At 35.8% G+C, this 72,089-nt stretch overlaps 2 protein-coding genes and 1 long non-coding RNA gene across 6 annotated transcripts; 1 reads left to right on the top strand and 2 right to left on the bottom strand.

Moving 5' to 3' along the window:
- The first annotated feature begins 34,451 nt into the window (after window positions 1–34,451).
- Window positions 34,452–53,239, top strand: LOC112023784 (uncharacterized). The gene is made up of 2 exons (XR_002884067.2): window positions 34,452–34,802; window positions 52,618–53,239. It is a non-coding gene; the product is annotated as an uncharacterized LOC112023784 (long non-coding RNA).
- On the bottom strand, window positions 36,592–58,336 carry LOC112023782 (probable receptor-like protein kinase At5g18500). Of its 2 annotated transcripts, XM_065781273.1 has the most exons (9): window positions 58,153–58,336; window positions 57,056–57,135; window positions 56,907–56,967; window positions 52,888–53,014; window positions 49,138–49,334; window positions 48,933–49,065; window positions 43,100–43,224; window positions 42,892–42,997; window positions 36,592–37,057 (listed from the first exon to the last, which is right to left on the bottom strand). In XM_065781273.1, the coding sequence occupies exons 1-9, from the start codon at window positions 58,195–58,197 to the stop codon at window positions 36,774–36,776; spliced, it is 1,158 nt and encodes a 385-aa protein (XP_065637345.1). In that variant the 5' UTR covers window positions 58,198–58,336; the 3' UTR covers window positions 36,592–36,773. The 2 variants fall into 2 exon arrangements, with proteins under 2 accessions (XP_065637345.1, XP_065637344.1); XM_065781272.1 differs by having other exon boundaries at window positions 48,933–49,334.
- A 160-nt stretch (window positions 58,337–58,496) lies between these two features.
- LOC112023783 (uncharacterized) lies at window positions 58,497–67,099 on the bottom strand. 3 transcript variants are annotated; one of them, XM_065781271.1, is made up of 7 exons: window positions 66,661–67,027; window positions 63,752–63,826; window positions 63,212–63,289; window positions 63,058–63,110; window positions 62,889–62,934; window positions 59,224–59,359; window positions 58,497–59,090 (listed from the first exon to the last, which is right to left on the bottom strand). In XM_065781271.1, the coding sequence occupies exons 2-7, from the start codon at window positions 63,758–63,760 to the stop codon at window positions 58,744–58,746; spliced, it is 669 nt and encodes a 222-aa protein (XP_065637343.1). In that variant the 5' UTR covers window positions 63,761–63,826; window positions 66,661–67,027; the 3' UTR covers window positions 58,497–58,743. The 3 variants fall into 3 exon arrangements, 1 of the variants encoding a protein (XP_065637343.1); XR_010632062.1 differs by lacking the exon at window positions 58,497–59,090 and adding an exon at window positions 60,685–60,822 and having other exon boundaries at window positions 59,251–59,359; window positions 66,661–67,099; XR_010632061.1 differs by lacking the exon at window positions 58,497–59,090 and adding an exon at window positions 60,668–60,822 and having other exon boundaries at window positions 59,258–59,359; window positions 66,661–67,099.
- Window positions 67,100–72,089: the final 4,990 nt, after the last annotated feature.

The raw sequence follows: 72,089 nt of genomic DNA, 5'->3' as shown, positions 1-72,089 counted from the left end.
TTTACTTTATTTCTACACATAAGCTATGTAGTTAATATTCCACAATGTATGGAAACGTCCTTCATAAATTGCTAGGCAAGTGCATAAGGCCTTCTACTTTTTTGTTTGAGTTCTTAAAGCATAGTCTAGTCTGTTAAGCATGCTTAGAAACTAATAAATGGTGTAGAGAGATGTTTATGATGATGTTCAAAAGATATATTTATGAGATGAGATTTCATGTTTTGGTATCATAATGCATGAAAGAAACAGAATGGCACAATACATGCATGTTAATGAATATGCAGGCAAATGCTTTGAAAACGCAAGATTATACAAATAAGTAATAAATGTAAAATCCATGCATATCAATATCTTATTTTTCCAAGGATACATAATGTTCTAGACAAATCTTTTCATTTTCCCATTGAGGTTCATTTCCCATTGGCCATGGCAGTATCATAGACAGAGAGCAATCTCGGAGGCGTCTTCGTATCTTGATTTGGGTGCCGGATCCTTTTAATCTTCTAATCTTAAGCAAAAATTCAAGCAAGTGCGACTAACTGATTTTTCTTTTAAGATGTGACCAAACCAAGATGGCTGCCTACGTACCTCCATTAGGAAGGATCAAGTCATCATGTAGTTCAACTGACTTTTTTAATGCCTTAAATTTTGCATAGACCGCCATTTTGGGTTTTCAATTTAGCAGGCTCTCTCACACTCTTTCTTTTACTCTCCTTTTGCGTAGACTGCCCTTTTGGGTTTTCAATCTACCTTTTGTATTTTCTCACACACTCTTTCTTTTGGGCTCTCCTTTTGCGTAGACTGTCTTTTCGGGTTTTCAATCTACCCTTTTACATATTTTTTGTTTTGTTTTCTTTTCTTTGGGTTTTTTTTTTCTTTTTTGACATAAAAATAAAAAAGAGGTGCACTACAAGACCCCTTCATGCAAAGTACCGTATGACAGCATCAGAATTGGTAGGCATATTGAAGTCATGCCCGTCCATGTCGGCTAGAATCAAGGCTTCTCCGAAAAAGGCCTTCTTTACCACATATGGGCCCTCATAGGTTGGGGAAAACTTTCCTTTGTGATCAAGCATGGCCTAGTTGCACTTATTCAAGACCAGGTCACCTTCTTCAAAGACCCTAGGCCTAACTTTCTTGTTGAATGCTCGGTCGACGTGGCGTTGGTACAATTGTCCACAGCACATTGCGGTCATGCGTTTCTCATCTATCATGTTTAGTTGTTCATATCGGGAACGAGCCCATTTAGCTTCTGACAGCTCTGTCTAAGATAAAATCCTAAGAGACGAGATCTCTACCTCTGCGGGGAGGACAGCCTCAATGCCATACACCAGTGAATATGGGGTCGCACTTGTGGAAGCACGAACAAAAGTACGATATGCTTACAAAGCAAATGGCAAGTACTCGTGCTAATCCTTGTATGTGTCTGTCATCTTTCCCAAGATTTTCTTTTTGTTCTTGTTAATGGCTTCCACTGCATCATTCATCTAAAGGCGATAGGGAACTAAATTTCTATGCTTGATCCTGAACTGTTGGCAAAGTTGTTGGATCATTTTCCCATTTAGGTTTGTCCCATTATCTATAATGAGCTCTCCTAGCATACCGTAGTGACAAATGATGTTGTGTTTCAGGAACTAGGCTACCACGGCTTGTATGACGCTTTTGTACAGAGCGGCTTCCACCCATTTCGTGAAATAATCGATGGCAACCAAAATGTATTCGTGCCCATTTGAAGCTTTCAGAATCATGAGTCTGATGACATCCATACCCCAATCTGAGAAGGGCCATGATGCTGCTAAAAAGTGCAAAGGCTGAGGAGGAGCATTCTTCCTATCTTGATAGACTTGGCAACGGTGGCATGTCCTCACGTGTTTAATGCGATCATTTTCCATGGTGAGCCAGTAGTAACCAGCTCTTATAATCTTACGGGCCAACAGGGGTCCACTAGCATGGGATCCAAGTAAGCCTACATGCATTTTTTCCATTAGGTGATTAGCCTCAAAGGCATCCACGCATTAGAGCAAGGTAGAATCGTGGTTCCTTTTGTACAGGACTTCTCCACTTAAGAAAAATTGGCAGACCGTGAATCGAATGAACTTTTTTTCATTGTCCATTACACCGAATGGGTATTCACCACCCTTAATATAGCCTTGATATCATGGTACCATGGCTTTACGTCGGTTGCAACTTCGACACTCATGCATTCTTCGATGTTTATGCAATAGGCTGGAACGCCATGGACTTCTATGCGCAATTGCCACATATCATCTCCTTCTGATAACTTGACGATGCTGGCCAAGGTAGCCAGGGCGTCTGCAAATTGGTTGTATGCTCGGGGAAAATAGGCAAATGTGATGTTTTGAAACTTCGAAGTTAAACAGCTGACGCATTTCTGGTATGAAATCAACTTGGTGTCTCAAACTTGCCATTTTCCTTCAATTTAGGAGATGATCAACAGGGAGTCTCCAAAGAAGCTCAAGTCATAGGCTCCAAACTCTAGGGCCACTTGTAGGCCGATTATGCACGCTTCGTATTCAATGACGTTGTTTATGCAATCAAAATTCAGCTTGATTAAAACAGGAATTTGCTGGCCCTTGGGGGAAACTAAGACTGCTCCCACTCCATTTCTGGTAGAATTGGCGACTCCATCAAAATAAAGCTTCCAATGCCACGGTTCCACACTATTTAGCTCTGGCTCTAATGCCATGACATCCTTATCAAGTAAGAGGGATTCTGAAAGTTCTGGATCATTTAGCGGCTGATCTGCTAGGTGATTGGCTATGGCCTAGACCTTGATGGCCTTTCTTGTTAAAAACACAATGTCAAACTCAGAGAGCAACATTTGCCAACCGAATATCTTCCTTGTAAAAGCTGGCTTTTCGAAGATGTACTTAATGGGATCCATGTGGGAAATGAGTTGTGTGGTGAAGTAAAGCATATATTGCCGCAACTTGCGTTATGCCCACGCTAGGGCGTAACACGTTCAATGGTGATTTAGTTGACCTTATAACTGGTGAACTTCTTGCTTAAGTAGTAAATTGCCCTTTCTTTCTGGTCGGATTCGGCCGATTGGCCTAACATGCAACCTATGGAGGTTTCTTGTACCGCTAGGTACAGGATCAACGGATATCCCAGCGTTAGGGGAACCAAAGCAGGGGGGTTCAACAAATACTATTTGATCTTGTCAAAGGCCACTTGGCACTCATCTATCCATTCTATCTTTGTGTCCTTCTTCAAGAGCTTGAACAACAGATCACACATGGCGATCAACTGCGCTATGAAGTGAGCTATGTAATTGATTTTGTCTAAGAAGCTGCGAATCTATTTCTCAGTTTATCGTGTCAGCATATTCCAGATGGCTTGGACTTTTGCTGGGTCCATTTCGATTCCCCTTTGGCTAACTATAAAGCCAAGCAAAATCCCTGAACTAGCTCTAAAGACACACTTGTTAGGGTTTAGTCTCAATTTATACTTGACAAGGCACTTGAACAATTTTCTCAAATCTACCAAATGATCCCTATCAATGCAGGATTTGGCAATCATGTCATCTACGTGGACTTCAATATCTTTATGCATCATATCGTGGAATAAGGTCACCATGGCTTGTTGATAGGTAGTACCGGCATTCTTTAAGCCGAATGGCATGACATCATATGCATAAGTTCCCCAATCAGTGGTGAATGTTGTCTTGGCTTTTTCCTCCTCGACCATCTTGATCTAATTGTAGCCTGAGAATCCATCCATGAAGGAGAAAAACCTATTGGTAGCCGTATTATCGACCAACGTGTCGATGTGCGGCAATGGAAAATTATCCTTGGGATTGGCCCGGTTCAAATCTCTGTAATCAATGCACATGCGCACTTTCCCATCTTTCCTAGGCACAGGAACAATGTTGGCGACCCAATCCGAGTAGGCTATCGTGGTAAGGAAACCGGCTTTCAATTGCTTTTCTACTTCTTCTTTGATCTTCAAGATGATCTTTGATTTCATTCTTCGAAGGGCTTGTCGCACTAGAGGGCATTAAGTTTTAACTAGAATTCTATGCACGACAATCTCAATATTTAACCCTGGCATGTCTTGGTAGGACCAAGCAAAGATCTCTCCAAATTCCTTAAGTAGCGCTATAAGCTCGAGCTTCATGTCTTTAGGAAAGTTTACCCCAATCTTGATGGGTTTTCCATTCTTCCCTTCGTTAGCAAGGTCAACCACCTCTATCTCTTCTATGTTGGGCTTGGACCCTTCGCTCTCTTTGTTTAGAGCTTCCAAAATATCACGAGGCAGACTCAGGATTTCCTTTAATCCTTCAATGTCATGTTCCAACTCTATTTTCTCATTCATGTCATCAATATCCTCGTTATAGCAACAGGACGATGTACCTGCTTAGGAATTAGAATAGATCCTATAAAACAGAACATATACAAGGAAACATATGACAATTTGCACACACATATTCATAGGAAAGCAAGCAAAAATATAAATGCAAGGATTTCCTAAATAATACACTGGGTAATTTCATTAATGGATTATAGATAGGGGGAATAACAAAGTTCATACCTGATAATGATAAAAAAGGAAACACTTTTTCTTTTTCTTGGAAGATAGACTAGAAAATGCAAACAAAGAATGCAGGAAATAGGAAATAAACATGCAAAACAAACTAGCTATGCTATTCCAACTCCTTCGGGCAATTGAAGGACCTAACCACACGATAATGGAATACTCCTTACTCAGCTGGTGCAACCACAAAGTAAGGCTCAGAGGTCTAATGGCCTACTATCTTGCCTAGCACATAAGGCCTAATAGTAGAGGTCAGATCATTCCTTGGGGATATGATGGCATTCACTAAGAATTCCTCTAGACAAAGACGGATAAGACAAGCCAGATCTGATTCCTCCTTGCATGATTCCTGCGCAGTTTCTGTTCTGATGACCTCGGCTAGAGTTGGAAAAGTGACCTTGATGTAGGGAATAGACATCCCTTAGCCAATGCACTTCATTTTCTTTCCTCTTAAAGCCTGAAAAAGTTCTTCATCGAAGAGGTCGTAGCCTAGACCAAAATCTCCTTTGATTCGAGTTTTGAAACTCTAAAAATCATGGAGACTAGCTTGAAACTGTGAAAAGTTACCTCCAAGAAGGCATTAGCACCTATGTAAGGGACAGAGGTCTCCTTGAAGAAAGTCTGGGGTTCCTCAGCCATAATACTGACCATCAAATCCTTGGATAGGAACTTAAGTCTTAGATGAAGAGTAGAAGCAACCGCACCCGTGGCATGTAGCCAAGGCCTCCCTAGGACCATGTTATAAGGGGAATCCACCTTGATGACTTGGAAATTAACCACGAAAGATATGGGGCCAACTCCGATGGCTAACTCGATCTCACCTTGCACCTCCCGAAAAGTGCCATCAAGAGCTCTAATGATCATGTTGGTAGGGCAGATGAGAGATGTATCCACATTCAAATGCTTCAAAGTGGACATCGAGCAAACATTCAGGGCCGATCCGTTGTCAATCAGTACTTTGGTGATGATCACATCTTCACACTTCACTATAATGTGTATGGGCAAAGTATGGTCTCTACCTTCTGGTGGTAGTTCATCATCCGTAAAGGAAATTTGGTTGGTGGCCAACAATGTCGAGACCATACCTTCAAAGGTGTACTTGCAGGAACACATGTCTCTTTCAAGACTTTTAAGAGAGCCTTGTAATGGACATCAAAGGATAGCAACAGTGCCAAGATGGAGATCTGAGTTGGCAACTTGTTTAGCTACTAAATCACACTGTACTTAGAGTTTCTGATAACTTTTAAGAACTCCTCAGCTTCTTCAGTTGTGACCCTGTTCCTGACAGGTTCGACTGTACCCTTGCCAATCTCTTTCCTCCTCTTTTCCAACTCATTGGGAGTATAGCAGTAGCCACTCCTAGTAAGCCTAGACAGACCTAAAGAAATATTAGAGTAGACCTCCTCTTTTCTGATTCAAGTGGAGATTAAGGACACATCGTATTTTCAGGGGACACTGTGACTATCTTCATAAGGGAATGGCTTTGGCATGCGAATGATAACACCCTCCTGAGTTTGTAAATTGGGCGCTATAGAGAACGTCTTCGGATTAATGACCACCAAACTTGACAGAATGGCTTCAAAGGACCTTGAGTTGGATACCCTAAAGATTCCTGAGGAAAGCTTTGGCAAGATAAGAGGGTTGAACCCTCAAATAGCGAGAACAATGGCAGCCCCCTCTTGTACTGACGATGAAGCTGGCCCTGTGACCGTAGGCAATGCAAGAACTAGAGGCATAAACCCTCCAATGGCAGGCAGGGCTTACCCTTTCCCTAAATCTGATGACCTGAATCCGTAGGCATTTCTACAATCTCTTCAATGACTACTGAAGAAGGAGGTGCTGAAGTAGCCTGGCCAAGGCATTTCAGTAAATACTCGTCCCAATCCTTCCTTAATCCAACTGATATAGCACTGCAGCTAGCTTCTGACTGGACGATTGGAGGCCCCAAGCTGGTACTCTGTATTTGTGCTCAAAGCACTTTACAATCAAATAGGGCATGGCTGTCTTCACTGTTACAAGATCCATTTCAGGAGTCGAAGGCCCACTGGTAGACATCTCTCTTGCACAGGACCTAGTGATGATGGTATCACGATGTGGTGGTAGCTTAGACTGTTTCATTTTAGAAATCTTTTGATCCTTGTGTAGAATAGGAGGTGAAAGAAACATAGTGCATTTAACAAGATGGAAACACAACACCAAAATCAAGTTATTCCATGTCCTTGCTATTTAATATGCACCTACCATTTTCAGAAAAATTTGGCTTTGCACCCTTGATCGAGTATTGATCCTTGTGAGTTTCTACTATGATGCAAGATTAATGCACAAGATTGGCAAGTAACTGAAACTTTCATGATATGCTCAACAATGTAGGAAGGACCCTTCCTTTGATTTCATGCTTGTACAAAATTTGCTTTTACAATGTTAGGTTCATTGACTCTAATAATGGGCCTTTTACAATACAAGGAATGCAACTGTGAGGAAAAGCTCAACTTCTGTTGACTTCTTGAGGAAGCTCTTGGACACTTGGATCTCTTAGTAACTTGGATAGCATGGATCTCTTGGATCTTTGGATCTTTTTAAGGACATTGGTCTCCTAGCAATCTTTTTGGATCTTCTTTAGGAAGTTAGGAGAATTCTTTGGACTCATGATATCTTTTGAGATTCTTGACAGCTTGTCGGCAGCATTTCCTTCTGAACGGAGTTTTGGTTACTTGCCATAGATTTTATCTTTGCACAATTAGGTGACAGGACCAATTAGTGTATGCATGAGTGCCCTTGTAGGGTTGTAAACCCTTAGGGATATGGTATGATCTAGCATGTACAAGCAACATGGTTGCTTTTCCTAGGGGTTTAATCATAGATGCTGTGCAAATAGGATAGAAAGAACCTAGAGTAGATCACAATTTCTTTGGTGCAAGCAAAAAGGGTGAACTTGTTACAAGACACTTTCACCTGACCTCTAGCCCTATAAGGGTATCCTTTCCTAGGCTTGGATGTTCACTCCTTAGGCTTTGCATAGTCCTAGTGGGCTTTGGGCTTGATCTAGTCCTCATGTGTTTGACATAACTAGGCTAACTATATGCAAAGGCTTAACTATAGGTGGTTCTTGTCCTAGGTTACTCACTCACCATACCCCTCTCTTCATGGAAGTTGCAGGGCAGGAAGGATTAAGGGGGCCTTTTTAGCAACTATTGTCCACCCATAGACCCAGAAGTGCCTATAACATCAGCCTCGAATCTAGCTATGGGTAACACTATCGATGATTCCGTCCATACATCTACAAATGGGGTGATGAAATCCCCAAAAGAGATGAGACTACGCCAGCAGTGTGGAGCCCAGGTTCGACTAAAAAAGTTGTATATGTCATGCAATCCTTAATGAAGGGGAAAGACTTTTTCAAAGGACAGTAGATATACATATGGAAAGTGGATAAAGGTGTAGCGGAAATTAAATTTTGCTACCCTGTGTTTGCATGTGAAGAAAAGCAATAAAGCATATGAGGAAAGTGGTAAAGCATGTGAGGAAAGTTGTAAAGCCCCATGTGAAAATACCTCAAAGCCTCCTTTTTGAAAAAGGGTTTTTTTTCTTTTTTGAAAAATATTTTTTGCTCATTTGAAAATAGTCTACTAGGATATAGTAGAAGCTTTTTTCAAAAGGAAAGCCCCGGAGGCCAATGCCAATTTCTATGTTTTTGAAAGCCAATTGTCCAAAGATTATGGTTTTATCAAAAGCTTTAAAGGCTAAACTCTTATCGATCCCCAGTGGAGTTGCCAGTCTGTTGATGTCCGGCCCTAATCAGAACGACAGCAGAAAAACTGTTGTCATCCTCGCGAGCCTTCGTTCAACCACCCACCAAGGTGACAGCTCCCGCGTGTGTGGGGCCTTGTTGGAGGGCCCCTCTCGATGGTGTATGGTGTTATTCTCGTAGAGCTTCGGGTGCTCTCTTTCGGTGGAGGAATGTAGGTCTACCTTCGGTCTTATGGCAGGAATTTGGGCCAAATTTTAAGGGATTACCAAAGGTAAGTGGAGTCGCCGCCAATCATTGGGTTCTTCTAAGGTGTGATTGGTCACCTGTTTCTACTTGATTTTATTACCGATCCTAGGTTAAGAAAAATGGCATTTTTCCTAATCTAATATGGACGGCAAAAAATCTTGATTCTTAGGTCGGAAGTTTGGTTACGTGTAGGGAATGTGTTAAACACCCCACAATGCCTGTCTATGGACAGTCCTTTGTTTTAATAAAACCTTAATTTTCAGAAATGGCAGTAAAAATATGATTTCGGCGTTAGCTTTCTAGGCTTTGCAAGCATGGGGGATTTGAGGTTTGGCTTTTGAATAGGTGTGGTCCCAATCTATGCTTTCCTAAGGCATTCGAGCAAAGTGCTACATTTCTATGTCGAAAATCCAGCGACAAATCACCTTACTTTTGCGGCGAAAATTAGGTATTGTCAGCCTTAGGTGACATGGACTGTGACAATCACACTGAAGGGAGGTGAACAGGTATATATATACATACATCATGCACAATGCAAGCACACAGAGCAGAAAAGTAAATGCCTACATCCCTAGAGCATGGCCCAAAATATAGATGCAGGAAAATAAACAGGGGTCGCCATACTCTAGAGATAAGGACGAATGGTACAGAACATGATATACCTAATACAAACCATCTAAAGGAGAAAGGAAGGAGGAAGGAAGGGGTTTGAAAGAATACATAACCAAAGGGAAAAGCTAAACCCTAAACCTATTGATTGTAGCCACCCGGATCAAAACAACATGCTTACGCTAGCGCCCATTTTGCTTGTGTCCAGGAGACCATACCCTAGCTCCATATGCGTACATGCAAAGGCAAAGACGAGAAGCCAGTAAACAAGCGATGGAAAGGAAGAGATGCGTAAATAATAGCGAAAAGGCGCAAAGCAAACAAGTAAGATAGATATGGCAAGTATAGCATGTGACAAAAGCAAGAAAGCTAACCAACGGGTGAGAAGGGGAATAAGAAAGCAAACAAAGGTAGTGTTTGTGAGGGAAAAATGTAGGTTTGGATCAAGTGTCCATAGCTTCATTGTGTCGAAGTATGGACGACACACTAGCAAGCAAGACTTATGCATAAACATATAAGCAAGTGTGTGAAAATGCATAGAAAGCCAATGGGGGCGTAAACAAGCATGGTAAGCATAACATCGCGTGGAGTGGAAAAGGGGGAAAGTACGCACGAAGCAACCGGCATCCGGAGACGCATCCCAAATGGTTACATCCAAACAAGGCCTCATGGGCTTCGGATGTAACCACACAACCACAAACGCTAAAGGTGTCAAGCGTGGAGAAGCCTATAACAAGAGAGGCTAACACAAGCATATAGCATGGAAGCAAGCAAGCATAGACATGCAAAATAGGGTGATCCAAACCCTTTGATATGGGCCTCGGTATGTGGATGATGACAAAGACCATAGGGTCTAGATTAGGTCCTAACCATTAGGCCAAAATGCAAGAAAGAAATACGAAGCAACAAAAAGGCTATAATAGCACATGGCATGACAAAGAGGGCCTAGGCCTAGGCACACGAACATGGCATAAAGCACACAAGCACATGGAAACCTAGCATGAGGCGTGTAAAAAACATAGATCCAAGCACACAAGCAAGTGAAAACATAAATCAAAGCATAAGTATGGCAACATGTGTGTGAACATGTGAAAGCTTAGCTCATAGACATGGTAGAACATGGATCTGAGCATATAAGCATGTACGGAAGTAGATCTAAGCACAACACATGGTGAAAAGCACATAGATCCAAACAAGGCATAACCAACAACATCATACCAGCATATGAGAATAAAACTCTAACATCAGCATAAAGCAAAAAGAGGCATAAAACATAGGATAACATGGCATAAAACCCTAAGCATATAGATCTAAACATATGAGCACGTAAAAACGTATATCTAAGCATGGAACATGGCATAAGACCTAACAACTAAGAAACTTAGGCTAGAAACACAAATAAAGAAAGAAACATGCTAAAGAAAGCAATAAATCATGTTATTCTAGCAAAAAATCAAGATAAATGCTAAAAAAGAGATTTAGAAGGTTAGGGGCGTGGATGATAACCAAAAAAGCTACATCCACACCGCTAAACCCCAAATCTAAAGCGTAGAACCAAAGGAAAGGAAGATTGGGTATAGGAACAATACCTTGTGTTTTTGGTGAGGAGAGAAGAATCAAGAAGCTTTGATGTATTTTTTGGGTGTTTAGTATTTGGAAGAGAGAAAAAACGTCTAGGGAAGCTAGGCAAGAAGCAATACTTCAGAAAAAATGGTCATTCTCTGGTCTGAAGGGTGCCTGGGGCTATTTATAGCCCCGACACAAACTTCAAGGCAATAGCCCTTCAAGGGCCGCCAGCCTCAAAGTCTCTATGATTGGGTTGATCTTGACACTTTTGGAAACATCTTGACTTCTTGTTTCTGAAAAAGTATGGAACCCAAAAATCCAACGGTTGGATCAAAAGTTATGGCTCTCGGAAGTTTGTGGTGCATCAGTTAGTGCGCCATTTCGGTTTTTATGACATCTCGGTCACTCTAACTCCGATTTTGACCCATGAATAGTCATTGGAATGAGAATTTGATAATCCTCGCAATGGCATTGGTTTCAACCCGTTCTGGCAACCAGAACAAAATTAGGGTTTTTGGGCCCACCTAAGATCGATTTTAGGTCAAACTTGGTCAAAGTTATTAAAAAATCTCTGAGAAGCTTGGGTTTGATGTAAAACTATGAAAAATGTTTTTTTGCAAAAGTTTGGACCTCATTTAACCTTCGGTTAAACCTAAGGTTGGCCAGGGCCATTTTGGTCATTTTAGTTGAAAAAGGCACTTCGAGTGCTCTGGTGCTCGAATGGGTTGCGTCACGTCGTGCTGGATGTTCTTATAGACTCATGAAGAGAAAATTATATTTTTGGATTTTTCGGGGTCCGACACACAAATCAAAGGCGGATAAAATACGATATCAACATTACTTTTCGGGCTTATTGGCCTTTAAGCCAACCAGGCCTCCCCGACCCATTTACTTCCTCTTTACCTCTTATTATTCCCATGAGTTTATTACTTCATTCATTGGGTTTCTTTGGCCAATTTACTTCTTCTTTACCTCTTTTTATTTTTGTGGGTCTGCAGGCCATCAATCCTGCTATTTCTACCCACTAGGCTTGTTTCCTTATTTCTTTTTCCATTTTTCCTTCATACCTTCTCTATTGTTAGGCTTCTTCTACTATAGGGCCCTTTATCAAAAATGGGCATCAACAATAAGAAAACTATACAAAAGATTACAAAATGTCTTGAATAATACAAATTCTCATTAATTTGAAATAAATGCAACTTGATAGAAGGAACTATACATGGCTTTGTTTTCTAGTTAAAATCTAGTAAAAAAATACAAGGCCTTGTTTCCTAGTTACAATCTACCCAAAAGAAAATAAGACACTTTTCTACGAACCTGAGATTCTCAAATCCAGGGCCTAGGTTGGAGGATGGGAAGGTGTTAGGCACCTGTCCTGCTCAGACAAAGTCTGGTCTTCTAGACTTTTAAATAACCTTTTAAATACCCATAGAAAAAGTGACATGCAAATTATTGTGTTAAAATTCCTAGATCTAAGGTTGGTTAATATGCAAAATACTAAATTTGTTGCATTTATACAAGGAGAAATCACAATTGAATTTTATTTATATCAAAAATATTTTTTATGAGAAGTTTTAAATCTATTAACAGGCAAAATGAATTTTTTGATAAAAAATTCAGATATGATTAAAAAAAAAAAAAAACAAGGATTGGATTTTTAAAAAGACTTCTCAAATCTGATTTCTTAATTAAAAAACAGAATGAACCTCTAAGAGGAAAATTCAAATCTGATTATTTAATTAAGAAACAAAATGGGTTTTAAAAGATTGTAGATCTGATTATTCAAAATAAGAAGAATGAGTTTTTAAAATAAAATTTCAGATCTAATTTTGTGTTTAGAAAAAGTGGAGATTTTAAAAGTAAATTTAGATCTGATTTTTTGGTTTAGAAAAAAATGGAGATTTTAAAAATAAATTCAGATCTTATTTTTGTTTTGGGAAAAGAATAGGATTTTTGAAAATAAATTTAGATATAATTTTTTACTTGGAAAACAATAACGTTTTTGGAAAAATAATTTAGATCTGATTTTTGATTTGGAAAATAATAGGATTTTAAAAAAATAATTCAAATATGATTTTGTTTTACATAAAGCAACAAATCTAGGATTTAATCATATGCATTACGTAACTACATGAACAAAACACATGCACAAAAACAGACATTCATAATATAAGCACTAGAAAGAAAAATCAAAGCAAACAAAAGAAAGCACATGTTAGAAAAAGCATGGAGAATTGAATTAGTTTCATGGACATGTAAATAAAAAGATGGAAACTTACCTGCACCAATGCATCAATGAATTCTACAAGGGAATTAGGAAATCGCATTAGAGTTAGAGAGAGGGTGAGTCTCTCTAAATCCTAAAGAGATTGTACGTAATAGAAAAGAAAGTCATAAAGTTGAACCTCCAGAATTTCTTTTACGTTAAGAGCAAAGGGGTGCTGGATTCTAATTTTTATTCTATATTTATAAAGGTGGTGCTTAAAACACAAGCTAGGGTTCCTTAAAAAATCAGTAGGCCCAAGTTAGGTCGAATTTTATCCATAAAAAATCAAATCTAATGTGTTTTAGTCTGATCTAAAAGTTTATAGGCCGAGCCTCGAGGTTGTGCAAATCGGCATTGTGGAAGTGCCGATCAGCGCTTGCCTTGTGCTGATCGGCACTCCTAGAGTGTGGCACTCTCGATTGGCACTCTGAAGTACTGCGTCCATTCTCCTTTTTTGGTTCAATTTGGACTCTTTTTTAGAAACTTTCTAAGTTGGGAATTGCACTTGGACGTATTTTAAACTTGTATTCCAAAATAAATCCTTTTTAATTTGATAATCAAGTCCTTAAAATAATAATTATCTGAAAGATAATTATTAAAAAAACTTAATTATCATCAACTCGCTTATTATCTAATTATCCATTTTAGTCCTATGCAACCAAGCTTGATTTTGATCAAATCCATCAATCAATCACATAAAATGCATGCAGACTATGAAAACTTAATCTTGTGATATCTTTCAATCCAACGGTCCAATTTGGGAATCGGGCATATCATCGCGATTATTAGAGTCTCAAGATCATTTTTATGACATGTGATGGATGATTTAATGCATCAAATGCAATTATGATTTTTGGGTATTCAGAGTGATCATTTCAATTATCTTCCTTGATTAAATTATTGGTGCAAAATTAAGTGTCTACAGTAGCGTTTTATATTATTAGCCGTTCTACTGTGATATCTTTTACTCTTTCTGCTATATCAGTTGCTCTACTATAACCCTTTTTTTTATCTGGGGTATTAGTTATTTTGTTGTATTAGTTATCTTATATACGGTATTAGTTATTTTCTGCTGTATCTGTTCTTCTGTTGTAGCCCCTTTACTTAGCATATTTTATTGTAGAAGTCATTCTGGTGCAGTATTCTTTGCTACACCAGACAGTTATTCAACTACGACCATACCTGCTGTGCTTAGCCTGCCATACCATTCCCGAGCTATCTCAACATTGGGCACGCCTGACTTGCGCACAAGATGGCTTGTAGTATAATTCCCAAGGGGCCATTCCCAACTCCCTTACCCATTAACTCACAATCCTTGGTGCAGCTGTTGAGCCCAAGCCCATCAATGTAAAAAGGCCCCCCACAAGGATCATATATGCAGATCAAAAGATTTTTTCCATGAGAGGTTTCTTAGCCATAGCCATTAAGTTCTTCGCCATAAACATATTTGATTTAGCTAGCTTCAACTTGAAGTTCACGTTGAACTCATGATATACTATAGTTTATGTAACCTCCAAGGTTTGTCAACAAGACTTATAATAATTGGTCTGCGTCTAAAACTTTTAATTCCAGATTTGGAAGTGAGATTTTACTTTGGAGTTGATAATTAAAATTTTAACATGCCAATATCACTTTTTTGGGTAAACACTATATTTTAAAAATTTGTGAGAAACTTTGAACTTGGAATTTATATGCATCCAATCCCCAAGTTCAAATTTCATTTGAAATGTATCATTAAGCAAATTCAACAAATAAACATTCTCATACTACCAATATTACTCTTCACACTGTCACCACCATTGTTCCCTTTTATTCCCATTGCATGTCCAACTGATAAGGTCTTAATATCACCAAACACCAATTTCTCAAAATCTATGTTGTAGTGGTAGTTGTAGTTGTAGTAATTATTATAAGATTTGTCACTATAGCAACACAGCTGATCACATTATAGCTATCCTGATTGTCCAACATATCAGTGATCAAATTTGCATTGTTCATGAGTCCAAAACAAAACATATCTCCAGTCCCACACATTGAGCAAAAGTTCACGTTAAAGATTGCAATTAGAATATATCATAGTACGTTTCAGTTTCATACACTGTACTTCGATTTAAATCCATAAAAAAAAAGATAACAAAGAATTGATTTAAGTTCCCAAACAACAAACTAAATCTATCATGTTTATAAATATACACCACTTATAACTGTGTCAAGGAAAACTAGCAAGTAAATTTTTATCCTTTTTTTTTTTTTTTTTGATTGAAAATGTTTTTGATAACATATTATTTTGAACCCAAATGAATGAAAGCTGTCTCACTCAATGCCCGTTTGGTACAACTTATTTTTCACTTAAAAAAAAATAAAATTTCCCATAATAACTCAACAAAAGACATAAACTAAGAAAATGACAAAATGATAGATTGAATACCTAAGAAAGAAACTATTTATCAAAATCAATTCCTTCATCAAAAACAATGGAACAAAAGCATCACATCCATCTTTGCACCATGAAAAAAAATTATTACAAGGAATGAAACAAATTGTGAAAATTCCAAGTAAGCCAACACATATTACAAACTTAAATGCATATAAAAGAAACCATCTTTAAAATGCAAAGTTGAAAAAGAAAAAATATAACTAATAGATAATAGGGTTTGGCTCACCTCTAGTATTTTTAACTAGAATCTCATTTTATTTTAATGAGAAACTGCCACGTCACCCACTAACTAAATAAAATATGGAGATTCAAACTCACTACCACTTGTCATAGTATATTTAAAACAAAAAGGAGATTTCCAGTTAAAAAAGTATTGGAGGTAAGTCACACCCTAAATAATACCTGAAAATCAAGCACAACCACCAAATACATTAAATCAACTAATAAACAAAGAAAGAGCGTTATTTATCTACTTATAAAACTATATCATACTCACCACTTTTAATCTAATCCAAAATAACATTTTTTTGAAAAAAAAAAAAACCCTTTTACTGTATTACTAGTGCATCCATCCTCACTGAAGCATTTTATCAAACAGTACAAGTTTCCTTTCTACATCTGAATGTATATGTCAATTTATAAAACAAAACAAAACACATATGTAAAAAAAAAAAAAATTCAGAAAATAAATTCAAAAAGAGAGAAGAAAACCTTCTTGCAACGTCAAGTGTTAGAAGTGACAAGAAAACTTCTGACGTTAGTGGTTGGTGTTGATGCTCATTTTTGCAAATCCGTACCCAAAAGTCCATGAGGAGGAATGCCTAACAAAAAGCAAGGCCCAAAAGCCTATTAGGAAGAAAGCCCAATAAAAAGCAAGGCACAAAGGCCCACCAAGAAGACCGAAAAGCAAGAGAGGCCCAAAGAAAACATAAAGAAGTAAAAGCCTAGACTTACACCTGGGCTAAGAAAGAAATCTGCAGTAGAATACAAATCTGCTACAAAATATAGCTCTTCGGCAAAATGACTTTGGCAAACTAAGGCAAATTGTGTCTAATACCCTTTTGATCCATCAAACACTATCAGGCCCACAAAGGCCCAAATCCTTTTGTATAAAAAGATAAGAATGAAAACTGATATGAAGAAACACGATAAAAAGAAACAAGGAACAATATAAAGTGTCAGCAGTAGGAATTGTGTGAAGGAAAGAAAAGCCAAACCAAAGGAAATAACAAACATAGCAAGAAACACATGAAGAAATAAGACAAGGCTAGCAATAGAAACAATGTGGGAATAAAAGAAGACAAAAACAAAGGATAATGGAGCAGCGCACAATGGTCGAAGCACCACCTACTTGTACCTAGCCAATATAATGGAGGTAGGCTCATGGTCAAGGGATTCAAAGGGTGTGATTTGGTCGTGGGGGAAAAGAGTATATTTTGGGTTTCCAGCCATAGCTTCTTTTGAGAAAATGTCTTGCTGGAAAACAGTTGGTAAAACCTTAGGGGTAAAAGGAAAAAATCTCATAAAAGCAGCTCACTATAAAAAGGGGGAACGAAGACACCCAAAGGAAGAGGGACCCAGAAGGAAGAAAGTAGTAAGAAACTAAGAACAAAAAAGAACTAAGAGAGAAAAGGAAAGAACGTGGTAAGAAGAGAAGCAAGAAAACACAGCAGGAATACGGGCATGCATCAATAACTATCTTTTCCCTCCCTCTTCAACAAACCCACTCTTTGGAATCCCAAAAGTAGTGACAAGTAGCCATTAAGCCCATTCTCCAAAATGTATAACTTTGATGGCAGAAGACTATGACAAGGTTGTTCTAGTGACAAGTAGCCATTTAAGCTCATTCTCTAAAATGTATAACTTTGATGGCAGAAGCCTATGACAAGGTTGTTCAAGTTGGGGATTTGGGTTCCTTCTTGGTTTACTTATTCTGTGGGAAGATTTAATACTTGATTTTGATTGCAAATATATTTGATTTCACTTGCTAAAACTTATATCTGTTGTATTTAATCGTTCTGCTATAGCACATTTTTATCATGTTAACCACATTAGTTACCTTTTGTGGTATCTTTATTCACTATATTGGTTATTCTACTGTAGCACATTTTTATCATATTTACCGTGTTAGTTGTTATATTAGCTAAACTTTTTCTATTGAAACTTTTTTAGTTCTTTGTTATTACATGTTTTTCTTTTAACATGAACTAATCATTATTCTACCATATATAGATATGTTATATACTTATATGTGAATACGCTTATATGTATGTGTGTGTGTGTATATATATATATATATGAGAATATGTTAACCCATGTAAACTAACATTTGCTTGATGGGTATTTTCTTTGGGTTTTAAAGTTGTTTATGTGTAGGAAGTAGAGAAGTATTTTTGTGGTAGAAAATGAAGAGTAGTCTTTCACATTACAGAAAAGTGCAAAAAACTTTACAGCACAACAGAAAGCTTTACTACACAATAGAAGGCTTTATTGCATAGCAAAAGATTAAAGGAAAGTTAGTTCACAGCAAATGTTGGAAAAATGTTACTTAAGCAGTAGAGATGGAGAAAAGTCACTCACATTGCAGAAAAGTACAGAAAACTTTACTACACCGCAAAAAGTTAAGAAAAGTCGGTGACAAAATAAGCCCAATTTGCAGCATCATCCTCTGGACTTTGGACTCAATGTTTGCACACAAGCTGGCAATGGCAAAATGGGACCTTGGAGCCCATTCTGCAAAAGCGTCAACCCCAACTTCTTTCTTAGATAAAGCCTAGACTAAACATTTTCTAATAACACCAAGACACGTGTCTAAGGTACGAGAAACGAAAAAAGAACCCTTGACATTTTGGCGACTCCATAAGGGATTTGGGATCAAGATGGGGAAAATGAGATATTTCTCCCCTACAAACATGTTTCAAAGTCCTTACCAAAGCAAGACATGCGGATTTTCTTAAATCATCCAAGCTATACCCTCAAGGAAGTTTCTAAACTTTTAACCTTTTAATGATTCATGATATCATGATTTACTAAAATTGCTATGCCTCAAGAAATATCGCCTGTGGTAATCTAGTGTGCTAAAATCAAATCTAGTGTAGAACATGTGTTCGGTAAGAACAACTCCAAATTTAATATGACCATTTTTTGGAGTTGCCCACCCTTGGTTGAATAAAGGAGAGTCTAAACAATAGTTATTTTGTATCAATAATGATTTAGAAAATCTCACTAGTTATTGGAGTTTAGCTTGCCACTTACACATATTGAGTTTAATAAAGGAAACAAACCAGATAAAAAATAATTGTTGAAAAAGAAATGTTATCGTATATCGAGACCAGATGAACATTCTATCAGTACCTTGCATGATTGCTATATATTGTCTTCCGATAAGAAAAGAAAAAAAAAAAATATATATATATATATATATATCTCTCTCTCTTGGAATTGCTAGTGAATACCAGCACTTGAAATATGCTCCCATTGTAAAAGGCAATGGTCATATAGATTGGCTTTAATTTGAGCATGTATTTATACTTCTTTAATTCTCAGTTGTTAATTTGATAAAGTTGATTTGTATTTTATGAAAAGTTGAATAACAGCGTGGAGCTTGGTACTATGGAGATGAATTTTAATATTTGGTAACATGTTGGCTCCTTCCATAAAGAAGTGCAACAATTCATCTAGAATTCCCCAAAATAAAAATTTATTTATTTATTTATTTGGTTTAATTGGTGGTACAAAACAGTAAAGTATCCAAAATGTCAGAACAGTACCATAAGATTGGTAGAAAATCACAACAGCATAATTCTTTGGCAATATATCGTAATAGCAAAACGGTACCATAGCATAATTCTATGGCAAAATATCACAACAACGTTACAACAAGACAATTCCGTAGCAAATTCTATGGTGGAATACAACAACGTTAAAACAAAACAATATCATAAGCAAAATTTTATGGTAGAATATAGCATTATGCATGTGAGACATGTATGTGAGACATGTGGCAAGCCAATTATTGAAACACAACACGTGTTCTCCTTGCCATGCATGTGAGACATGTGGCAAGACACTTATTCAAACATGTGTTGAGGACAAAATTTTCATGCCATGTGGCTTTATTTCATTAGCAACCCGCACCACATCAACATTTTATAGATTTTGGGAAAATCTATTTTAAAGCTCAAAAGAGCCCATATTTACACAAAATGACGCCAAAGCCCATGGTCCAAAACCCATGGCCAAAATTATCTCATCAAAGCCCATGGTTCAAGTTCATGGCACAACATCTCATTTTTAGCTCAGGATCCAAGCTCATGATTCTCATCGAGAGAATTTTGGGAGTCGTGGTTTGGAGAGCCAAGAAGTATGTTCAGTAAAGCTCCAATGGTTCAAAGTTGATAAAGGAAACATGTTGCTTGGCATGTCTTCTCTAATTCCCTAAACTCTAATGAGTCAATGTGCAATAGGTAACATCCAGTATGTTGAGGGAATTTGCGGAGTAGACCGGTGAGGTGCTTCTATGTAGTAAGTTAGGCAACGTTTCAAAGATTTAAGAAAAATAACATCTCGAGTTTCTAAACCTCGAGATCTAATTAAAAATCGAGTTTTACAAACTCGCTTTGCATCTGTTTTGAATTGCTGACTTGGCTTAAAATGGTCTACGTAGATCTCGAGTCTTAAAGACTTGATTTTTACATAGCAAAAACCGAGTCTTTAAGACTTGAGACTTAAAAAGGGTTTTTAATTAAAATTTGAATAGAACTCGAGTCTTATAGACTCAAGTTTTACTGAGAAAAATTTTATAAACACACAGTCTACAAAATTTTATAAACACAGACACAACCTCTCACCCAAAAACAGAGCATCCTCACTAACTCTTAGCCTCACTAACTATCACCCATACACTCAGCCTCACTAACTCTCACTCACCCATAACTCTCACACCACATTGCCTCTCACTCTCACTCACCACACTACCTCTCTCATTGTTCTTCCTTCTCAACAATTTCATATCTCAAGTAAGAGTTTTTTTATTTGATTGTTATTGTAGTTTGGTATTAGTTGTCTATGGGTGTGGGTTAAAGAGTTTGAGTATCAGAATACCTTAAAGACTTCTTAAATAAGAAAACATGGTTTCACTTGCAAACGTAACTCTATGTACACAATATTCATATTTTCACACCTAGTGTCCACATCTTTTAAAAATGTTCACATTTAACTCACAATACTTTATTTTTTGAATATAGTGTTAGATTGTTATACCAATTAGACGGTTAGATTGTTAACATTTTCTAGAGATTGTGTACGAGTAAGTTTGTGATTGTCAAAAACTTATTTTTGTGGTTGGTGAAGTTGATGTACTGCATAAAGTTTATGTTTAGACTTAAAAATGTGGCAGATAGCTCTAACAGATTGTGTTGTTTTCAATCTCTAGAAAATGTGAACATAAAAATATGAATATATCAATTTGAATAATATACATATTCAACTCCTGAAGACTAATTTGAAAATGTGGCAGATAGTGTTCACAATCTCTAGAAAATAATATACAGTAGTTAGGAAACTTATACCTGAAGACCCATATTCTAACTCCTGCTGTAATTAGCTTCTTGTATATAGGAAGGACAGATGCATTTGTATATGTCCAATTGTTAAATATAGTCATACTACAGCCAAAATTTTAGAAAAAAATATTCAATTTGTATCATGAAAATCAAATTAAAAAAATTTCTTGGCCGCTTCTTTCTATTAGAAAGTTAAAGACTTGCTTCAAGTTTCTTTTAGATCAGGGAACTTCAAAATGTTTTTTAACTAACATAATAACTTGACTTTAATAGGTTCACAATGCCTGAAATTGATATAATCTTATACCACGGTCGTCCACTGAAGAATGCCAATACGAACAAGGGATTGTCATTTGAAAGGCCAGGTATAAAGAGCTATTATACCCAAATTGATCGTAGAATGAAGACCCTTGACAAATTGAAGATGATGGTTATGGAAGAGTTGTGTGAGAATCCTGTTGTGCACAACATACAAATTACTTATTGTATGCTAAATGAAATCCTGAAGCACCGGATTAATTACAAGTATATGGCGATAGAAACAGACAAACATGTGAAGATCATGTTTGACAAATTAGAGAGAATACTTGAAGTAACTAACATTGAGTTGTACATACAGTTGGAGCCGTGCGCAGAAGTTGGTATCGAGGAAATCCAACAAACACAAACAAGTTTACAGGTTACAGTTTCAGATGCTCAATATGAGTATTTTACACATGTAGAGCATGATGATGTTCATGCCGATGATGATGATGATGATGAGGATGAGGATGACGATGATGATAATGATTATGTTGATGAGAGTACTGCCATTGACAGTGAAGATTTTGTCGACAGAGATGAGATTGAAGACAGGATTGAACAAGGGGACTTTAGGGACTTTGAGAGGGACATTGATGACGATGAGACATTGGACAGTAGTGAACTTGATGCAGCCAATGTTCTTAGTGTCCAAAACATTACGGACACAATCCCTGCCTACACACCTATTGCCTTGTCATTTTCTGCAAATACTTGGGAAAATATAGTTGATCCTTCACATATTGAGACACCATTTTTGTCTACTTAAAGAAAGGGGATGAATTTGTGCAAAGGCTTGAGTTTTGCCAATAAAGTGGAGGTGCAACACGTATTAACAATTTGTGCCCTCAAGGAAAATAAACATTTCATGATCAGTAGGTTGACCACAAAAAAACTTTGTACGAAATGCGTGGATGAGTCATGCAAGTGGTATGTCTGCGCAGTCATAAAGCCCAATCTCTACGGACTATGGATGGTCACCGTGTACAAGGGTCCTCACACATGTATATGGATTGGGGTGCGAAATGATGGTAGAATGATGAATTGTAACTTTATTGCAATAGACATCCTTAAGAAGTTAAGTGAGGATCACACTATCCCAATTAAGCATCTTAAATCTATGATAGAGTCAAAATATGAGGGCCATAAGGCTTCTTACTACAAGGTATGGAATGCGAAACAAAAGGTGATTGGGAAAACGTTTGGGAATTGGGAAGAGTCTTACCAAATGTTGCAAAAGTTGCTAATGGCACATATTGATCAAGATCCGATTACCAGGTGTTGTATTATACCACATCCACTAATGAAGATGACACTGTATTTTTGCAATATGTGTTTTAGTCTTTCGGTCCAAGCATTGATGGATTCAAATATTGCAAGCAGGTTATCAGTATTGATAGGACCCATCTGTATGGTAAATATCAGGGAAAGTTGTTGGTTGCAACAAGGTATTCCCTCTTGCCTTTGCTGTTGTGGATTGTGAGTCAGGGTCCAATTAGAGATGGTTTTTACAATGCCTCAGAGATACGATTGGCCACGTGATACCTGACGAAGGCATTTGCATAATTTCTAACCGACATCTCGGTATCAAAAACGCCATTGCAAACTGACCTAGAAGGGATGATGGAAGAACACGGGTATTTCATAGATATTGCCTTCAACATGTTGCTAGCAACTTCTACACACATTTTCAGAACTCGACTTTAAAGTCAGTGGTGTTGAAAGCGGGATATGCTACTCAGGTAGTTAAATTTGATACCATAATGGAGTCCATTAAGTAGGCGGAAATAGAGGCCATTAGGAATAAGAAGAAGGTGATGAGGAAGGATGGCAAGGAAAAAAAATCAAGATTATATTCCATACATATACCTAATAAGAGAGTCTGTGGATTTGTGGACCCAGTCACATAATGGTGGGATACGTTTTAGGGCAATGACAACCAATATATCAGAGTGCTTCAATGGTGTACTGAAAGGAGCACGGGGCCTTCCTATTGCCGCATTGGTTGAGTTCACTTGGTCCAAACTTGTTGAATATTTCCACTACCAGCACAAGGAATACCAATATGAGTTGTTATAGGGTAAGAAATGGAGTGAATATGCCTTTGACACGTGGAACGAAAATAAGCTTAAATCTGAAAAACACTATCTCAAGGCATTTAGCAATGAACAGATGATATATCAAATAGTTACTCAACTCAACACATGTAGCGCAGGAGGGGGAAACCATAGTTATGAAGTTCGGTTATAGGAAAGAACATGCAGTTGTGGGAAATGGCAAAACATAGGGATCCCATGTTCACATGCAATTAGAGTTTGTGACTATTTAAATATTGATTTGACCACATATATTCATCCATGTTATGGTTTGAACAATGCCCTTAACACTTATCAGCATGCATTTGCGATTCCTAAGTCACAGTCATTGAAATGCTTGTTTGCTAGAATATTTTGGTATTGGTTGTTTAAAGGGCAGGCAAACAAAGAATTTGCCGCATGCAGGTAACAATACTTCTCTTTCAGGCTATTAGGCTTCTTAGATCTTACTGAACAACTTAGTCAACCATTATCTATTTCACAGATACCTAAAGATAGCACTATTAAAGTATGAAGGATAAGCTTTCTTCTCCTTAACAAGGAAAAACCTCCTGTCAAAGAGAATTATTCCTTTGAAACTTATTTTAAATTATTTGGACTTTCATCCATTATGTATGAGATTCGAAGATAAAATGATATTCATCCCCACAAGTGCAAAGGTTACCTTGCAAAAAACAAGATATTGTGGGAATATCCATCAGTGTGTTACACATATATGTGCACTTGCTTTTTATGTATCATTTTAGTGATAATATTTGAATCATATTGGATGTATATAGCATAAGGAGAATATAAAGCAAACTAAGTAACCCATAGTACACTCAGCCTTGGAACATGCTTCACAAACCAGAGGCGACTAGTTTGACTATCCCCTTTTCCCCTTCCCTTTAGGCCACTCACTTATCCAAAAAGAAAGGCAATCTCTTGGGAACACTCGCTCCAAAAAAAAAAAATCATAAAAAGGATAAAGTTAAAGAAAACAAAGTAAGGATAAAAGTCTAAGCTTATCCATAAACAAAACTATATATCATATACTTTGTATTCAAGATGATTTTAACCTTGAAATTTTATAAATTGTGTCTATTGTGTAGTGGATACCACAAAATATGAAAAATTGACCAATTTTTTCAAGTCTGACATTAATGTCATAAACCATACTCCTATTCTTACAATAGGACTTTGCAATTTTTGGAATTTCTTGGCATAGGATTTTATTTCCTTGTTTTGGAGAGTTTTGAGGAGAATTTTAGGCAAAATGGAGTCTTTATATGATTGTATATTAAAAAGATTTGTTAAAAATTGTTTTCCTTTCAAAATAGGTTTTTTGGACTCCTTAAATTGGCCCTTAAGCAGTAGAAAAGAAGAAGGAAGTCTACAATCAATACAACATCAGTCTTTTATTCTTTATTTTTTAGGTGGATAGCAGATATCAACCTTGTGGATTCAAGGTGTTTTAGATTTTTGTCATACACTAACCCTTCTTTCACTTTAATGCTGCATCATATTCACAACCCAACTTATAAAACTGTAACTAGCTTTTGCCCTCAGCCACAAAAATAAAAATAAAAAAGTTAAATAAAGAAGAAGATAAAGTACCTTTCATAGAAACTGAATAGATTCATAGATTTGTAATGGGCTCCCTTAAAAGGAAAGATTTTTGCACTTTTAAAATCCAAACAAATGAAGATAAAGAAATGTAAATGCCCTTAAAACTTACAATTATCTTATCTGTGCTCTCATATTTCAAAGATTGTTTCATATTTTTCAAAAAATGAAATCTTCAAATGTCACAAGAAGATCATGGAGGACATTCAAGAAAAGATTAAAACCATAACAAGTCCACAGAACCATTCATAAAGGACATATTTTGAGTGTAAGACTTAAAACATGGTGGATAATCGAATTTTCAAGATGACAGTTTTTTTTTTTTTTTTTTTTGGGGGGGGGGGGGGGGGGGGGAGGACTTCAATTCAAATTAAGCATAAATTAATGGTAAATGGCTATTCAAATTTTTTTTTTTTTTTCCCCCTAAACTTAGTTTCAAGAATCTGAGGGCAAAAATAGAAATGTTAATCTTGTTGCTGCTCTTCTTGTTTTTTGCTCTTGCACCAGAGGGAAAAAAAGGGTAAAACCATTGGCTTGGATTCGAATGTTCATGTAGCAAAAATAGTCATTCCCCATGCCATATTGCTGCCTAGAGGGGTCCAAGAAACACATAATATCCTAAAGAAAAATTATCAAAAATATTTTATCTTAACCCATATTTCTAAGCAACCAAACAGGCCACAAGAACAGAATTTATGTATTCTAATATTATGCCATTATTCCACTTCATAATATGTTTTATTATGACAAAGAACAAAAATATCTTCAACCTGAAATGAAACTATGACAATAATTGAAATTCCATTGAAAGTTATTCTACTAAAATGCATAAAGTTCAGAATCAACAAAGTCCATTGTTAGGAGACAAAATTGATATACCCCATTTTATCATCCAATTTCAAATTCCAGCTTTCAGATAATTCATTTTTCTTGTGAAGATAAGTAATACAGATTTTCAAAGAACCAGGTTGAAAACAAATAGTTAAAAGAATTCATGTATAACTATTAAACTGGGTGTTTCGTATCCTGTGCAAGAAGTAACAATTTTTTGGTCACTGGAGGCAAAGGAACTCCTGTCCATTGAGCCCAGTCATATACACGTTGCTGCCAGAGCAAACTCATGAAGCTATCAATCAAATTAATGAAAATTTTCTTTTACCTTCAGCAGTAGAGAGGCCAATAGGGTCAACTTGCAATGAGAAAACCATAGATATCACCTGCCTGTCTTCAAGGGCCCAACTATTTGTCCCATAACTTGTGGTTCAAACTTCAAAGGGACAAGGACTCCTGGAGACACTAGTTTCATATTCTTGGTGACTGACTACTCCAAGCAATCACACCCCCGTCCCCCCCCCCCTCCTCTCTCTCTCTAAAACCATACATTTTTCCTACCTCTTTTTCATTAAGGGCTTAGGTCAAGAAAGACTTGAATCCAATCTTTTATGGATTCAAGTCTTTTTTCACGTCTTTTTGAGCCATTAAAATCCAAAATTTTCTGCTGCATTAACTAACAGAAGGCATGGAGCTTTGAGACTTGTGACATATTGAGATTGATCAAGGACTTAACTAACATTTAAAAAGGCCTTCCTGGATCAGGCAACCAGCATGAGATGACTTCAATAAAATCTAGGATAACCAGTCATTTGATTTATTGGTCTAAGTATAGCCGCTATATACCTTTAAGGTAGTTATTATAGATACCAGTAGCATAGATGACAATAATGAAGGTAATAACCATGTAGGACTTGGTAACTTCAAAGGAGCTTCTGGGAGCATAGATATGTAGAGTCTCTGGATGAGGTAGTCTTCCTAAACCTTGTAAGGCCAATATAAACCAAATTGACTACGCCAAGTAATTATGTAAAAAAGGTTTTAACCAAATATTGTCAGCAATCATCCAATAGCCTAATAGTTTTAGTCAAAATTGTGTAAGATCAATTCCCAAACTCTGCACAATTTGAACTAATCCACGCCCAATAAGCTTAGTAAACAATATTTCAGCAAAGTGTTTGCCTCAAAAGTGAATCAAAGTTCCAAAATGCCATCTTTGAATCAAATCCAAAAATGGGTACTTGGGTTTCCTTGAAATACCACATTTAAATTTTTTTTTTTCAATTCTAACAATCACATAAAAACTAATGTCACTGCCAAAACATAACCATATTATCAGAACACCAACAGCAAAAAACACAAAAAAAAAAAAAAAAAAAAAACCCAAAAAGATCCAAAATTGATAAACAAAAAACCCTAGGTCACATCATGAAATTCCAAAATCTAAAATTAGAGAAAGAGAGAGAGAGATAGAGGAATCTAAGAAGCAAAAACGACAAAGTATTGAGAAGAAAGAGAGAGTACCTTTGCCACGGTGGGCTATGAACGGCGTTGACAATGAGCTACAATTGCTTGAGAGTGAGTGAGTGAGTGAGTGAGTGAGTGAGTGAGTTTGAAAGGGCAGAGTGAAAGGGTGTTCGAGTGAGTTTGAACTTTGAGGATTTCGTAATGAGCTATTTGAAAGTGCTATGGATTTGTTTTTATTCTACAGATTTCGAGTCTTATAAACTCGATTTCTACGTGGCTCCACGTGGCAATTTTGTCCAACTAAGGGTAGCACAAAAACACTGAACTTGAGCTTTAAAAACTTGAGTTCTAATTAAATCTCGAGTTTTAGAAACTCAAGATGCTAGTTTCACACATTCTTTCAAATCCAGGCAACTAACAAAATTGTTAAAATATTATTGTTATTTGGAAAGGGTGTTCCCAGTATGTCTCTTATATCACATAATACTTAAAATGATAAATCTCCGCAGTACTCTTGACCTAAAACCTAATATTCATCCTATAATATAAATTTAAAAATATAATTATATTATTTCGTATAAATTATATTATTATTTTCATTTAAATCAATCCCAAGCATATGACTAAATCTATATTAATATTTCATATATAACGTTAAATGCTGTCCTTTCTCTCTAAGATTTGGTCAAAACACAAAAAGACCATAATTACATCTCTAAAGTTTCATTAAATATCAACCAACTAGTTTTATTACTTACTAAAAATGTATTGTATCAAAACCATGGACTAATTATAGATTTCCAAGAAAGGAAATTTGTCAAGCATAACACTAGTAGTTAAAGCATCAGCTCTAGCAAAAGCTACAATAGCTCCAACAGCAACTGCAATAGCTCCAACGTCAACTTAGGCAATTGACACATGTCCCAAAATGACATCACTAGCCTATTAATGGTCAATCCCAACAACTACCTGCAATACCAAAAGAAGTAAGAATCCTATAAAGGAAATCCTACCATTTTAAGCCACATCTTTAGCCTCCATCTGCATTACCAGAAATTGGAGGATCCCATAAAAGTTATCTTACTATTTTCCACCAAACCCATGAATTTAATGCTAAATAATTCCTCCAACAGATGACATTATATAGCTAACATTATTCAACTGTGTCAAGACAGCTATAGTTACAGCTATCAGCTATAGCAGCTACTACTGTGTCAACATCTGTACAGCTACAGCAGCAGACTTAAATCCCATAATTTCCTCTTTTAGCTAAAAAACCAAAAACCAACTAATGAAATCACTCATTTTGCTAAAAAAACTTTCCTTATTTGCTAATTGTTCCTTCAGTCAAATCCCTTTTAGTTATATACTTGGCCTATATAAAGAGGACCAAGCCACAACACTAACACACACACACACACCATTATCCATCTCTCCCACACTCTATTATTCTGAAACTTCGTTCATTTTGCTGCCATATACACATTTCCATACTTCTCCATCTCTCTTACAAAATCTCTCTTCTTAGATAACACCATTACAACACACCATTATCCATCACTCTCACAATCTATTATTCTGAAACTTCATTCATTTTGATACCATATACACATTTTCATAGTACTTCTCCATCTCTTTTACAAAATCTCTCTTCTTAAATAAAACTATTACAACACACCATTACACAGCACTATCCATCCCTCTCTCACTCTCCTATTTTGAAACTTAATCATTTTGCTGCCCGTGAACACATTTCCATATCTTTCTCCATTTCTCTCACAAAATTTCTTTTCTTAGAAATCAACATAATCCATGACATAACACAAAAAACCACTCCAGCAGCAACTATAAGCTCACGTATTTACTATATTTAACCTTCATATATTTTACAAACACATTCCTCACAAACTATCCATACATACCTCCCACATATTTTTGTAATATATCTTACAAACACCATATCTCACAAAACATATATATTTCTCACCATTTCCATACATACTAAAAGATATCAAACACTCTTCCAAGAACATGTTACAAAGCTCTTCTTTTGGAAAGCATATAATTATAATGCTAAAAAGTTCTTATGAAAGGCACAAAATTATAATATTAAAATCCCTTCTCATGGAAAGCAATATCATCCATATTTGACTAAAAACTAAAAGAGCATTACATGGGAAAAATCATTTAAGCGCATGATAAAGGGGATAAACTTAACCAACCTATGGACATGACTGGACATATTCTCTCTCCCTCTAGTTACACTCATTTTTCTCCTTCAATCATGAAGTGACCATGAAAGGACTCATAATATCATACTGTACTACTAGACTCATTCTATTATGTTGCTGAAATATTATAAGTCCACTGATGTTATATGGTTAGAGCCACAAACCACATAAAGATAAGTCATTATGTCTTTATTTCTAAATTTACATTATTAAATATATTTTACTGCATTATCATTGTACCACTGGACTTATGTTATTATGCCACTGGAATATTATCAACTCACTAATGCTATACAACTAGAGCCACAACCTATATAAAGTGATGTTATAGTTTGAACCACAAACCATACAAAGATAAGTCAACGTTACTTTATCTTTGAAATCACGTAATTAAGTATATATTAACTTATTATTATTGTACCGCTGGATGCAAACTACTTTAATATTATCTCACTATTTAATAAACATGGATTTACTAATGCTTCAATAATAAACATATGTATTAACAAATTGAATCAATCTCACTACCAGATGTGGGGGGCCTTTTTGTGTTTTTTTCCTTTTTGGGCTGGACTACTTCTTGCCGCATTATGGCCCAATGATTCTAGGGTAGGAGAGTCAGGACCGGCTTGATTGAAACTTACCTCAAGCCGGCTTATGCGCAAGCTACAATCCTTTCACCAAGATCTTGACCACTTGCTTACGGCAGAGGACACTGTTATATAAAATGTTATGGCAAGAGACATATAAGACAACAAGGGTACGTCTACTGATAGTAAAAGATAACACTTAAATCATTTTCTTAACAAGAAAAACACGACGGGAGTATGGTTACTACTTAATTAGTTATAACGAAGGAAAGCAAAGGGGAATTAGTCTGTTGTATTCAGTTCCTCGGCAGATTAAGTCCAAGAAGGGAACTAGCCTTCAATGTAAGCAATCTCGCATGGAACTCCTACCATAGAAATTGCTTACTTTGAAGAAATGGACCTAAATGGCTTGATCCCGAATCTTCTAACTTGCTAGAGAGTAGGCTATTGAGAGGAAGAGAAGGAAATAGCCTATTAGTGCATGCCTTATTACCCTTTTTATTGTATTTCCCCCTCCCCCCACCCCCTTTTTATTTTTATTTTTTTTAACTCTCTCTATTTACCTTGTTGCTTTTCTCCTTGCTATTTTCTCACTTGTCTTCTTTTCTCTCTGTCTTTTTTGCTCTTGTTTTTCCTCACCACCTTTGTCATGCACAGCTAAAGCCCTTTTATACTGTCTACCGTGATGAGTTTTACTGTTTTACCCCTTAATTACTTTTGGTCTAGTGTGGGTGTCCTTCCCAGACCACCCATTGGTTTACCAGCTGCTCAGCCAGCACCACAACCCTGTGCTAGCTGCACCATGTCTTAATTCCTAACAAAAGAGTTTTTTGTTTTACTTTCTTGCCTTCTATGGCATTCCATCCAGATAAGAATTGGGCATTCTCTCTTACTAATTCCTATGGCATGCACCTAGTGATTTCAGCTCATCTTTCTCCCTTTAGTGTGGTATGTCATCCCAATAGGACATTTCCAAAAGAGTTTTGAGCAAGAATCCTAGAATAGACTTTCCCCTTCTCCCCACTGCCAGATCATACCCTCTTTTACCTCTGACCCATGGCCCACCGCACCTGTGGTGGCTAGGTACAAATGGGTGGTGCCTAAGCCTTGTGCGTGCTCCATTCCCATGTGAGTCCAGGGCTTGTCTGCCGTTCATGTGTTTGTCGTAGCCTGTGGATTGATTTAATCCTTCTGTGCATCCTGTTGCTTATTTTTAACCCTTTATGGCATGGATGAGTCACTGAATATTCATTCTCTGTATCTCATTCCTTCCCTGGGCTAGTCTTTGCTCATGTATGGGTTCTTTCCTTCTTCAATCTGGTCCCTACCTTCTTTATGGGTCGGCAACACTTCTACCATGCCGCCCCATTGCTTCTGCCATGTTGTTGTTTGACTTGTGCTTAGTAGGCCTCTTTTGGGCCTACCGTACAGTTTCTCTATACTTAGTTCATGTTGCCCAGTTTTGCTGGGCTAGTTCTCATACTATTTTGGGCTTCCTTGGCCTATTTCATCCCTTTAGGGCTTCCTCGGCCCACTTCATTTCTTTGGGCATCCTTGGCCCATTCTATTACTACTTTCCCATGAGTTTTTGCTAAATCTTTCGGGCTTCCCCAACCCAATTACCATACCACTTACTAATTCCTTCCCTTGGTCTCTTTCGGCCCATTTTCACTTGCTTTCCATTTCTTATGATACCCATGGACTTCCTACTCCTTACTCTGGGCTTCCTTGGAGTTTGTGTGCTTTCTTTGTGACCTTTTTACTATTTTATATGTCTATAAACCATTATTCCTGTCATTCGGGCTTAATTGTTTTTTCTTGCCTTGCTAACTCTTCTTCCTTTGCCCTTTCCATATTGCTGGGCTTCTTCTTGTTATTGGGCCTTTTTACCAAAGTGGACATCAACACCGGACACATATTATTTGGACTCAAACCACCATTGGACATATATTACTTGGACATGAACTACCACTAGAAATGTAATATTTGGACATAACTGGATATGTATTATTTGGACATAAACCATCGTTGGACTTACATTATTTGGACATAGACCATTGCTGGACATACCTTATTATATTGAATATGAACTATACCATAGTTGAATGTGGACTATTGGACTCATCCCATTATTGGACATATGACAATTAATTAATCATTCTAATGGACATCACTTAATATACATAATAATGATTATTAAGTCATCATTCAATCAAAGCTATTATGTTAAATATATTATTTATTTATTTCAACAATTATCACGATTCTTAGACTTTGTGCTTTATCTATTTTGTAGGCTTAAAAATGCATTGGAAGCCATAGGTCTATGCGGCCCAATGTCAAGTTCCAGATTGAACTCCCCAAAACAAATTTGGGTAAAGCAAAGTCACCCCTTTAGCAAAAGACAAATGGAAACGCACAAAAACAGACCTTGTCAACATGCAAAACCAAAACCTCTGTGAATCGCCATTTCCTCCATGAAGTATTCTTCAGCAAACTTTTCCAAAAGTGTAAAATGTACATCTGCAAAAATTTCGTAGCAAAAAGTGCAGATCCTTCAGTAGGCTATTCACAATAGAATCTGCTAAATCTCAAAAGTGCAAAATGTTCATCTATAGAATATTTCGTAGTAGAAAGTTTCAGAAGTCAAAGTGCAGATATCTCAGCAGATTGTTCACAGCAGAATATTTTGTAGCAAAATTTTATGTTGAATTCTAGCAAGTCTTTTCACGAGATATCCTACCATAAAATTCAATATTGAATTCTTGAACTTTCTCAGTGCAACAACAAATCCAACGTGATTATTTTCTACAACAAAAGTGGTCATTGCCCCATTAAAGATTCATGAAAACATCAACAGTGTGGAGATGTGTAAAAGGATAGTGGACGATTCTGCAAAAACAAGAAACCCGAGTCTAGACCTTATTCAACAAATTTGAGGCTTGTTCTCAAAGTAAGAGAGGTGAATACAAAGCCTTTCGTGGTCACCTTTGCTAAATCAATATCTTGCTACTTCATTAGCAAATATATCAGTATTAACGAAAAGAGAGGTAATCAATTCAGCGATACCAAATCATTCGCTTTCAGCTGAAGAACACGTTGAAGGCATGTGACAAAAGGGTGGAGTGTCCAAATTAAATCCAAACCTTGGAATGAAGCCAATCACTCAACTCATGCGTACTCTCCATAAAGGAACACAAATCAACAAGTAGCTTGCAAACTACACTTTGTCCATTATTAGATTTAGCAAACTAATTCAACAATCTTGAAGAGTTAAGAAGTTTTCTTTGAAGTGCCTCAGAGGATTTATGCCTAGAGTGGCATCAATAATCATGATCTTTATGATATTTCTAAAAAAGAATGTATCAGATCACTTGAACTACAAACCATGCAAATATCTTGTCCATATTTCAAACTGTCACAACTCATAATTGATCCCAATTTTTTTTTTTTTTAAATCCCTAGGAAAGTATATCCCAAAAGCCTCAATCACAACCATTTTTACCCATGTTTTTAACAGAATTAGGTTATGGAAAACAAATGGGACTTAAATCAGATAGATAAAATGATACTTTTTAAACTACGAGTAGGCAAAGTGATTTCGACCCAAATGGTTTACTGTAATTATCCTTTTTGATTTTGCAAAAAGGACAAGAGTAAGAGAGGCCTGGAGGCCGTTTGGTCATAGAGTTCAAAAATTGTTGTTTAAAAAAGTTGAAAATTATGGTTTAAAAAGTATTGTTGAAATACGTATTTTTAGTGTTTATAAAACAAAAAAATGTGTTTGATATCATGGTTTAAATAACATGTTTCAATGTTAAAAAATATAAAATATGTGTTTGTTATGTATATGTTGAATTGTAAAAACAGCTGACCAAAGTACAAAATAAATATATTTTAAATTAGGAGAGAAAACATGGTTGGCCATTTATTTTTAAAAGAACTGACCAAAGTACGAAAAAGCTGACCTGAGCACTAGTGATTGTTGTTTAAGATAATTACGGAATTGCCATTGAGCATTAGTGTTTATTGTTTAAAAACTGTCGGGAGGTGATTTCAAAAATGGGTTTTATAACATTGGTTTTTGAACAATGATTTCCAAATAACAAGAAACAGGACTGGTACACCAAACATATTTTTTTTTTTGTTTTTGGACACTAGTGTTCAGTGTTTAAACACTTAACACTAGTGTTTAAACAGGGTGACCTTCAGGGTAAATTTCATCTTTTTAGGTTAAATGATTCAGTATGCTGATGTGTCTGTTTTAGGACAAATGTCAATTTCTTACTAGGCTTAAAAACAAAACCAATTAGATGCTAAGGTGGAGTTCTTGAAACATCATGTACCTCCTATGATAGGCGTGACCAGGAGAGAAAAGTGGAGTGGTGCACACCCGACTAAAATCCCGAAACAGAAATATACGTGATATAAAAGAGTTGTCGTCAGCAACAACGTTCGCATTGCTTTTTCGAGTTATGTTGTCACAGACTTTGAATTTAACCAAACTGAACGCCGTACTCAGGTAAGATTTTAGTGAATCTAACCTAATCTAGCATTAAGATCTCTCTCTCTCTCAGTCTGTGTCTCTCTGGAACCCACTTTGCTCATCTGGGGGACACGCCACTTCAAGATCGGCATGTTAAAAACCTATGGGATGGCTGAGTTGCTCTCTTTTCTTTCTCTGTAACTGTAAGTCTTATAAATTCTTAACATTGGTCTTTTTTTCTTTTTTGTGGTTTCATGCATGATGGGGATTTCCATATATTATTATTGTGAAAATAGACTGAATCATATGAAACACCTGCGGTCATTTGAATTGGGTATTTATTGTTTCTCTAGAACTGTTTTAGTTTTTCTGTGTGGATCTGCTGCCTATGATATTATATCAGTTTCCATTGAGTCTCTCTGAACCTTCTTATATGTTAATTTATTTTCAGAAAAGCAGGATCTGACATTATATCAGTTTACAATTTTACAATTTTACTTCTCATTATTTATGTGATTGCTGATGTGAATTACAATTTTACTTTTCATTACATTAAATCAGTTTACAATTATTTATTTTATGTATGTGATTGCTGATGTGAATTCCTTTGTGGTTACATGGGGCCACCCAAAAAAAAAGTCAGAAGTCTTGGGACTTTGCCTGCAAGCTTGGGCAAAGACCAAATATGCTTCATAACAATAAAATTCTAAATTGAAGCAGCTTTAAGCGAAAAGGCACTAGAAATGCTTCATAAAATCAGCTCCTATGAATCTTTAACGCCATTAGCTTTCCTTTGATTGCTAGTCCACAAAATTATTTTAAAAAAAAAAAAAGGCATTTAACGTTTGCTTGATGGTCTTGATGACTTTTATAGGAAGAATAAACATACTTGAGCAATACAGTTGAGTTCTAAAAAAGATAGACTTGGTCAGCTACTTGTCTGCAAAGGAGAGATGTTCATCGTTAAGTAAAGAAAAAAAAATCAATTAAATAGCTATAACTTTATATTATCTGTTGAACTTACCTCACTAGTGCAAACTTTTTTACTACCAACATTAACCTTTAGTACCATGTATGAATGGTGTCATACTGATACTACTTGACTGTAACTTGCATTTTGGATTATAGACTGAATTTAGTACACAAATTAGCCTATAGTTTTATTTTGTTAGATTTATTTTGCAATAATGTTTTGTTGATCTCATTTACATATGCATTTAGCACAACACTTTTTGCATGCACTTTAATAGTGGTCATGTATTGTTTAAGTTTTGAGACCTGGTTTACCATGAACTAGACCTTAGACCTTAATGAAAACCCTCCAAGACTTATCTACCCAATTAGAATCTTTGGAGACTCACGACTAGTGATTCTCTCCCTTCTTTTCTTAGCTCTCTTTCTCTTTGTAATTAATATGTTGATTGGTTTTCTTTTTGGTTTTTTCTCTGTTTTCTTCTTCTTGTATTTTTTGGGTTTGCTCTATGTTCTCCATGCATAGAGTAGCCTTTCATATATATAACATTCTTAAAAAAAAAAAAAAAAAAAAATTCCCCAGATGTAGGTGGTAACATGAAGTAATAGGGTGAATGCATTGTACTCAACCCTCCCTAGGTAATTTTTTGTATGGACCAGGTAACTTAACAAAAAATGTTTGTTATATAAAAAATTCAGATTTATTAATGTTTATCAAATTTTTATTGTTATCACTTAATTCTAAAACTCAAAGTAAACATAAAATATGCTTAGAAGTATATAAATATACCTAAAATATATTATTAATCAATTAATTCCCGTATCACCACAACATTGTGTCCTAGTTTTTTGGCTATGTCACTATTGGTGGCTGATTTTTTCCAAACAAATTAATTGAGTAGTCTTAGCAAGACTACCCAAAATTTGTTTTTTAATTTTTCAAAAGGAAATCGCCTGCTTTAGTTCATGAAAAGAAACAATATTGACATTTGTTTGCCCAAAATTGATGAACACCCTATATTCACAACAACAAGCTGCCAAATAATCATATTCTTACATAGTTAGGCTAGGTCTTCACTCTCCTTCATGTTACCTTTTTTTCCCTATCTAGATGATCAAAAAAATTCTTTTAGTGGAGGAAGGAAAAGAAACAGATATGCTTGGGCTGGGGCAGTTCACAGTTGTCTCCCAGACATTATTACCTACAGATCATGTAAAATTTGAACCACTTGACCTATGCTTGGCCGTGCATCTGAAAAGTCTAAACATTGCAATGCGGTTTTTATTATCAATGTTGCCCTCTCTTCATTGCATCCTGTCTCTTTCAATGTCTCATGAACAACTATCCCGCATTCTTTGCCTTCTTTGAATTGTTTCATTGCCCTGTCACCAATTAAGATTTGTTTCTCCATGTATGGCTGTTTTGTAATAAGCAGCAGCAAAATCACTCCAACATTGTGCATGTCAGTTTTTATTGTAGCTAAACCTGCAAATAAGCTTTTCTTAGACCAGTTAAGACAATGTTATTAACTTACAGATAATTATAATTGATTATGTAGCACAAATGAAGACAATTGTGGACTATTTCTTATGGAAGGGAAATAGTTGCCAAACTAATTTGGATGGATGTTTGGATTAACGAATGAAACATTATTTGAATGCAATGAATGACTACTTGAAGATGCAGTAAGAAGTTTGTGTTTAGTCTAACAATTTGCATCTAAAATTGCAACTAAATTACTACCAACACTTTCTCCCCTCCCACTTTTCCATGTCTATCATTCTGCTGGTAAATTTAACAAGGTATTGCATTTTTGGCTTGCAATGAATTTTATAAAATTACTATAAATTTAGCAAGGCTAGCTAATTTTACTTGATATGATATGATCATAGTTATATAACCCAATCCTTTTGTATATCCTCATTGAGACATCCTCCCTTTTTTTGGAAAGGGGAGGTGTTTGGATCTTGCAATTTTATCATGTAAGATATTTCTACCAATAGATTAATCGGACATTGGATTATTCTAATAAGTAAATTTGTTTATACAATTTTGCATAGATCTCTATTTGATTGGTCTTGCACTTGGGGTTTTAGTAATAGGAACTACATCATGGATTTTATAGCCATGCCTTTCTATACATAATACTCTTTCTTTGTAATTCTTTGGACTATTTTGTGTTCATTATACATGTAGATGAAAATACTCTTATTTAGGAACATTACTGTTTACTTATCCCAAAAGGAAAATAAAAAATAGTGGAAAGAGTTGGATGACAGTCCTACTGTGTTTAATGTGGAACATTTGGAGAGAAAAGAATAGATATGAAGGAAAGGAGCCACCAATAGTGCCGCTGAAGTTATTATTTTTTAATTCTTAAAGACACTGTATAAGTGAGCATCAACTTCTACACTTTGGGTTTATTTGGAGTAAGCTGGGTTATGCCAAAGTCAGTTCTAGGGGGCAGTTTGGTTGTTATTGGAATGGTCAAATATGGATAATTGTTCCCCATTGTCTCATGTGGTGTCTTTGGAGGGAAAGAAGTAGTAGGTGCTTTGAAGGTAAGGAGAGATCCATTTCAGACCTCAAGTAATTTTTCTTTAGAACCTTGTTAGATTGGCGGTCTGCTTTGTGTAACCAATCTTTCTGTTCCTTTCTTGATTTTTCTAGATTATTGTAATTTTTTTACTTGATTTCTTTGACCCTTGTACACTTCCTGTGTATAGTGTACTAGGGCGTCCCTTTTTTGATATCAATAAATCCTATTACTTATCAAAAAACAAAAAAAAAACAAAAAACTTCTACACTTTCTCCTCCCTAATTTTATAGCTGATATGGATTTTATTTTATATAATAGTCTTGGTTGTTCTTCGCCCTCACTCATGGAAAGTATACAAATACTTTCCATGTGAGGGCAAAGAACAAGGGTGTGATCCCCAAGCTGAGATGGTGCCAACGAGTTCTTTGGATGGGGAGGAGCTACTATAGGGTGTAGGGTGTTTCTGAGCCTCTTCTCTTATAGTGGGAATATAGTGGAGTCAATACTAGTGGGTTTTCCTAATGGTCAGAAAGAGAGTTGTTTTCTGGAGTGTCCACTTTTATCTAGGTGGGATCCTAATAAGTTGGGGAAAGGTGGTGGTGACTTAGAAAGTTGAAGAGGGTGAAATCATGGTGGCACAAGTGAAAAATTCAAAATGGGTGTCGAGTCTGATGAAAAGTCTTTGTAAACTTGTGGGTTTTCCTATTGTAAAACATGAAGCTCAATGTATGGCTTTGTTTCGTCTTTTGGAACAAGATTGTATTGCTGTTGTAAATGTTGGGTCTTCCAAGGGACCAGTAAACTCAAGGCAGAAAGGGCTCAGGGAACTTATAGGTTTGGTTTCTACATTTAATTATGATGGGTTATCTTCTAAAGGAAGGAACAAAGGTTCTTCAAATGGTTTGGGGGGTGATTACCAGTTTTAAATGAGTTTAAGATTGTTATCATGGAATGTTAGGGGATTAAACAATCCTCAAAAGCGAGAGGTATGTAAGAATCTTCTAAGGAGTGGAAGTGTGATATTGTTTGCTTTCAAAAAACCAAACTATCTTTTTTAAACTCTTTTGTTGTTTGGATTCTTTGGGGGTAGTCCTTTCATTGATTGTGCCGAGTTGGATGCAATTCACACTGTAGGGGTCTCACTGGTTTGGGATGTGAGGGCTTTTGATAAAATTGACATTTGGGTCAAGTTTCTGTTAATGTTTTATTGAAAGGGGTTGTGGATGATTTTGTACGGGCTTGTACGGCGTATATGGTCCTAATGGCAACAACCAACAGGGTGCTCTGTAGGAGAAGCTTGCAAGGGTGTGTGCTAGGTGGAACATGGCATGGTGCTTGATAGGGGATTTCAATATCTGAGTGAGAGATTTGGTTGCGTGTCTTTTAGGCCGGCCAAGTTTGCTTTCTCGGACTTCATTGAGGCCCATTATCTTGTCAATTTACCCCTAGAAAGGGCTTTTTTCACCTAGTCCAAAGACTTTGGGGCAACTTGTATGTCAAGAATTGACAGGACACTGGTATCGGTGGATTGGGTAGATCATTTTGAGAATGTGTCTCAAAGGGTACTTCCCTGAATAGTTTTCTGATTATTGTCCACTTTTAGTGGAAGTTGGTGGTTTCAGTAAAAGTTGTAGTGCTTTCAAATTTGAAAAAATATGTGGTTGAAAGATGAGGGCTTTGTGGAGAGATTTCAGCAATGGTGGAATGGGTACTATTTTTGGGCTCTCCAAGTTTTATTTTGGCTTGAAAATTAAAAGCTCTTAAAAATGATTTAAAGAAGTGGAATAAGGAGGAATTTAGGGATTTGGTGTTCAAGAAGAAAGCCTATTGTTTGAACTTATGGGTTTGGATGCTAGAGAAGATTTGCTGGGTCTCTTGCATGAAGAACAAACTCTTCAAACACATATTAAAGGCGATATTGCACATTTTAGCTTCTTTGGTAGATATTTTTTGGAGACAAAATTCTCGGGTTTTGTCTGTGAAGGAGGGACATAACTACACGTTTCTTTTATCGAGTAGCAAACTCTCACAGAAGAACTAATCATATTAGGAATATTGAGGCGGATGGTGTTCTTTATGAGGATGAGGTAGTTATGCGTTCTCATGTGGTCCAATTTTATTAGGGTTTGTATATGAAGACAAATACATGGCGCCCTACTGTGGATGGTTTGGAATTTACTAGTATTGAGGAGGATGAAAGGCTTTCTCTTGAGAGGGATTTTCCTAAGGAGGGGGTGATCCAGGTCCTAAAAGAGATGGAGGGTGATAAAGTCCCTGACCACTTCACAATGGCTTTTTTTTTTTTTTAAATGCTAGGGTGCAGTGGAAAAAGATGTTATGGCCTTTTTTGAACTCTTTCATAGGAATTCCGAGTTTGAACGATATCTGAATGCTTCTTTCCTATCTTTAATTCCCAAGAAAAATAATCCACTAAATATTAAAGATTTTTGGCCTATTAGTTTAGTGGGCAGTGTATATAATAGATTGAGGATGATATTGGACAAACTCGTTTATGAGTCACAAAATTCTTTTGTTGGTGGTAGACAAATATTGGATTCAGTGCTTATTGCTAATGAATGTCTTGTAAGTTACACATTGATAAAGTCTATGATCATGTGAATTGGGATGCCTTGTTCTACCTTTTGGATAGGATTCGATGGAAGGGATGGATAAAGGCCCATGTCACTACTGTCTGATTCTTAGTTTTAGTTAATGGATCTCCTCCTGGTTTCTTGGGAAGCTCACAAGGTCGAAGACAAGGTGATATGTTGTCTCCTCCTCTTCCTTTTGGTTATGGAGGTTTTAAGTAGGATTATGAAGAAAATTGAGGATAATGGTCTTATTCAGGACTTTCATGTGGGACCTGTTAACTCTATCGGTATTTGTGTTTCTCCTTCTATTTGCTGATGATACCATTCTTTTCTGTGATGCTTCTAGGGAGCGGTTGCTTTCAATTAGGTTGGCTTTGTCTTGTTTTCAACCTTTTACCAATTTGAAGGTGAATGTGGGAAAAAGCAAGATTGTCTCTATTTGGGAGGTAACCTTCACACTTTGGCTAATATTCGTCAATGTAGGGCGGGCAGTTTGCTTATGAAATATTTGGGTATGCCCATGGGTACTCTATATAAGACAGCAACCTCTATTTGGAATTCTATTTTGGAGAGGATGGAGAAGAAGCTCTCGGGTTGGAAGCGACTTTACCTATCAAAGGGTGGTAGACTCACTTTGTTGAAAAGTACCTTTTCACGTCTTCCGACATATTATCTTTCGCTATTTACTGTTCCCAAAGCTGTGGCTGTGTGATTAGAAAGAATTTAGAGAAATTTTTGTGGGCTTCCTTAGTGTGTTTCAAATACCTTTTGTTGGCTTGAGAAAATGTCTATTTACCTCTTGAGTTGGGTGGATTGGGGATTTAGAAGTTGGTGTCTTTTAATCAAGCTTTATTAGAAAAATTGTTATGGAGGTATGGCCATGAAACTACTTGTCTTTGGTGGAGGGTTATTGACATGAAATATGGAAAGGGGAAAGGGGGGTGGAGTACTAAAGTTTGTAGGAGGGCCCATGAGTGTGGTTTATGGCAAAGTATTAGTGAAAGGTGGGAGAGCTTTTCTAAACACTTGACTTTTGTGGTGGGTGATGGTTCTCATATTCTTTTTTGGCATGATAGGTGGATTGAGGATAATCCTCTCAAAACTCTTTACCCTGGGTTATATGAGTGTTCAGACAACAAGGAAGCTCATATTTATGATGTTTTTGTGTCTTCCAATGGATGCAACTTAGGATTTTATAGGGATTTCCGTGATTAGGAGTTAGAGGCATCTTTCTCTTTTCTTCACTTAGTTCAATCTTGGATTCCTGGGGTGTTGGAAGCGACAGTCTTTGTTGGGGCCTTAATGGAGAAAAGTTTGATACTCAGTCTTTCTACTGTAAGATTCAGGATGTTCCTACTTCTATTTTTCCTTAGAAGGCATTTGAAAAGCAAAGGTTCCTAAAAAGATGGCGTTTTTTATGTGGACAACAGCTAATAGCCAAATTCTTACATTAAATAATCTTATGCTTCAAGATCATCCTTTGGCAAATCAGTGTTGTATGTGTTGTTGTAATAAGGAATTAGTGGATCATTTTCTTATTTTTTGTCCATTAGCTCATTCTCTATGGGTGCATATGCTTTAGTTGTTTGGGATTAATTAAGTCATGCCGGGTTCTGTTGCTGACTTATTATTTTGTTGGCAACAATGGCTTGGGAAATATAATACTGATATTTGGAATTTGGTTCCAGGCTATTTGGTGTAGATTATTTAGACCAGAACGTAATCAGCGTTTTTTCTTGGATACTGTGAAATCATTGGCTCAGTTGATAGATTTGTGTGAGTGAACTCTCTTAAGATTTGTCTTGGTGTTGAAGTCTCTCGGACTGTTCTTCTCTTACTGAATTTTTCTTGTCTCTTAGCATAGCTTCTTGATTCCTATGTTTATTTGCCTTTTGTTTTGTTGTTCTTTGTTTATTATTGTGAACAACTTGTATTCTTCTTCCTTTTTATTTTTTATTTTAATAATATTACTCTTTTACCTATCAAAAAAAAAAAAAAAAACTTTTTTTGTCTACTCTGACTATTTCTCATTGTAGTTAGAATAGTGTTGAAAGAAATAAATATATTTTTCTACCAGTAATTTCAAATCTCTTTTGTGTATTGTATGTTCTCTCTTAAGAATAAATATTAGCTATCTCAAGAAAAGAGTAAATATTAGCTGTGTGTGCATGCTTGTGCCTCTTTCTTACTTTTTTGATTTACTGCCTCATCTACGAATCCAAGGGTGCCAACACTAGCATCTTCTACTCCATCTATTGTCACCATACCAAAGTCACTGACTTTTGGATTCAAGTCCTGATCATTAGAAATTTGTGCAACACATAAAACACTTATAAGAGGATGTGTTGGGAGGATAGATTAGATTGATTCTGTGCTGAAGATGCTACTTATACCAACCTCATCTAGGAGTATATTATTTAGTTTGAGATCACGATTGGTGAGAGGTGGATCCAGCTTGTGCATGTATTCCACTGCCAATGCTATCCCTCGAGCAATCTTTATCATCTCAGCCCAATCAAGAACTATATAAAGCAACATGCATAGACTAACACAAGTAAATGTCTTAAACTCATGATAAACTACTTAGGAAAATTAGAAAATTGATGGATAACGATTGGAGTAAAATCAAATACTGGATATAAAGATTAGTGTAGTGTTAATCTTATTATTTTTTAAAAGAAAAACCAAAATAATGTTAATCCTAAAAGTCTACATGTCCAAGAGTAATCATTAACACAACATGACAACTAGTATATGCTATTTTGTTTTCATTGTACTTTTTATATTCTTAAGTAATAATACAATTAATTTATCTTATCACAAAAATGGTCATCATTTTTTTTTGTGTGTGGATAAATTAGTCGTCATTAAATTCGTAAAGTTTGTTGTTTTGCAAGAAGTCAAGGTTTTACTGTCGTTGGATTCAAGAGAAGTCTTGAATGTTCTAAGCCTCTGTAAATATGTACCATTCTACAATTCTACAAGCAAGAAATGAAATGAAATTTCAGTTTATGGACTTTTGTTTCCTGGGAAACAGAGGTGTAATTCCTTTAAAAATAGGATCAAACTTATGCTATAGTCTGTTAAAGGAGGTGGACCACTCTCAAACCTAATTACATCCATAACATCCCACCCTTATTCAAAACCAAAAATTAGTTTCTATTCTCCTGGTCCGTGTCAATTTCTTCTCAAAATGAGCTTAGTAAACAGGAGCAAACCATAAAGAATAATATATTGAGCAAAAAAAAAATTTGAACCACCATTATTATAGCATTTGTGCTAAATGGCACCATCTAGAGTTATGTCCATATATTGAGAGGGATGTTACTTGCATGTGGGACTGGCTGTATGAGATGAGACAAGTTCTCCTAACCAACTACCACCCCCACCACCGCCACCACCAACAACACAACCTCCACCAATAGAACAACAGTCCCTTTTCCCATCACATCCTCTGAACCCACTACCCTTATTCATTTCACAACCAACCCCTTTTGATGGTGATAGAATGAATTCATTTTTTATCCATGAATGTTGGGGAAGGTTTAAAGGCTCCAATTGGGTGGATCACTTGGGTGGGGAATGGATCATAGCATGTACGGCAGAACTACACTGGGATTTTGTTAAGAAACACTGCTACAAATGTCTTTGCAAGAGCTATAAGTTTTGAAGATCAATAATAGATCGAATAAGGGGGTGTTTACCATAGTGGGTCAAGACATGGGTGCTGATGGGTAACAGAAGGTGTTAATAGGGGTGGATGGGCTCTCTTTGAAATGAATTTTCTCACCTTTATCTTGAGTGAAAAATAAATCCTGTCGATGGAAGAGGAAGGTGGAGGAAGGGCTTGAAAGAACATTGGGGAGCAAAGAAATCAAGTAAGGTTGTACCCAATGCACAAAGCTGATGTAGCCACCCTCTACTCTTAGGCCAGCCAACTAGCCCCCTTCTACTCTTAAGCCAAACAACCAACCACCATCTCTAATCTCTTAAGCCAAACAACCAACCACCATTTCTAATCTCTTAAGCCAAACAACCAGCCACCTATTTTGACTTCTCGAATCTGTCATGTGTTGTCTTTAATCCAGCATTGACTTAAGGTGTTTGATAGCCAGCCTAGTTGTAACAATTAGTTAGTTTATTTCCTAGTAGTTAGATATAATAAATATCTTAGTTTCAGACCTGGACAAGAGAGTTTCTCTGGTTTTCTCTATAATTTCAGCTTTGATTCTTCATTTTAAATGCATTTTTATTTCAGTTCTTAGTTATTTGATTTTGATTTCCATCAAAAGCTTCAACTTTTGTGGGGTTTGGGAGAAGTCATGGTAGGCAACCTTACCCCAATTATTTTTTTTTTTTTTTGGAGAGGCTGATTCTCGGACTTGAACCCGCGACCTATTACTTTTGGTAGAAGAAACTTGCCATTGCACAATGTCCCGAACTCTTAATGTTTGTGGGAACTCAGGACATGATTTTCAAACTAAGGGGTAGTTTCCAAAATTTAATGGCAAATTAAATAAGGAGATGGGAGATTTGAGTTTAAGGGGAAAAACTCATAATTCTCTATCCATTTCAAATTCAGATGCCCTAATCGTGCTAACAATGTTAAATGGACCCGAGGTAGTTTGAGTATCCATTAGTGGCAAACCCTGGCATGGGATAAGGTCTTCTCATCTATTTAGGTTGGCAGTTTAGGGATTAGTGGATTGGGAACTTTAACCAAGCATTACTAGGTAGATGGTTATGGCACTTTGGGTATGAAGTCAATCATTTGTGGTGTTAGGTTCTCTTAAGCCAAACAACCAACCACCATTTCTAATCTCTTAAGCCAAACAACCAGCCACCTATTTTGACTTCTCGAATCTGTCATGTGTTGTCTTTAATCCAGCATTGACTTAAGGTGTTTGATAGCCAGCCTAGTTGTAACAATTAGTTAGTTTATTTCCTAGTAGTTAGATATAATAAATATCTTAGTTTCAGACCTGGACAAGAGAGTTTCTCTGGTTTTCTCTATAATTTCAGCTTTGATTCTTCATTTTAAATGCATTTTTATTTCAGTTCTTAGTTATTTGATTTTTATTTCCATCAAAAGCTTCAACTTTTGTGGGGTTTGGGAGAGGTCATGGTAGGCAACCTTATCCCAAATTTTTTTTTTTTTTTGGAGAGGCTGATTCTCGGACTTGAACCCGCGACCTATTACTTTTGGTAGAAGAAACTTGCCATTGCACAATGTCCCGAACTCTTAATGTTTGTGGGAACTCAGGACATGATTTTCAAACTAAGGGGTAGTTTCCAAAATTTAATGGCAAATTAAATAAGGAGATGGGAGATTTGAGTTTAAGGGGAAAAACTCATAATTCTCTATCCATTTCAAATTCAGATGCCCTAATCGTGCTAACAATGTTAAATGGACCCGAGGTAGTTTGAGTATCCATTAGTGGCAAACCCTGGCATGGGATAAGGTCTTCTCATCTATTTAGGTTGGCAGTTTAGGGATTAGTGGATTGGGAACTTTAACCAAGCATTACTAGGTAGATGGTTATGGCACTTTGGGTATGAAGTCAATCATTTGTGGTGTTAGGTGCTTGTGACCAAATATGGTGAAGATAGAGGGGATTGGTGTACAAGAGTGGTAGCGGGATTGATGGGTGTTGGTTGTGGCAGAGTATCAAAGCGGGTTAGGATATTTTCTTCCGACATGTGGTTTTTGAGGTGGTGAGGGCAATCATATAAGGTTTTGGTTTGATCCTAGGAGTGGTCACTTTCCTCTAAAGGAGCTATACCTTGGCTTGTTTGAGTGCTCAACTGATAGGTAATCTTTAATATCTGACTTGTGGGATTCTCCCAGACATGGGAGGGTTACGAGTTGGAATTTGTAGTTCCATAGAGCTTTTCCTGATTGGGAGTTGGAGGTCATGTATTCTTTTTATAATCATATTTATTCCAAGTTAACTAGAGGGGAGGAGGTGATAGGATGATTTGAAGGGTGAATTAGAGTGGTAATTTTGATGTTTGCTCTTACTATAACACTATTTGTGGCATCAATTCTCATTCTTTGCCCTGGAAGAGCATTTGGCGTGTTAAGGCACCAAAGAGGGTGTTGTTCTTTTTGTGGTTAGTAGCATGGGGTAGGATTCTTACAATTGAGAACCTCATGAAGAGGGATCTATACCTAGTAAATTGGTGTTGTATGTGTCAGTGTTGTGGGGAAACAGTGGATCATCCTTTGCTCCATTGTTCCATTGCATATAAGTTGTGGAGTAAAGTGTTTCTAATATTTGAGGTGGCATATGAGTTGTGGAGTTAAATGTTTCCAAATTTGGGATTCAATGGATGACACTGGAGATGGTAGCATCCCTTCTATTTGGATGGCTAAATTGGTTTGGGAAACATTTCTCACATGTATGGAATTTGGTTCCAGCGTGCTTGACGTGGTTAGTGTGGAAGGAATGAAACAGCCTCACGTTTAAGGATGTTGTGAGACCTATTTGATTAATCGAAGTCCTTGTTGATTCATACTCTATTTGATTGGTCACAGGCATGGGTTTTGCACATTGCACATCCATTTTTGAATTCCAACCATCTGTCTTAAATCTTCTGTTGATTTGCTTGTAATTTTTTACAATACTTTGTGTTCATCATTGTGAATGCAAAATACTATTTTGACCTTTAATGAAACTTCTATTACTTACCCCCAAAAAAAAAAAGTGGGTGACCCAAAACTAAAATGATGCAGCAGAAAAATTGAAGCAAAAAATAAAGGGTATATAACCTAGGAGTTAGCACTAGACTATTGGAAGATTCCAGGAGAAAATTTTACTAGCCAATCAAAGTGTAAATTGTGGTGTACAATATTGTGCTTATAGACTATGTGACGTGGGACAGGGGGGGACAAACAGAATCAGAATTAGAACTACTGTGTCAGATTTGGGCTGTTGGGTTTGAGGATTTAAGGCTAGGTTTTGGTGGGGAGTAGGCTAGAGAGTGATAGGGATTGTAGGGTTTCTAGTGGGAAAAAGGAATAGTAGGGTTTTGGGGATGAAACTAGTAAAACCAAAACTTATGTTGCTGTGAATGGTCAAATAAAAGAAAAAGATAAATTTCTAGGCATCAAACCTAGACTTCCTAAGCATCACAACCTAGACTTCTTAAATATCACACCTAGGGTTCCTTGGCATCACCCCTCGGAGAAGGTTGCATCACATAAACCAATAACAAGCTTCACAGCTTCTCTAACAATCTAAAAACTTTATTATTCTTCAATAGAAAGCATACAACCCCTTAAATAGAAGTCTAATACCTATTCCTAGTTGAAATTCCTAATTAGACTTGGACTTGGACTCCTTGGCGTTGTTACTAATCCAAACTAATTAACTAGACTCAAATAAAACTAAAATAAGACCCAATGGACTATTAGCACAGCCTATCCTAGAAATATTGAAATTACAAAATTGCCCCTGCCACTTAAAAATAAATAAAACAAAAGAAAACTGACATTGATCCTCTGCCTGCATCACTATGCCTTAACCCTAATTGTAGTTGACGTAGGAAACACTAATTCTAATTGACTTGGGACAGTCATGGTTTCTTGACCTTGTATAAGAGCCTCCTCACGATGGAAGATCAATCAAGTGCTGCTGCTGACTTGAATTTCAAGAGCTCCAACTTAGAAGAAGAATCTAGTAAAGCCCAGTCTTTTACTAGGGTAGCAAAACATGTAAAGTCACTGTTACATGCCATACCAAGCTCCCATCTCTCAAAACACACTAGATGAGATTGTGGAGTTAAGGATAGATATATGACACTATTATGTACTGGTTTTAAACACACACACACACTTACGTTTATACATACATGCCTTTATTTATTTATTTATTTGTTTTTTCTGTATTCTACCAAGTAAATATAATTAACAACCATCTACCATTCCACATTTTACTTCATATTCTTCTTATGTTTCTATTATCTTTGGAATCAGTCCTTCTATTTGAAAGAACTCATGGACTGTTTTCTTTATATATTATTCACTTTGTTTTATGTAAAAGTTGTACTTTCATTAATTTTTTTTCTCAAGAAGTATGTGATCACATAATAATGTCAATCATTTATCTGTTGATGAATCTTGTAATTCTATTTTCAATCTAGATGAACCAATTACATAGACATATAAATATGACAATGCAATATGTGATGACATAATTATGACAATCATTTTTATGCTGAGAATTACCCTGATAGCACCGGCCAAGGTGTCCCCGCTTCATATATTCATAAACTAAGTATAGCTTCTCCTCATCTCTGTAGTGACCCAAAATCTTAATAAAATTTTTATGTTGAAGACTTGAACCGAACTGAATCTCAGCCTGAAAGTAGAATATAGTGTCATTATGTATGTATACTGACATGTATGGGATATAGAAGAATTGATTACTTACCTGCCACTGCTTGAATATATCTCCACGGTTGTGATGTGAAACTTTCACAGCAATTAGCTTGCTATTGATTATGGGATTTTTTAAACCCCACATACATCCTCTATAAACATTTCCAAAAGCTCCACAACCAATCAACTCTTTTTTATCGAAGTTAGTGAAGTAACGCAACTGATAATTTTTGAACAATTTTGAAGGCCCTGTTGCCAAATAATAATGATAAGAATGAATTAATGAAAAGGAATAAAGGAATGGTTGAAAACAACATCAATATATAAGTTTATACAAAATGTAAATGTGAGATTAGAAGAACTTTCTTCACACATGATGCTTTAGTTTTCCTTTCAAATCAAGGATTTGGATTAGTTTTAGCATTTGACGTGGAAATAGTTGATTGTTTTTGGGCTAGTTTTTTGAACTCTTAATGTTTCTCCTTTCAAAATTCCTATTTTTCAGTCCCTGAACTAGTGAATATTGTTTGTTCAGTTAGATAACTTTCTTAATAGGTATAGTTTGGTGTTCCACTTTTTTAAAAGCTAGAATGATTTGAGCCATTATGACTTCAATTTTCTATTTAATAATGTATTCATCTTATACCTCTTAAGTTATGTGACAAAATGCTTATTCTCAATTTAGTTTTTCCTGTTTGAGAATGTAAAATAGCGGACATAAAATGCTAAAATCGAATTTGAAATTGTGAATTTGTATGGTCTAATAAGTTGATTCTACTAAGATGGATTATCAGAACACTTTTTTCTTCGTTTACAAAACTTTTTGTGAAAATGTGTGGAGTGTCTTCAAAGTTAACATGAACAGGCTGAAGTTTTTGTTGCTTCCATGACAACATAAGATGTGGTCCACTCTGGCCCCTCTCAATGGTATGCTGTTCCATTTTCTGGGAGAAGTCATTTTATTGGTTGGCCTCGGTACTATTCATTGAACATCATTCCCCAAGATACTCCTCACTTTGAACCAACACTAAGAGGTGATTGATCTGTGACATGGAAGGAGGGTCATGCTAAAATTGAATTTGAAATTATGAATTCTTATGGTCTAATAGTTGATCCTACTAAGATGGATTATCAGAACAGGGAGCTAGTGCTTTTTTCTTTGTTTACAAAACTTTTTGTGAAAATATGTGGAGTGCCTTTGAAGTTGACATGAAAAAGCTGAAGTTTTTGTTGCTTCCATGACAACATAAGAAGTGGTCCACTTTGGATCCTCCCTATGGTATACTGTTCCATTTCTTGGGATAAGCAATCATTTTATTGGTAAGGCCTTGGTACTATTCACTGAACATCATTCCCCAAAATACTACTGACACTCAACCAAAACTAATAAGTGATTTATCTGTGACATGGAAGAGTGGTTGTTTGGCCATTTGTACTGGCCTTCAAAGGGACTTCGACCAAGTTCATCTCTGTAATAAAATCAGAAAGCTCTGTCATATTTGAAGTATTTCTTTCACAACTAAGTCTTTCACTAGGTAAGCAGATCACATTAAATCTCCTGCTAGGCGCCAAACTACTTCCCACTTCCTAGACTTTTATCTCAATTCTGCCACAGCTCCCTCCGTTCTTAGTCATCATTTGAACCATAGATACCAGAGAAGACCCCATTAAAGTCTGTCGCAAAACAAGCAGGACACCAAAAATCTTCCAATCTCCATGTCCATTTTTCCTGCCACCCTTTTATTCCACATTTTAAGTAAAACTACAGCAGATCCAACTGTGTCAAAAATCACTTAAATCCATAAAAGACTCCCCCAAGGCTAGCCACAAGTATCTTGATAATTTCTTTGATCTTTTCTTCCCAGAGACAAATCACCTCTCTTTTCCATTCTTGCAATACATTCCACACCGCAGACCTTTTTCCAATATTGTTCAACTAATGAAAATTCCACAATAAATTCTAAGCTTCATTTACAATACCACAACACCCTAAGTATCCTCTTATTCTCCACTCTTCATCTAACCGTGTTAAAAAATAAAAATAAAAACGAAAATTGCACCATAGTTCACTAACAACTTATGCAACTCCCTTATTTCTCTGGTTCCCCAAGGCATATTTTGTTTTCTACACACTGATTGCTCATTTTTCATCCAAGTCACATCAACAGTAGTAAACAAACTCATGGCCAGGTCCTCAAAGCCTTCAAATGATACTTGCAGAAATCCACTAAAATCTTTAAGCTCTCTGAAACCCTGTCTGACACTTCCTTTTGTATTCATCCATTTCATCTACCAAAGATATATACCCATCTTTGCTATTTCCACCATAGCAGAGCACATCCCAATTTGGTACTCTGTAAGTACAATCGGCCATAGCATCTGAGTTGTTTCCTTCACCACCCAGCAAGCATTTTTCATAAGTTAAACTCGGCATATCTATATTGTGGGAGTCCCCCCTTATACATGAGAAAGAATGCAAGTAGATCTTCATTGTGACAACAAACTCTAGCTCAATGGAAGTTCCTTCTCCCATAAGAATTAGGTGAAGAGTATTATCCCCCCCGGCCCCCCTCTCCCCAAAAACAATCATTGGCTTCTCTATGTAACCAACTTTCGCTCTAAGTTGAACATGCGTTTTTTATCTTTCCAGTAACATTCTGGATCTGGTCCATGTTTCATAGCCGACAGCCATCTAGTTTGTTGCTTAGGCTTGACTTTAGACCTGACCCACCTGACCATCTTGGACCTTGGGGTGCCCATGTAATAATCTTTGATTTATTTGAAATTAAATCAAGAATTTTTTTGTTACATTTCCGAAAGTCATGCTGCCAATCACACATTTGTCTTCCCATGATCCTTGTTCCTGATTCACTTTCACTTGATCTCTGCCCCACCGTAATAGCCACATCTTGCTGTTTGCTCCCCCATGGATTGTCACCACCACCGTTGTAGTCAACAACCCTTGCTATGTCCCGTGCATGCCAGCAATACCTCAACCGATTCACCACCTTACATTAAAATCAGTTTTTTATAGTTGCAACTCAGTGTCTCATTTTAGGTTAACAATCCCCTCTCTAATCTCTAATGGAGAGGAAACCTTTGCATGTTTGATAGTTCCAAAGATCAGACATGGTTGTCAATTTGTGAATTGTATCAATAAATGATTTTAATTATTTTTGTATCTTGGATGTAATGCTTATATTTAGGAACGGAAGAAGAATAAGTTTTCTAAATGGCACCTCTTCCCCTTAAAATAGTGCAAGCAATGTGTAACTTACAACATTGACCATCAAGCCTTAGTCCTGAATAGGATTAATACCTAACCTAACCCTAATAGGACATGGAAAATCAAAGCCCAAACTAAACAATTAAAATGAATTTGGCTTCTGTCAAAAGAACTTCAATTTACTTTAATGTGATCTCTAAAATATAGTATCTACTGCTACTGCTACATTTATTTCAAAAGAATTATCTTGGAAGCTGAAATTCATTAACTCATATAAAGTGTTTTTTTCTTTTATTATTTAAATAGTTTTTGTATGTGCGTACAATGCACAAGGCTCCTGCTTCATTGAGGCTTGGAAGAGGTGGTTGTAAAAAACCTTACTTCGAATTAATGGAGAGGCTAATTCCCAAGTACAAACCCACAACACATTGCTTGTGCAGGTGGAGGCACCTATTATGGCACCAAGGTTTTACCTCTGTGTTTAATTTAATGCTTGGTCAATTCTTTAGCTTTATCAAGGAAATTTTTAGATAAATCATAGTTTTATTTTATTTTTTCTGAAATATGAACACTTACTTGATCTCGATGATGAAATCTCTGACATTAATTGTGGTTCTACATTCAAGACCTCTTGACCATGATTTACAGTGTAGTTGACAAGGTTGGGATATCCATTCAGCTTCGCAAATAGAACTGACCCTTCCTGTCAGAGATAAATGAATTTTACAGTGGTGAATAAATCAATTTATAACCTCTTTAAGAACAATTGCAATGCATAGTACACAAGCATGGGGTAGAGTTGATTACCTACCAATGTAGGAAAAGAGGGTCCAAAGTGGAAAAGTGGTTTGAATTGTTTGTATCTACTACCCAATCAATTTGATTAGCACTGTTTAATGAAACTAATAAATTATGTTGCTTTTTGAAAGTCTGCCAGCACTGTTTCATGGAACTAATAAATTATTTGGGTCCTAAAAAAGTCCACTAATGTCACAACATTACATGCCAACTTAATTGACTGAGGACATGAAGAAGATTTGTAAATTTCCATGTTATCACCTATCTCAAGTGGGGCATTGTTCAATACTTGGATCTGTATATGAACTGGATGGTGATGGTTGATTTATTCTAAATATTGGTGGGAAACAAAATGTTTCATTTTTTTTATGTTTTAGATGTTGAACTTGTTTTTATCAGCCCAACAAGTACCCTATAAAAAAGAAGACAAGACTTTACCACCTATGTATGTATCAAGCAATACAAAATAGCATGGGGAATTTAATGCATATCATTACATTTTATCATTAGAAGCATGAGGCATATTATTGGTACAAACACAATCATATAGATGAAACTGAAAAATTACAGATATGTAACCCCAATCTGAGGGAGGATACACTCAGGTTTATGAACGACAAAGTGACAGCTCCTTTGGCTGCTCGAAGGCCAAGAAATCTATAGGAGTTTGCCGGATTGATAGAGTATCATCTATCAATAGGAAAGTAAGTGTTGAAACTTGATTGGAACACTAAATGTAAATATTCAAATAGCACTTGAGNACACACCACCCCCACAACTTGTGCCAAAACCACAACCCACAACCACAACTAACAACATCGCAACCCACTGCCATTCAAATCGCAATCCAGCCACAAGCTCCAAAAAAAAAAAAAAAAAAAAAAAAAAAAAAAAAAAAAAAAAAACCCACCACCATAGCATCATCACCGTCATTGTTGCTGCTAGCAACCACTGTATCAGATCTCAGCAATCCACACTCAACCACCATAGCAAACTTGCTGGCAACCCACCAACCCAACCACCACAACTTGATTAGAGAGAGAGAGGAGAGAGGGCCAAGAGGAGAGAAGAAAAAGGAATTTAAAAATGAGTAACACCTGCTACAGTGACCTGCTACTAGTAGCAGATCACTGTAGCTAGCTGTCATTATTTTTATTTATTTATTTTTTTCTTTTTAAGTAATAAGAATCATATTAATCATGAAGAAAAAGCTAAAACAGAAAATACAGGGTGTTCATGATGGTGAACACAAGAAACAGCAACAAAGATGCGAAAAGCAAGTTAAGGGGCAATTCTAAGGGAAGGTAGAAACTCCAAAGTAGAAGAACAATTTGAAGAACTCCTGCACCTAGCCCAATCAAAAAGAGTACTCTAGCATAGAGCTTGTAATTGAACAGGTGATTTCTCTTTAGTTATAATACCCTGGATAAAGCATTTTATTGGTGCTTGGGTTGCTACAATAGCTTTTTTTTGGTTTTTTTTTGGGGGGGGGGGTGTGTTAGCAACAAATAAGAAAAATTAGCAAAAATCCAAATGCATGCACTTTGTTTGATGAAAACATATGTCAATGATACCTCTAGTCTTTTAATCTTCCACAGATACCACCTAGTTGCATCAATGTTGCCAATTATGCCAGACGTACTGTTTTGGTGGGAAATGGAACAAACTACCGCAGCTACCTTTACATCAGGAGATACATGGTTGTATACACCCTACTGAAACAGAACATTGTACTTGTGGCTGTCACCTCCAAGCTCAAGTGCTATTTGAATATTTACATTTAGTGTTCCAATCAAGTTTCAACACTTACTTTCCTTGAAAACTTAACTAGACCCTGTTCCCTCTCTGTCCATTCAATCTTCCTTGGCCTATTGGTTGATGATAGGGCTCCTGTTGGTCTTGTTGGTAGAGAGTTCCAAGTGTGAACTACAAATGACTCTCTAGTGGTTCACAGTTGAAAACTCAATAAACTGGGTAAGATTTTTTTTTTTAAATAAAAATAAAAATCTGAAGCAAGTGGTATTTGACGTATCTGTCTATATGGATGGGCAACACGTGGGTAAACACTTATGAATTAAAAATTCAAAGTAAAACTACCTTGTTAGTCCTAAACATTTACCCTATGAGTGAAATTGGTCTATAAAAAAATGAGCATTATTGTTAATTGTTGTTAGTGTTATTGCTTAGTAGCTAATGGAACAGTGATGTGGAATTACAAATTGACGTGACAACTTAAGTGGGAAATGCCACATTAGGTATCCAATTATTGGTCTGGTTAATTTACTTCCTGAGGGTAAACTAATCACCCATTTTAGGAAGGTTTTTTTTTATATAGAAAATTGAAAAAAAAAATTGTTAAAATAGATAGTTACTCTCATTTTTCCATAAAAAATGTTTTATAAAATGGTAAAACTCTTTAATTGTAAAGTTTCCATGTAACCTTTAATTGATTTTATAATGAAAAAAAAAAATAATTGATTTGCTTTAGCCCATCCCATTCTCCTTCCCCACCGCCTTTCAATTCACCAATCAGGCGATCGGAGCACCTCAAAGTCAATAAAATTCTGATTGTGAAGTGTGAATACTGAGTTGGAGAGATCCTCCTTTAAGCATACAAAGTCTTGTATAACTCTCTCTCATATTTGGATTCATTAACCATAATTCCCAACATAATAAAAGGAAATCCTGCACCCAAACTTAGGAACAGATTTATACCCTTTTCATGTTAAGTGTAGAAGCATTGGAAACAGGGTAACAAATCTTAAGAACAAAGAAGCGTAGTGATCCGTGAGATTGGCTTAGGACAGAGGGACTCCTGTGCTGGTTGATGCAGCAACGACGACTACTGTTTGGATTAAAGGGAACTGTGGCTAATGTCAGCAACAGAGGCAATGAGATCTATTGGGAGAAGAGGAAGAGGAAGCTTTTGGTGGGTCATAGACTCACAGGAAACACACGGCTTGAAAAAAATTTTAACCAAATAATCAAAAATAATGACTTACATGCTAAGTTGCTAATGTGGCAAATTCATCAACATGACTATTACTATATAGATTTAAACGTTAATTTGTAAAATACTTATATTAAAAATGAAACAATAAAACTATATAGATTTACTCATTAATTTGTAAAATACTTATATTAAAAATGACACATTATTTTTTCGTTAGTCATATAGGCAATAGCACTTACAACAGTTAACAAAAGGATTAATAGCACTCTTTTTTTAAACTTGAGGAACTAATAGTACTCACCTAAAAGTTGGAGAACTAATTGCAATCACAAATAAACAAACTGTTTGTGAGGTCTTCCATCTACAGCCATTTTAACGGAAATAAATAAATAAAGATGTTAATTGTTTATCTCTTGATTTCTTCCTCTCAAAGAGGTATATGATTAAATTTTTGTGAAGGACAGATTGTGGAAGGTCAAACCAATTGTTTGGTTTACCATGTCTTTATCTGGCAAGTACATGCTGGTTGAAACTGAAAGATCAACCATTGGTGGCCTTGGTATTTATTTATTTATTTATTTATTTATTTATTTATAATTATAACAGGGAGTCGACTCCAAGTAAGATCAAATTCTTGGTCCAACCAAAGGCAAACTCATAATGTTGCCACTCTTTTGAACCTGAAACTCAAACCTAATAGTCCACTGTCAAGTTGCACTTAAAACAGAATCGAATAGCCACCAATTTCCCATATAACAGAAAATTTGTAGTCAGTCAATGCATGTCATTAAATACATCCTTTCTTAAAACATCCATACATAAGTTAAAAGGTTGAGTAACTAACCGGGAGAACATGTAAAACAAATAGTGCATGCCCAAGGAATAGTGCATCTAAGCTGGTTGGCCTGTTCAGAAGAACAATGCTGTTAAAAATAGAAGCTGAAAGAAATTGAAAGAAACTTTCACAATATATTTGTCAAGGTGTTCATGTACCTATCTCCGAAGAAAAAGGTCTGATCATGTAGCATAGTTGATAGAACTTTGTATGTGGTGGATAAAATGTCGTCGTATATCTGATAATCATTTATTCAAAAGAATAAACCTACAATGGGGATTGGTAAAGCCAAAGGCAATCTAAGATAACAACAGTCTAGAGCTTAAAATGGGATAGTAAGATTGTAAATTTTGTAAACCATTTAAAGGCTAACCCAAGCTGAGCCCTAAGAATCTTAAAGACAATCCAAACTACTACTTAAATCTTCTAAATTATGTCTAAATGCCTCATTTACCAACTTTTCAATCAATTATAATTGTTTAACTGGTAAATCTCGTTGGTAAATAAACAATAGGCAAAACTTAGGTATAATTTTGTACTATAGGTCCCCCAATTGAATTCAACCATATAATTATATTGATCAGTGCAATTAAAACAATGTTAGCTTTTTCATGGACAATTAAATTTAACCATGTCATTTATTGGTCATATGGTCACATTATTGAATTTAATTGAGAAGCCTAAGGTAGGTTACTTGAGAACTATACCTAAGTTTGAGGTATAAAGGATTTATATTTAAGTTCTGCTCCCTCCCATATCATGGAAGGGGGTTTAAGAAAAGAAGAGAGCTGCCTCAAGTTAAAATAATAATAATGACAACAATAAAGCTATATACTGAGTCTAGCTTTAACATGCAAGAAGAAAATGCTTAATGAAAACAATTTCAAAGACAAACAGCAAACATACTACAAAAATTTCAAGAACAATTTGAATTAGACTTGTATCTTGATTACACCAAGGGTCTAGTACAATGCCATAAGATTTTGCATATATTTAATGTATAGTATCACAAATTTGACAGTATTTGAGTTGGGTTGGGTTGCCAAAAACTCAAACCAAACAAACATTGACCCATTTTTAGGTCAGTCTGGAAGTTATCAATCCCAGCCCAATTGTGAAATTCACAATTCAATTGTTAATTTACAACAGACTATTGCGCATCACATCTTGAATAGTCCAACCAAAAGAAAAAATCTTGAATTGGGGAGGTCAAGATCAGCTGGCCATATTGCAACCTAAATAGTAGGAAGCAAACCTTTTGCATGGCAGATGCACTCCTTTTTTTGTCGGCCAAGCCCATATTCTTTAATTCTTTGGTCAATGCATTTGCTAGCTCCCCACGAACTATTTCCGTACCAATCTTCAAATTGATGGAAGATGACCCTTCAAGTCCATTGTCTAAATCTATAATTTTTTCTTCGATCAACGTTTGAAGAGCTCTCTCCCTCCCATATCATGGAAGGGGGTTTAAGAAAAGAAGAGAGCTGCCTCAAGTTAAAATAATAATAATGACAACAATAAAGCTATATACTGAGTCTAGCTTTAACATGCAAGAAGAAAATGCTTAATGAAAACAATTTCAAAGACAAACAGCAAACATACTACAAAAATTTCAAGAACAATTTGAATTAGACTTGTATCTTGATTACACCAAGGGTCTAGTACAATGCCATAAGATTTTGCATATATTTAATGTATAGTATCACAAATTTGACAGTATTTGAGTTGGGTTGGGTTGCCAAAAACTCAAACCAAACAAACATTGACCCATTTTTAGGTCAGTCTGGAAGTTATCAATCCCAGCCCAATTGTGAAATTCACAATTCAATTGTTAATTTACAACAGACTATTGCGCATCACATCTTGAATAGTCCAACCAAAAGAAAAAATCTTGAATTGGGGAGGTCAAGATCAGCTGGCCATATTGCAACCTAAATAGTAGGAAGCAAACCTTTTGCATGGCAGATGCACTCCTTTTTTTGTCGGCCAAGCCCATATTCTTTAATTCTTTGGTCAATGCATTTGCTAGCTCCCCACGAACTATTTCCGTACCAATCTTCAAATTGATGGAAGATGACCCTTCAAGTCCATTGTCTAAATCTATAATTTTTTCTTCGATCAACGTTTGAAGAGCTCCCCCTTTATCACCATGAAAGGCGATGAAAGGACCATACTGTACATATGGTACCAAATCTACAAACAAGTAACACCCTCATAAGATTTGAAATATGGGTGATTAAAATAATGATATATTAACCATATTGTACATGAGTTTGAAGAAGCTAACTAAAACATGTCCAAAAGGAAAATCTAAAACTTTAATAACCTTGGAGGGCGTGAGAATCGTGGATCAAAGCAAAATCCACTCCTGCAAGTACCAGATAGCTCAACATTGCTAGGCTATCTGGACAATCTGTAGGAAGTTTTGGATGCTTCTGTGCGCACAGCAAAAGAAGTTCACCCTTGCATATGAAAAATAAGAGTTTGTCAATAATGAGCAACATAAATAGAGACAAAGACAAACTAAAATAAAAATTATAATATAAATGTTTTTGGTCCACGAAAGCACTTACAATGGAGTAGCTAAAAAATAACAATTAGAAAATTTTTAACTTGTTCTATGTGGCTTGAATCAACTCCAACTTTAGAAAGGCCATCACGTTTACGTCAACTTTACAAATGAGCTTTACTAGGGATGTTATGGCAAAAGCACAAATGAGCTTTATGATGGCTGGACTCAATCAGTGAGCAAGCTAACATATACCAACCCATTAAGGGTGAAACTAAAGGCTTGTTGTTAGCCAGCCCCTTAAGGGTGAAACAAAAGTTCTTAACAAGCTGCATCATTGCTAATGCTTATTTATATTTTGTTTCAAGTGTGCAACATTGCTGTCGCACCACTTTGTCTTTGTCTTTGAATCATTTCACCAGAATCTTAGCATCACCATTAGGCCAAGAGGATCTGAATGAGGTGAGAGTAGAGAGAAGAAACTTCTGCCTTACCAACTCTTTGAAAGGATGTTATGGCAAAAGCACTTATCAGATTGTAAGAAAGCAAAATCCAAATTATCTCCTTATTCACTGATTAGTGCAACAACCCTCACTTTGTGCGTTAACATCAACATTGTAATCCTCCCTCCCACGCACAGCTAACCTTAACCCACTGCATTTTAGCAAGAAGAATAAAGTTGTATCTCTAAGAGTATCTCCAATATCTCCAAATTCTCACTCAAATTTTCTCTAAGAAAACCCACATTTCTATTTTATCTGCCTATTTTTTCAAATACATTTTACATGCTCATACCTTTGAAGGAAGTGAGATATTGATTCATGATTTGAAGTTATCCTTCCTCAGCTATGCTAGTGTTGTACAAATGCTTCAGTTGTTTTTACTTTTAATTTTTTGGCTGATTTGCTTGATAGTCGTACTTTCCATGCACCTTAGTGTTGATGTTTTGTTGTTTCTATCTATAGTACACTGCCTGTGTGCTTTGGACCTTTGTATGTTTTTCAATTTTATTGAATGAAGCATTATTACATATATAAAAAATAAAATTTATTAAAAATAAATAAATAAAAAAATAAAAATTAAATAAAAAAATAAATAAATAAAAAAAAGAACATGCAGAGAGAGCCTATTGAATGAAGCATTATTACATATATAAAAAATAAAATTTATTAAAAATAAATAAATAAAAAAATAAAAATTAAATAAAAAAATAAATAAATAAAAAAAAGAACATGCAGAGAGAGCCAAAAGGGTAAGATACCCGATTTGGGTACACACCATATTCCCCAATCATTGTGCTATAAGTTACTAATGAACCTATGTAATCCCCAGATTGGAAAAACACATATATCATTGCACACCATGAAACCGAATCCATCTCACACATTTGCTCAAACATTTGGACTGCATCTTCATCTGTGCCACATTTTCAATACACACTTAAAAGTGAATTTCCAGCATAAACATTATTCAAACCTCCTAACTTCAACACATGGCCACAAACTTGTTTAATCATGTCCACATCACACAGCCAAGCAAAAGCCTTAACTACACATGGAAAGAAGCTGAATTTCTCACCATCTACACTATATAGAATGATAAATTGCCAATTTTCCCAAATGCTAAGCAGATTGGAAGTGATGAATTTAATCGATTAACTAGTTTTCTAACACACCCCCTTCCCATGTGAGCCTAGAGTTCTCTATAATAAATGGTGCTAAACATGTGAGATTTTTAACTTTTTATATTGGAGGTAGAGTAGAGATAGGGTTCAAAACAAGACCACATGCTCTTATAGCATGATAAATTACCAATTGTCCCAAAAACATAAATTGTTAAGAAATGATGAATTTAATCATTTTTGTATGGTCCCATCTAATTAATCCATAACTTGGTTGATGATGGGTTGAGTGAATTATACTTTTGTGTATGATCATTCACTAAGAGCTCACAGGAAACCTATTTGGTATAACATAGTATAATTGTCTTAGAGGGTTAAGGGTGGTAAGGTTTGTGAGGGTGACTTCATTCAACTTTTGGAGGACTAAGATAAGTAATCATTTAAACAGAGCTGTTGCATGGGAGCTGAAGACCTGCAGGATTGCATCAATCAAGCAGAGCTATTGGTAATCCCAAATAAAGGGGTTTAGTTTACTTGGTCTAACAAGTGGCAGGGAATGAGTGTATCTTGAAGAAGATAGACCAAGCATTTGGAAACCAGGATTGGTTTAATGCCTTCTTTAATTGTACAGTGACTGAATTACCCTTTTTTTTTCTTTTCTTTTCTTTTAATATATATATATATATAGGCATTAATGGCAGGAGTGAAGGGGCAGAGGTTCCCGGGATTACTGAACAGTTGCACCAAATTCACATGTACCTATGCTTAATGAAGAACAACACTGGGTGCTTAATGCAGAGTTCATTGTGGAGAAAACCCTACGAGCTTTTAATTAGATAAGTCCTTTAGAAGCTCCAGGACCTGATAGAACTCCAGCTCTTCCATCAACATTTTTTAATGTTATGGATAATTCTATGACTCAAGCTGTGTTTTCTTCCTTAATTCTGGTTTCCTGCTCAAATAGCTAAACAAAACTTTCATAACTTTTGTCCCTACAACTAGAACTCCTGAGTGTGTGATTGATTGTTGACCTTTTAGCCTGTGTAACATTTCCTATAAGCTGATATCCAAGGTGATTGTCAACAGACAGAGCAACTTTGTTATCCCAAAGTAAAATGCATTCTTTCATAGGCTCCTAACATTCTTTTAGCTTCTGAACTGTTTGAATGCACTAGAAAGAGGAAGAAATGTAAGATGATTTGAAATCTTGAAAATATATTTGAACAAAGTGTATGATAGAATCAGTTGGTAAATTCAGTTTAGCAGTTCTTCATGGGGTTTAGCAATCACTGGTTTTATCTAATATGGCAGTGCATTAATACAGTCTCCCACCAAATCACAGCCAAAATTGATAAGATTAGTTTGCAGTTTTTGGTGGAGCCATAAAGAAAATACATGGAAAATACATTTGATCAGCTAGGATAAACTTTGACTCTCTAAACTAAAGGGAGGCCTGGGGTGTACAAGTGTAGCCTTAAATGAATCAGGCCTTGTTAGCTAAATAGTTGTGAAGGATTACAAATTCTCCCAATTAAAGTTCTTAGAGCTAAGCAATGCAGAGAATATCTACCCTTTTATAGCAGAATTCCATCTAATGTTTTTTGGGAATGGAGCATTCTGTCAGTGAGAAATTTCATCCAATGTTTCTTAAGGATATGACAGATTGAGCAGGAAATGGCACAAAACTTGGAATTTAAAACTTCCATTCAAGATTATCACTTTCTTGTAAAAGATTTGTTCAAATAGTCTTCCAGTTAAGGCTAACCAATAGAGCAAATCCTCCAAAGCATTAAAACCCAAGTTTTTGCAAGAGTTAAATTTAGAAAGTGAAAGTACATTAAATTTATGAATATACACTAACCGGGTCCTCCAGCTTAATATCCTTGTGTGGGATATTGTGCACTTTCCTATAAAAATAGGAATTGCAATAAGAATTTAATCATTACAAACCTTAACAACATCAATAAAAAATCTAAAAACAAAATTGATACAAAAAGATCAAGCACAGGCATAGAAAAAAAAACACACACCGATATGCTTCCACTCTCCGATTTTGTTTCTCAAGAACACTGTTGACAAAAACCTGCAAAAACAAAATATTTAAGAGATACATTTACAAAGTCAATGCAATTAGTTGCCATATCCAACTAATTTAATTAAATAAATAAGAATATTCATTGTCACCTTTTCCAAATCTATCTGCAAGCCTTCTTGTTCAATTTTCTGCTTTAACTTCTTAATTTCCAATCTAAGTTTAGGTAACTGCAAAACAAAATAATCTTATTTAGGAATTTTTTTGGTCAAATACAAAATGTAGTAGTTCTACCAACTTGAAATACAACACTACAACTTTTCTAAACACTAGTGCTCTCCGAAGCTCTAGAATTTTGTATAAGCCATCAACTTGTCAAGTACAAGCTTTTTGTAATCCTATTTGTGGGTCCATAATTAGGTTCTAGTTCTTTGTATATGGCATTGAAAAAAGATGGTAGAAAAGTTTTCTAATATGTCACATTCATTTATTTTGACTTTTAACATAAGAGGAAAGTGGGACAAAGCATATTCAAGAGGCCAAAGAACAAGTTATGGAGGAAAGAAGCAATCATTGTTTAAACTGAGAAGCCAAAAACCCAACAACTAAGGTAATGGCCATTATACTACAAAAATTTAACAAAGCCAACAACAAAGGTAATAGAATATTGCTATGTGGAAGTACATTTTTACCTCATCCATTGTCAATCAATCAAAGAGGAGTGTGAGAGTAGTCACACAAACGTTGACCGGAGAGTTTTTGGTAAACTGCATGAAAAGGGTGAGTGACAAATTCATTAAAAGGTAAAATATCATTTTCATCCCTAAACTATCACACAAGTTTGTTTTTAGTCCTTAAAAATTTTTAGAAGTTGTTTTTCATCCCTGAACTTTCCTTCCATCTATGTGTGTTAATTTATGTCTTAGTTGGCGTGACAGAGTGCTAACATGGTATCTAACTTGGACTTAATTATTTTATTTAAAAAATAATGGACACATGGCAAAGAGTTATTGGCACAGGTGGATAACAATTTTGAAAGGACAAAATTAACTCCTCAATGAGACCAGAATCTCCAGCTCTCAAACAGTCAGGCGTGTGTGCCCAAAATCCCTAAACCGTGAAATTCCACCACCCTCTTTCACTGAAAACCTCAAACCAGACCAGGATCTCAAGTTGGGGGGCCATAAATAAGTGGAGAAAAAAAAAAAAAAAAAACCTTCAAATAAGCATCTGTATAGTATTAACAAACTATCAACCTAGACAAATACACAAAATCATTATTTCTTAATATATTAAGACGCAATCATCTACTAACAAAAACAAAAGACAAAAAACACTATTGTTTCTTAATATATTATCTATGAAAATGGAACTCGACACGCTTTTAAATCTTCAAAATCATGTATTGAGTCCAAACTAAATGTCAAAGCTATGTCCGACACTATGAATTTATTTATTGTGCACTAACAACTCACACTTTCCTAACTTAGCCATTTTTATTCCTTGAAAGTTGAATCACTGCCCTATGTCCCTCATTCTGTCACATGTCCCTATTATTGCCCAACTACCAACAAACAATCAGACAACAAACCCTTTTTTTTTATAGGTAAGAAAGTAATATTATTAAAAAAGAAATAGAAGAATGAATACAAGGTGTTCACAATAATGAACAAAAAACAAGACAAAAAATAGAGAACCAAAGGACTATGCTAAGAGAAAATACAAAATCATTAAGAGAACAACAGTCCGAGAGACCACAGCATCGAGACCAATGTAAGAGAATCCACTGAGACAAATCTATTAACTGAGCTAAAGATTTCTCAGCATCCTCGAAAGAATGCCAATTACGTTTTGTCCAAATAATCCACATCAAACATTCGAACTAAATTCCAAATATTGGAATTATATTTCTTAAGCCATTGTTGCCAACCAAATAATAAGTCAGCAACAAAACATAGCATGACCCAATGAATCCCAAACAGCTAAAGCATATGCACCCACAAAGAATTAGCTAACAAACAAAAAATAAGAAGGTGATCCATAGATTTCTCATTAGAACAACGATTTGCCAAAGGGTGACCTCGAAGCATAAGATTATCCAATGTAAGAATGTGGTCATGAGCTGCTGTCCGCACGAAAAAGGCCAAACTTTGAGAAACCTTTACTTTCCAAATGCCCTTCTAAGGGAAAATAGAAGTAGGAACATCTCAAATCTTATGGTAAAAAGACCGAGTTTCATGCCCAGCTGACAATTTTAAAACTTCAGGTCCAGCACTAAAGATATATTGGACCACCTAATATCCTTAGTTTCCAAACCTGAAACATAACGCCTGCCACCCTCAGGCTCACAAACTCTCAAGCCAGATTGGCAGAGGTCAACTTAAAATTAAACACACACATGGGTCTGCCATTTATAACTAAAACATTTACTATAGGATCTCCATGAATCACGTTATGCCCCAAAACAGCTCCCATATTTTCAAAATTCCTTAACTTCCGCTAGTTATCATAAACAAGTAATTTTTTCCCACTTCAGGCACCACCAGCTAACAGACCATCACCACCAACAATATCAGAAGCTACCCCAGTCAAAATTGCAGGTTCTGCACCGGATAAAAAATTTCCTAGCTCTTTCTGGAACAGATACGAACCAGCACAATTAGAACTTACTGGTATCATAACACAATCTCTCCGAACTCCACCATTAAATACCACTATAACCACAAAGAGAACAGCCATATTCAATCTACCACAAAATTCTAGCAACTTACTATTTTCCCTGAGTCTCTTACAAAAGACATCTTTGCCTAGCACCCAATCGCATATATCGGCAAAGCAAGAAAGAATCCATTCCATGCCTCTACACCCAACCCAAATAGAACTCTTAACACATTCCGACGTGTCACAAATATAGTATATGGAGTTGAATGCAGAAAATTTAGCATAGTCAGAAAACAAACTCTAATACATTCACTAATAAACTCTCTACAGCCAAACAAACACCGATGCACAGATACGGCAAAAATGTGATATCCGATACGGATACGGGTGGGATACCGGTACGAACGTACCCGGAGAGTATCAAGCAGAAGAAAATCATTTTTTTTTGCCTAGCACCCAATCGCATATATCGGCAAAGCAAGAAAGAATCCATTCCATGCCTCTACACCCAACCCAAATAGAACTCTTAACACATTCCGACGTGTCACAAATATAGTATATGGAGTTGAATGCAGAAAATTTAGCATAGTCAGAAAACAAACTCTAATACATTCACTAATAAACTCTCTACAGCCAAACAAACACCGATGCACAGATACGGCAAAAATGTGATATCCGATACGGATACGGGTGGGATACCGGTACGAACGTACCCGGAGAGTATCAAGCAGAAGAAAATCATTTTTTTATTCCGATACAGCTCGGATACGTTCGGGATACGATACGGCGAGTATACGATACAGCTCACAAACACAATCACAGATTTACATATTCAATTCACAACTACCATGACTCACAGGCAAAAACACAAACACCACAAGCACTAATTCTGATATTCATAAATATATTAGGTTTTGGTTGAAGGAAAGAGATTAATTACTTCTAAGTGAGACTGGGCAGACGGAGCAACCGGCGTCAAGTGGCGGCGTGGGTCTAGCGTGGAAGCGTCAATGTGGTCGTGTGGGCTGTGGCAGCGAGATGGCTAACTGACGGTGGTGAGTGGTCTCTCTTGATCGCCTCTCAGTCTCGACTCTCGACCACTCTCTCGATCTCTCTATTTTTTTTTCTTTTTTCATTTTTTTTAATAAAATTTGGATTTACATTTTTCTTTATAGGATTTATATGTGCTAGATTGATGATTCATGATTTTGGAGGGAAGGTCATTGTGCCAGGGGTCCCTTAGGCCCCTCCTGGGTCCATCCCAATCTGGACCTAATCCAGTTCTTTGATTAAGTTTATTCCATAAAATCCATTATTACTCATTTCGCTCACAACTTGTTAACTTCTCAACTTGCATGCAATGTTAATGAAAATATTATTGTTGAAAATGCTTGGAGGGACCCTAAAATCAACCAATTTGTCCCAGAAATTACAAGCTTTTATGAATCCATTTTGGAACAAATGAATTGAATGTTGTTAAATTATTAATAATTTAAATAACTTAAATTAATTAATTCAATCATCAGATATTTTATCAGTTAAGTTAACTGGAACATGCATATATATTTACTTAAAGCATGCTAAAAAAGTATAATTATATTTGAAATGTAATCAAACATTAAAAGAAAATTAAACATTTGTATACAATTACTGCAAAATATGTAGATGAACAAAAAATATATAATAAATAAATGCTTCCTCTGTACAAATCCTTAATAGGTAAATATATCATTTTTTATAATAAATATTGTGGGTACCTTGGGCATGCTTTACAACGTCCTAGGCATGTTTGTCAACGTCCTCGGCATGCTTTGCAACGTCCTGCAAAGTCCTAGGCATGCTTGGCAACGTTCTCGGCATGCTAGTGGTACACTACTCCTTCGTTTCAGAACTTATAAGGCAGAAAGTGGGGGAAAACTCTTTCAATGTGGGCAAAGCATGCCGAGGACGATGCCAAGCATACCCAAAGTACCCACAAATATATTTCTTATACTCTGTAATCTAGAATATTAAATGATACTCATATTCTACATGAGCACAAAGAAGTTAAAATATAAGAGTCAAAGGAGGAAAAATATCAAGAGAATACAACTTTTCTCAAAAATACAAAGGAAAAAACTCAACAAACATTAGGGATAATAATTTGGGGGGTGTTTGGTACATGTGTTTTGTTATTTGAAAACATATGTAAAAATACGTGTAGGTGAAAAAGTATATAGAAATACGTGTAATGTTGTTTAAAAACTGAAATGATTTAACTATTTTTAGAGATAATTTTATTACTAAATTCATCCAAATAAGTTATTAACACCCTTTCTCCTGTAAACTTTAAAAAAAAAAAAAAATTGCTATTCAAATGCAGCATTAAATAGAAACACAACTACTAAAATGACTTTCACATCAATATCTAAAAATTCCCAAGGAAATAATATTCTCACTGACCCAAGGCATAAGTTGCACCATTGCATTCTTTGTTGACCCTTTTAAAAGATATTGTGCTATTTCACTTAACAATTGTCATAAACAATGGTGTAGTTTGCCTTTATACAAAATGGCAAAACGGAATCTTCAATGTACAACTGTTATGATCCTAGTGTCCCACATGAATTAAATGTAAGCTTGGCCATGTGTTTATAAGCTTTTGGGCACCCCTTGCAAGCCAATTTTCAAGAGTGAGTTTTACTCATAAATTTGAAACATTTGATATTAAAGCAACCATTACCCCGATTAATTGGGCGTAGCTCATTAAGTATGGGATCAAATGAGTTGCGCTTTGTGGTTGGGTCTCGAAAGGGGCAACCTAGAGGCTAGATTAAAATTACTGATAGGTGAGTGGAGCCACCAAAAGAAAAAAGGCTACCATCTTGTCAGTGTTGATAGAGTAAGTCGTCATGACTCCAGCTGCAGAGCATGATGGTATTTTATGATTGTAGTGTTTCCACATGGATTAAGTGTAAGTTTAATCGTGTGTTTATAAGCTCTTGCACACCCCCCTTGCAAGCCAGTTTTCAAGGGTGACTTATACCCATGGGTTTGTAACAACTCCTCCTAATCTCCACTTGAAAATATTATCTACAAAATAAGAGAATTCATAACTAAAAAATAATTCATTTAAAAGGAATCAATATATGTTTTCTCTGTTAATGGAGACTTGCAATTCGTATGCTTTATCCACTTGCCTTCCTTTACCACCCATCTGAAACGATGATTCCTAAAATGGGGATGTTTTTATTATTGTTTGTATTTGGATCATAATTGACATAACCCAATCAATTGAGAAAACTTGGGAAAAGAAGCTTTATCAGGTCAACCAATACTTTTATGTAAATAAAATTCATTGTGATATTCAATAGAAGTAGTAACTACAAACACTAATTTAAATCCTTATCATTACCCATTGTAATTTATCCTTAAAAGTAATCGCATACCACTTCACTCCAAGCAAATTATGAAAAGACCAGGGTAAAAGTTCTATAATTTTAAACCTCCTACTCATATCAAACGAACGCTCAAATCAATGACCAATACAATTTTAAATGTTCTCTATCGTAAATAACCTAAAATTTACACATGCAAAACTGCAAAAATGCTGCTTTATTATTAGGGGGGAAAAATTAGAGTCAAAGATTATCTGCATAGATAAGACTGTCTCAAACCCAAGATCAAACTTCGACCTTAATTATTTCAACAGCATACCAAGTATGTTTTAAATGTAAGTTTGCATTTGCCAGAATTCAAGTAGCTAAATACATGCTAATCAAAATAAACAATGTCCATTGAAGCAAAATTACTTTAAAAGAAAAACTAAAAAAGGTCAATCATGTTGCATACTAGGTCTGCATTATGGATGACAACAACATCTGGCTGTTTTAGTGCAATCAACTCAAAGGCTCCCTTAAAGGTCCAAGTGGGAGTATTGGCAGTTACCCCACAACGTTAACCCATTGACCATTACTATCTCTAGATCATGCTACAAGCTCTAGTGTTGCCTTCCATATTAATGATATGTTGGGAACTCAGTGGTTCCTAATAAAGATAGATAGGAATTGTAAAATAATTAACTTAATTCGAGGTAGTCACTCTCCATAGATAAATATTGAGAGAGAAATTAGGAAAGAGAAAGATGCTCTAAGCAATGAGTTGATTTATTCTTCAATTGATATTTAATGTTGAATTACAATAATGTATTTATAGGAGACTAGCTTTAACGTCATCGGCCCATATAGCTCAAGATAATTAGCTAGTTAACTCAACATGTGCTATATGAATTAAGCCATGTGTTAAATGAGCTACGTGTTAATTCAACATGTGTTATATGAATTAAGCCATTAGTTAAATGAGCTACATGTACTCAAATTCTAACTAACTCATCCTAATCTCAACCAACAAGGTAACTACCTAACTAAAGGAACTACAACAATTATTTCTTATTCCTAACATGATATATGCTATCGGTATAATATATAGTAATCAACATCAATCGAAAGAACCAAAAAAAGTCAATTTTACAATACAGAAGAATATGGTAAGGAAATAGGGTTTGATTGAATTTTTGGGTCTTACCCGTAGTAGTTCCGCTATCTAACGATGGTAGACTAGTGGAGACAACCCTCTATTTTGCCTCTCCACGCTTTACCAAACCCATAAATTGAAAAAACCCTAATAACAACTAAAGTGGTAGTATTTGAACTTCTAGGGTGTTTCCTTGACTTCAACCAAAAAAAAAAATAGCCAAGTTGGAGATGGCAGCCATGGTCATGCCCTTGCAGGGTATTACCGCATAGGGTTTGCGTATGAGAGTGGTAGGTGAAAGAAAGACCAAAGACAAAGATAGATGGGAGAGGGGATGGGAAATCCAAATTGTGAAAGGTTGGTTTTTAAATTAAAATAAAATATTGATGACGTGAAAATTTGTGAGAGTTTCAAATCCTACATGGCAAGCTCTTGAAAAGTATAAAAAAAAAAAAAATTAGTCAGAGGCTTCAGTTTTACAATATATTTAGATTATGCTTTTAACTTTTAAGCATGGTAAGAGGTCATGTGACTAAAATGGGATTTTTTTTTTTTTTTTGGCAATTTAACACCAAAATGCTAACAATTTCATTAGTTAGCACGTTTTCAAAACTATTTAGGAAATTAAAATCTCAAGTGTACTAAACTCGAGTTTGATGTGCTAAATCAAGCCTTTGAAGCTCGAGTTCTATAAAGTGTAACAATGAACAAAACAAGTCCACAATGAAGCAAAGAGATAAACACAAATCTAGCAAAAGATAAACAAAAACACAAACCCAACAAAGAGATAAACGGAAACACAAACCCACTAAGAGATCATAAACAAAACCATGAACACCTAGAGAGGTCAAAAATGGAAACCATGAAGAAGGCTCCAGGTAGCAACTCAGACTGAACCCAGGCAATAGCTCGGACTAAACCTAGGCGGCGAAAGCTCAAACTGAACCCATGAAGCCAGATCTCCCTAACCCAAACCCCTTGGCTCAGATTGAACTCAATGGCAAAGGCTCTAGTAACACAGCGCGGCGCAGCAAAGGCTTAGGCAAAGGTTTTCCTATTCCTTCATTTTCTTCTTCTCTTTTTTTTTTTTCCTTCTTTCTTTGAATTGCATGAATGAATTTGTTTATGTGTACAAATCGGTCAGTTTTATTTGATTTTAAGATTTGGTTTTTTTAAAAGTAAATCGAGTCTATGAGAATCGATTTCCAAAATTCCAACATTGCACTCGAGTGTCGTAGGCTCAAGTTACTACAATGAATTTGAGTATCTTAAACTCGAAATGTTAGTTATGTAAATAGTTTGGAAACATTGCTAACTAATAAAATTATTTGAAAAATGATATAATTTTGCAAAAAAAACCCACTAAAACCTGACTTTTAATGAATGATTTAATTGTTATATAAAAGATGAAATACTATCATTTAAAAAATATATATATATATATTTTTTTTTTTGGTAGTAAAATTTGTAATATCTCTAGCATTTTTCTAAACAAAATATCACACAAAATAGCTCTCTTTTTCTTTGCAATAAAAATATCTTACTTATAAAAAAATATGTTTATTTTGTGTTTGATATATTGTCAAGGAAAATGCTAGAACAACTATAAATTTTACAACAAAAGGCATCAAATTAATTTGGCAAAAATATGATTTTTTTTTTTTTTTTTTTGATGGGAAACAAATACAATTCATTGAAGAGAAAATGCAATACATTAGAACTGAAAGAATGAAAATTATTAGGTACTCCCGGAGTATCATAAATGCGTACTCTCCCCTCTCACATGAATGGTGGGTCTCACCATAAATTTAATCCGCGGGACCCACCATTCATGTGAGAGGAGGGAGTACGCATTTA

This window comes from Quercus suber, unplaced genomic scaffold (genome assembly GCF_002906115.3).
Source record: "Quercus suber isolate HL8 unplaced genomic scaffold, Cork oak 2.0 scaffold_261, whole genome shotgun sequence".
NCBI classification, from domain to species: domain Eukaryota; kingdom Viridiplantae; phylum Streptophyta; class Magnoliopsida; order Fagales; family Fagaceae; genus Quercus; species Quercus suber.
Note: the sequence above shows the minus strand (reverse complement) of the source record. Positions and strands in the feature narration are given on the sequence as shown.

Excerpts from the sequence above, each read along its gene's own strand:
- LOC112023782 (XM_065781272.1), bottom strand. The coding sequence starts at position 58,197 with ATGGGCTTGGCCGACAAAAAAAGGAGTGCATCTGCCATGCAAAAG. Across the intron at positions 56,968-57,055 it reads ACCTTTTTCTTCGGAGATAG|GCCAACCAGCTTAGATGCAC; the intron begins GTACATGAACAC and ends TCTTCTGAACAG. Across the intron at positions 49,335-52,887 it reads GATTTCATCATCGAGATCAA|GGCCTTCAAAATTGTTCAAA; the intron begins GTAAGTGTTCAT and ends ATTTGGCAACAG.
- LOC112023783 (XM_065781271.1), bottom strand. Across the intron at positions 63,111-63,211 it reads TGCAGATAGATTTGGAAAAG|GTTTTTGTCAACAGTGTTCT; the intron begins GTGACAATGAAT and ends TTGTTTTTGCAG. Across the intron at positions 62,935-63,057 it reads CGGAGAGTGGAAGCATATCG|GAAAGTGCACAATATCCCAC; the intron begins GTGTGTGTTTTT and ends CTATTTTTATAG.